At 35.3% G+C, this 72,089-nt stretch overlaps 2 protein-coding genes across 2 annotated transcripts; one reads left to right on the forward strand and one right to left on the reverse strand.

The window, feature by feature from the left end:
• Positions 1-28,049: 28,049 nt before the first annotated feature.
• LOC110447318 (hypertrehalosaemic prohormone-like) lies at positions 28,050-47,516 on the reverse strand. The gene is made up of 4 exons (XM_021492927.1): positions 47,446-47,516; positions 42,734-42,944; positions 30,755-30,810; positions 28,050-28,148 (listed from the first exon to the last, which is right to left on the reverse strand). Exons 2-4 carry the CDS (start codon positions 42,938-42,940, stop codon positions 28,124-28,126), a joined length of 288 nt encoding a protein of 95 aa, XP_021348602.1. The 5' UTR covers positions 42,941-42,944; positions 47,446-47,516; the 3' UTR covers positions 28,050-28,123.
• Positions 47,517-58,553: 11,037 nt separating this feature from the next.
• On the forward strand, positions 58,554-59,507 carry LOC110447319. The gene is made up of 3 exons (XM_021492928.1): positions 58,554-58,714; positions 58,950-59,142; positions 59,424-59,507. The coding sequence occupies exons 1-3, from the start codon at positions 58,565-58,567 to the stop codon at positions 59,453-59,455; spliced, it is 375 nt and encodes a 124-aa protein (XP_021348603.1). The 5' UTR covers positions 58,554-58,564; the 3' UTR covers positions 59,456-59,507.
• The last annotated feature ends 12,582 nt before the right edge of the window (positions 59,508-72,089 follow it).

The following is a 72,089-nucleotide window of genomic DNA, read 5'->3' on the forward strand; positions in this document are numbered from 1 at the left end:
AAGTCAAATATAAACATTGAAAACAGTATTTGGGTTTAATTCTCTTCAAATGGTTTCCAAATCATTGGCAGAGTAAGATTTTTTTATCAATTTATAACCAAAAGAAGAAATTAGGCTTGAGCACAAACTCCATGCTTGAGCATGAGAACGGTTTCGTGAATACGGATCTCTTCCCTGTTACAGCCCGTTGTCGTGGCAGAATTCATTATACCTTCCCGTTAGTTTATTTTATGTTCTGCAAAAATGCTTACTCATTGAAGATTGTGTAGAAATATCACGAAGACCTTTCAATAACATATGCATGCTTGGTTTATATGGTTTTAGCGTCCAGTTTACAGCTAGGGTTATTCAGGACTCGCCTCCACAGGTGAAATGTTTACGTGTGTATTGGTAGCGGTATGTTGGCGTATTTGCCACCTTGCGATAACTCGGATCTAATACCGACTCATCCTCAAATGTTCAATTAGGTTCTCTGCACCTCTGGAATATGTCATGACAAAATCGATGGCACGTGATAAGCTATTTGGCTGGTTTCATGTTCAAAATAACCCTGACCAATCACAAGGTTGATACATATTGCAGGGGTATGGAGAACGGACAGGAGCGTAATTCCCGGAATATCGAAGATGATGCCGACTCAAGGAGGGCTTCCTCACTAAAATACCACGCCGAAGTCTCCCAGCTAAGCACTCCGTCCTGTCACATTTCACTGACCGTTGAACTTACCCTAAATAAGCATTTAGGAGGGAATAACACCTGCCATTTATTAGGACCTTGGTATGTCTCGGACTGGGAATCTAACACATTCCGATACTCACGTACTAACGAACTGCAATACATAGCCAACCAGGTGACAAGGGAGGCGTTACCAAGTTTAAAGATCAAAAAAAGAAATACAAATAAATATAGGAAAGGAAACACTAGATTCCACCCGTCGCAATTGGGTGTGTTGTATACATGTTATTTTAGCGTTTTAACTGCAAACTACAATTTCGGTATTTTTGTCTAATATTATATTTCTATTTAATCGGTGGTCCGCTCGCGAAAATAACTGGGAGTAATCCCGATACTCGTGGTAATGGCTTCCGTCAGAGAGCTTCTATCAGGATAAAGCGGCACGGATTCCGGCGAAGCAATACGTTTATATTAACTGGCCCTGTATATAACTTCCGTCGGAGCAAAACAGTGCGCACTGTAGATTATTTCTGGACATGAGGTGCTATAAGGGGTAGGCCGTTTTCCATTATTACAGGAAAAATCCGGCATGCTCTTCTGTTCAGATTTAATAATCGATTAGTTTGCTATATTTTATTGCATTTTGCAAAACCTCATAAGATGTTTAGAGGTACAGTGTTCAGACGAAGGGACCGTTATATAAATGCTTATAGTTAAGAAATGCTCAGAACAGTTCTTCTTCTTCTGTGCATATTTGTGATAAAATACAAGATAAATACATTGGTTTAATTACTGTACTTACAAATATACAATAAAGTCGTAATGGTATATGATTTGAAACGGATTCCGTGCACACGTATCTACGAAAAACTAACGGTTTAAACTGTGCGTAATCAGTCGGCTCAGCTTCAGCAACTTCATATGGTTTATGCACATTATAGGCAAAATTATCAATACTATTTTTTATGCCGTTAGACATTTAGAATAGTTCCTTGCAGTCTTGGGCATTGGAAAATGACAGATTTTTACACGCACAAGAAGTTTTCATTTCTTTAAACAGTCCTGTCATCACTACATGTAGGTTATCGAGTTTCGTTAATCCGGATCCCAGACATTTATTATACTACTTTCACTGCAACAATTGTCGGGGTTATTTTCGTCAAGATCAATGTAACTAGTGTTACTGTTATGAAAAAATAGTTGTTATTACGTTTCAATCCTGATTGTATAAATCTGATGAAAGGAGGCTCGATTGTTCAAAAGACGTTTTGAGTTCTTCAAAATTCACATTCCATTAATTCGACATTTGGAGTATAGTGTCAGAATATGTCAGTAACATGATACTAAGAATTGGTGTTAACATTTGGAACGTGTTTCAATGTCTCCTTTTCCTTTTATAAATATGTACCTATAAATATGTCCTCTATAAATATGCCCCATAAATCGTAAAACCAGTATTACATGTGCTACTTATAGAGTAACCTCCCTTGATTTTAGGATTGGACACTCCATCGAAATTTAGCCCAGTAGGTAAGAGCGATAGTATAACACTCAATAATTCAACGACATTACTTCAGTTTAAACTTTATTTAATTTTTCATGAGGAATACATTTCAATATTATAAAACAAGTAGGCAATAAGCATCTTTACAATTATAGCACTATATATAGTCATTGTAAAAGTAAGACACGGGGGCAGGATATTTGGGCGTTGACTAGGCCTTTATATACATACATTATATACAATATCGTGTTTCTTTACAACTTAAATACACTATGTACACAATCTATCAACAAATGATACGCTATATGAATACTCATGATAATTTGCGATAGTATAACAATAAGAAGTCCCGTGTACTTCGCTTCCGATCATTTGACCAAGTTATTAGTTTCTATTGGGTTGCTGACCTGTGTCCGTGTAAACTTTTACCGGTAATGTCTGACCTGTGTCCGTGTAAACCTTTACCGGTGATGTCTGACCTGTGTCTCTGTAAACTTTTACCGGTAATGTCTGACCTGTGTCCGTGTAAACATTTACCGTTAATGTCTGATCTGTGTCCATGTAAACTTTTACCGGTAATGTCTGACCTGTGTCCGTGTAAACTTTTACCGGTAATGTCTGACCTGTGTCCGTGTAAACTTTTACCGGTAATGTCTGACCTGTGTCCGTGTAAACTTTTACCGGTAATGTCTGACCTGTGTCCGTGTAAACTTTTACCGGTAATGTCTGACCTGTGTCCGTGTAAACTTTTACCGGTAATGTCTGACCTGTGTCCGTGTAAACTTTTACCGGTAATGTCTGACCTGTGTCCGTGTAAACTTTTACCGGTAATGTCTGACCTGTGTCCGTGTAAACTTTTACCGGTAATGTCTGACCTGTGTCCGTGTAAACTTTTACCGGTAATGTCTGACCTGTGTCCGTGTAAACTTTTACCGGTAATGTCTGACCTGTGTCCGTGTAAACTTTTACCGGTAATGTCTGACCTGTGTCCGTGTAAACTTTTACCGGTAATGTCTGACCTGTGTCCGTGTAAACTTTTACCGGTAATGTCTGACCTGTGTCCGTGTAAACTTTTACCGGTAATGTCTGACCTGTGTCCGTGTAAACTTTTACCGGTAATGTCTGACCTGTGTCCGTGTAAACTTTTACCGGTAATGTCTGACCTGTGTCCGTGTAAACTTTTACCGGTAATGTCTGACCTGTGTCCGTGTAAACTTTTACCGGTAATGTCTGACCTGTGTCCGTGTAAACTTTTACCGGTAATGTCTGACCTGTGTCCGTGTAAACTTTTACCGGTAATGTCTGACCTGTGTCCGTGTAAACTTTTACCGGTAATGTCTGACCTGTGTCCGTGTAAACTTTTACCGGTAATGTCTGACCTGTGTCCGTGTAAACTTTTACCGGTAATGTCTGACCTGTGTCCGTGTAAACTTTTACTGGTAATGTCTGACCTGTGTCCGTGTACATTTTTACCGGTAATGTCTGACCTGTGTCCGTGTAAACTTTTACCGGTAATGTCTGACCTGTGTCCGTGTACATTTTTACCGGTAATGTCTGACCTGTGTCCGTGTAAACTTTTACCGGTAATGTCTGACCTGTGTCCGTGTACATTTTTACCGGTAATGTCTGACCTGTGTCCGTGTAAACTTTTACTGGTAATGTCTGACCTGTGTCCGTGTACACTTTTACTGGTAATGTCTGACCTGTGTCCGTGTACATTTTTACCGGGACTGTCTGACCTGTGTCCGTGTAAACTTTTACCGGTAATGTCTGACTTTTGTCCGTGTAAACTTTTACTGGTAATGTCTGACCTTTGTCCGTGTAAACTTTTACTGGTAATGTCTGACCCTTGTCCGTGTAAACTTTTACTGGTAACTTTTACTGGTAATGTCTGACCTTTGTCCGTGTAAACTTTTACTGGTAATGTCTGACCTGTGTCCGTGTAAACTTTTACTGGTAACTTTTACTGGTAATGTCTGACCTTTGTCCGTGTAAACTTTTACTGGTAATGTCTGACCTGTGTCCGTGTACATTTTTACCGGTAATGTCTGACCTGTGTCCGTGTAAACTTTTACCGGTAATGTCTGACCTGTGTCCGTGTAAACTTATACCGGTAATGTCTGGCCTGTGTCCGTGTACATTTTTACCGGGACTGTCTGGCCTGTGTCCGTGTACACTTTTACCGGAAATGTCTGACCTGTGTCCGTGTGAACTTATACCGGTAATGTCTGGCCTGTGTCCGTGTAAACTTTTACTGGTAATGTCTGACCTATGTCCGTGTAAACTTTTACCGGTAATGTCTGACCTGTGTCCGTGTACATTGTTACCGGTAATGTCTGACCTGTGTTCGTGTAAACTTTTACCGGTAATGTCTGGCCTGTGTCCTTGTAAACTTTTACTGGTAATGTCTGGCCTATGTCCGTGTAAACTTTTACCGGTAATATCTGACCTGTGTCCGTGTAAACTGTTACCGGTAATGTCTGACCTGTGTCCGTGTAAACTGTTACCTGTAATGGCTTATCTGTGTCCGTGTACACTTTTACTGGTAATGTCTGACCTGTGTCCGTGTACATTTTTACCGGGACTGTCTGACCTGTGTCCGTGTGAAGTTATACCGGTAATATCTTACCTGTGTCCGTGTAAACTTTTACCTGTAATGTCTGACCTGTGTCCGTGTAAACTTTAACCGTTAATGTCTGACCTGTGTCCGTGTACACTTTTACCGGTAATGTCTGACCTATGTCCGTGTAAACTTTTACTGGTAATGTCTGACCTACAATATACAATATATAATAACTACAATAATAAGGTCGTACATGAACATGTGTACAAATAAGGATTAACTAAACCGTTTACCGAGTTTGATAAAATTCTGAACTGACAAACAGATTTCTTTTTTCTTCTGTATTGAATATGTTCAGTAAGGTTACTGTTTAAGCTAGTCTTATTCTAGTGTAATTATTACATATGAGTAAAAAGTGGTAACTACTTTCGACTAGTCCGCAGCTACATATATGGACTTACCTCTAAATTTCTGATATAAAATTGTGTTGATTCAAATTACTACATTTTACCCTTAATCTTGTATGTAATATTTGTTGGTAGGGGCCACTATTTTATCTTAAAAGGAGAGAGAGACAGAGGTTAATTACTCGCCCTCTGGTTTCGCCTGCCATATTTACCACTGCATCGTAAGAGGCGAATAATGTAGGGCCCCTCTGCAGAATCGGGTCGGTTTTCTTCCTTGTCCGCTATTGAGGAGGCATCAAAGAAATCAAAACTAGACCTGCGGTATCCCACAGCATGTACATCGTTAGAGGCGACTAATGTGCCCCCCCCCCCCCCCCCCCCCCCCCCCCCCCCCCCCNGTGTCTTCTACGAAGGGATCATACATAGAAGAGACCAAGATTGATTTGCTGCCCCATTCCTTTTTCTTTTCCTATTTTTCCCGTCTTTATTCTTTGATATCTTCTTCCTATTTCACGCGTCTCTACATAGACACACGTCCACATTTGACCCTGGCTGTTGTGTCTACATAGACACACGTCCTAATTTGACCCTGGCTGTTGTTTCTACACAGACACACGTCCTCATTTGACCCTTACTGTTGGGTCTACACAGACACACGTCCACATTTGACCCTGGCTGTTGTGTCTACACAGACACACGTCCTCATTTGACCCTGGCTGCTGTTTCTACACAGCACACGTCCTCATTTGACCCTTACTGTTGTGTCTACATAGACACTTGTGCTCATTTGACCCTTACTGCTGTTTCTACACAAACACACGTCCTCATTTGACCCTTACTGTTGTGTCTACACAGATACACGTCCACATTTGACCCTGGCTGTTGTGTCTACACAGACACACGTCCACATTTGACCCTGGCTGTTGTGTCTACACAGACGTGTACACACGTCCACATTTGACCCTTACTGTTGTGTCTACACAGACACACGTCCTCATTTGACCCTGGCTGTTGTGTCTTCACAGACACACGTCCTCATTTGACCCTGGCTGCTGTTTCTACACAGACACACGTCCACATTTGACCCTTACTGCTGTGTCTACACAGACACACGTCCTCATTTGACCCTTACTGCTGTGTCTATACAGACACACGTCCTCATTTGACCCTGGCTGTTGTGTCTACATAGACACACGTCCTCATTTGATCTTTACTGTTGTGTCTACATAGACACATGTCCTCATTTGACCCTTACTTGTGTCTACATAGACACACGTCCTCATTTGACCCTGGCTGTTGTGTCTACACAGACACACGTCCTCATTTGACCCTGGCTGTTGTGTCTACATAGACACACGTCCTCATTTGACCTTGGCTGTTGTGTCTACACAGACACGTCCTCATTTGACCCTGGCTGTTGTGTCTACACAGACACCCGTCCTCATTTGACCCTGGCTGTTGTGTCTACACAGACACACGTCCTCATTTGACCCTTACTGTTGTGTCTACATAGACACTTGTGCTCATTTGACCCTGGCTGTTGTGTCTACACAGACACACGTCCTCATTTGATCTTTACTGTTGTGTCTACATAGACACACGTCCTCATTTTACCCTTACTTGTGTCTACATAGACACACGTCCTCATTTGACCCTTACTTGTGTCTACATAGACACACGTCCTCATTTGATCTTTACTGTTGTGTCTTCATAGACACACGTCCTCATTTGACCCTTACTTGTGTCTACATAGACACACGTCCTCATTTGACACTGGCTGTTGCGAGGACGTTAACCCCAGTTCGGTATAACATTATATTTATTCACTTTGGTAGAAAAAAAAAACATAATTGTTTGTGTCTTCTGTTTTATTAACGACACCTGCCATGTAAAATCATATTGTATGTCAAACCCAATTAATGGCACGCCTTCAAGGCGAGGACGGGAGAAGAGGCTACGATTGATATTTATGAACATAATAACGACCTTTATATCACACAAGTAATCGGAACAATTCCCAATGATATAATGATGGCGACCAAAACATTTTCCATAATCGGAAACCACGGAAATCGTGATACTCGGAGAAAGCCATGGAATACAGGTTAAATGCGACATGCATTTAACACAGAAGGTTAAAAACTCAGCCATGTTGATGTCAAGAAAGGGAATGTTCACAATCGCTTAGAAAAATGAAAAATGCGATTGTTTTCATACAGCTTTGCAGACTTCTATCATAAGTAAAGATCAAGCTATGTGGTTGATAAAAAAGACTCTGTTGTGACCTTGATTTAAAGGTAAGGAGGGTACATGTTTATGGCATCCTCGATACTTCAGGGGTTGCGCTCACGTTCACTTTCTGCACCCCTGGAATATGTCATTGACATAAACAAAATTGAAGACATGCGGCTAGCTATTTGATTGGTATCAAGTAAACAAACCTGACCAAACGCTAGCTAGCCTGATACCTGTCTTATGAAGATTACAGGGGAGCCGACACCCGACTTCAAAGCTAGTCAATGTTACTGTTACGAGACCGCGAAAATCTTTTCATGTACATCAAAGGAGCAAACTAGCCTTCTCGTCTCACCCACAATGTGAAGCACGCTGAGCCTTCGATTTTGCTATGGCATATTCCAAGGGTGCAGGGAGCGAAGGTGAGCGTTACCGCCTGGAGTATCGAGGATAAAGGTATGGTAGTGTATAGTTTGGAAACATCAAACGTTCTGATGAAAGAAAAGGTTTTTAGGAGGGGATGCTCAAGAATTATTTTTTAAGCGACCATTTTGCTACTCCAAAATCAATGTTTCATTAATTAAGCTTCGTTTAGTGTTATGTTTTCAAATTGCCATTGCGGATTCCATCTTCTATGAATTGGAGTTCACAATTTCCCCCCAATTGATTTGCTCAATATTTCCTTTCTTCATCCCACCAATTACTCCTACATATTTTGCAATATCTCTAGACATCTTTATTTCCATTTTTATCTTTTCGATTTTTGTTTTGTCGTAACCACATACTCTCTGGTTTTACTTGTTTTCATTTCAGTCCTGAGTTTTTACCTAATTGTTCAATTTCTTTTTTAGGTTGTAACCCATTTATTTTATCGTTATTCCATATTTTGTTTTTGCCATTATGCCTACAGATATTACAAATAATAACGAATCTTACGAACAGCCTTGTCTTTTTCCACGTGTGATATTATATGTGTCTGAGGTCCAGTTATAATTGAATTATTGTACAATGTTCTTACCCAAGATATAAAACATTCCCCAAACACAAAATGTTTCGAACTCTCTGTCATAAAAGCCCATTCAATTTTATCGAAAACCTTTTGAAATTCTAAAAAACAAAATTGCACTTTCAGTTTCAAAGCATCCAGAATAATACATTATGTCCTTTATTTGCCATATGTTGCAATTTCGTAATCGACACACAAGAGTGTGATAGGTCTCCAGTTTTGTAAGAATTTTCATCACCCTTTTAATAAAGGCCGTCGCTATTACCACCCGAGTGTCAATAGCCACTGCCGCGCGGCGTGGCTATTGACACTCGGGGCATCTTCTCTGGAAAGCGGATACCGGGTGCATGGTTCCGGATTTCTATACATTTTTCTCGTTGCTTTGCAATAAATGTATCCAAGCATATATGTAACCTTTTTGTCATTACTTGTACATTGCATTTATTTTTATTTAAAATAATATATTTTTTAGATGTATGTCATTGCCCATAACTCTCTAAACATACTTAAAATGTTTTTAAACAATCGTATATAATGGACCTTTAAATACTTAATTAATAGCTTCATTAATTACACATAAGTAGTATGTTTAACTAATTGGTGTATCTATTTAAATCATATTTGTGCTTTACATGTATTTAATAAAAAATATTTACGATAACATAGATACTGTGTACGACGTGACCAGTTCGGATGCGCGGGCCCAGTAATTATATTATACATCTGGCAATATGGCAGCGTGAATTTACTTTCGCTTTGTGTGTTCAAGGCTTGGGTAAGGCTATGCTTTTAATTATTCAATTTTTAAGTGAAATACCGTAGAAATTATTATATCACTTTATTGGTGCTATTGTAGTTATATTGAGACAAATTACTGAACGTTTTGTTAATTAAAAAATCGAAACTTTTGTTTGAGATTCTGATATTTCGCTCTCAGCATACCCCTTTTTTGATACTTTAACAGCACGTGTACATTCTGCTTTTGTTAATTACCGGTCACACATCATTTTACAATTTTACAGTTTCATATAGTTGATTATGTATTTTACGTGTACTTATTGTGACACACACAGTTAATGTACCATGCAGATTAAGTTATATTTTATTTTTTACATTGTAATGAATATTTTTGTATTTTGTATATATTGAAATGTTGCATTCTTATTCAAAATCGATGTGTACATTGTGAGAGAGTAAGTGAGCTCTCAGCACCCTTAATATTTCCCCAATTAATATGCTTTATCAGACACATCAGCTAAAATGTGTATATACATTATACATAATTTATAATGTGCGATTCCACAACTGTAATTTCTAAAACATTGCAATATTTTATCGTTTATGCCATATGATTCCTATTGCAAAAGGAAGACCATTGTGCCAAACGTCTAACCAACATCGCAAAATACAAATCTCATTTCATTATTTTGATCTAGGATATTAACAATATTTGCCATATATTGAATACTGGATTACTGCTGAGTCTATTGGTAACAAGCATGACTGGTGGTTCGTTAGAATATTAAATTGTTTCATACAATTGAACAACTGTCAAAATAAAAAAAAACTTTTCAATGATTTTGCTAAATCTTATGATTGAGAGGTGTTAAACACTATGCTTTAGATATTGGCCTTTAATTAGAAACATCATTTTGAGCACCCTTGCCTTGTATATTGCATTACTATTAGCTGTTTTCAAAGAAAAAGGTATAATACAAATTTTAATTGTCTTATAATGTAATATATATGTGCATAGTTATTTCTTTATTGTCGTGGATATCATGCAATCCTGGCTAGAAGGGTTTTAATGTCGTGTTCAGATATAATAGTATAGTATTGTTAAGGCTAAGGGGAAAAGTAGGTTTTTTTAGGAGCGAGGGGTCTAAGATTTTCAGAGGAAGTTTATATTGAGCTGAAGATGTTATTTATGCATCCTGCCTTTCAAAGAGATGATGTATTAGATTTTTGTTTTCAGATAGAGAAAGAAGACAATTTTATACATTATTTGAGTTCCTAACAGACCAAGCAATTTTCCACCATTTTGTTAGAAAGTATAGAATTGTCACCAGGGATTTTGCAATATTTTATAATAATTTTGTTTAGCTTCTATAATAAGGTTCACTGCTCCATTTTGAGCGTTTCTGTACTTTTCCCAATTAATTGAAGTGTTAGTTTCTATAGCTTTTTTTATGCAATCTACATCTCTGTTTTAATATTTGTCTTTCGTTATTTCCTATCCAAGTTTTATCATTAGGGCGAACAGTTATAGTTTGGGATGAAAGATATTCTATTTGATTATTGATCGAATCTGTTTATTTAATTAATTCGAGTCACTATTATTCGTTAAAAGTTTACAAATTATTTTATCTAGAGCTCCGGTCATAATATCACAATCTGTATTGTCATACTTTAATACAGTATGCTGATAAGTTATACGCTTGAGTATAAGATTTGAACAGGTAAAATGAATAACAGATTGATCACTGCATATTGGTGTATTCACTGTATTATGTTAAATGAGATTATTATGATAAGTGAATAAAATATCAATTGTAGTGGCAGTAGTTTGTGTACGTTTGTTGATTACATTTGTTACGTAATAGGTTTCCATTAGTTTATTTAGATGTTGGTAAGAAGGTATATTTAACATATTTATACATATGTCTCAAGTTATTATGATGTTAAGTGCTGTGTTATATGTATCATCTAAACATGGTCTAATTTATCTTAATATTCTACTTTTGATTCAGGTTTATAGCTACATCATAACAATATCATTTTCTTATTAAATACTACTTCAATCTATATCATTTCTATAATCAGCATGCTCAAGATCAAATCGTAGAACAGAATGTACTCTGTCTTATGGTAAACACTTTCTCCTCCTCCAGGTTTAGCTTTTCTATCAAGTCTGTGAATGTTATAAGAATTTTATTTAAGCGTCAGTTATAGTAAAAGAGAGGTGTGTTTCAGTAAGACATAGTTTGTCACTTCCATGTTATTCGGCTACAGTTATATCATATTTGGTTCTGAGAGATCAAACATAAAGATGTGAGATTTCTATGTTACATTCGAGTCCTTGGTTTCATTCAATACCATTGCAAAAGATAACTACGTTTTGAATGGTACATACGTATACATACACAAGGTATTCGATGCTTTTAAGTTTGAACAAGAACTACCCTTAACAAAGATAAACGGCAGAGTTTTGATGTGTCGGTTATAAGTTGAATTAGCTGTGTACATATGACATTGCTTTAAGCATATGCTGAGACGAATGAATATCATGGGAAGTAATAACTGCACCAGAAAGAACACCATGAGACGAATGAATATCATGGGAAGTAATAACTGCACCAGAAAGAACACCTTGTCGATAGTTTAATGGGAGATAACTCGCAAATGTTTGCATGACAAGTTTCTATAGCATAACGTGTATGGTGCCGCCTACGCAAATATCGAGCGGAACATCATATAAATATGTGGATTCGGTGTCACCTTGAAATCATGTAATCGTTAAAGAGATGAAAAACATTATATATCACTACATATGATATTTTCAAGTATGTATTCAATTGTATAAAGATAGGAGTAAACATACGTATGTATTCAAGTGTAAAAAGATAGGAGTAAACATACGTATGTATTCAATTGATGACACATCAATAATAAGACAAGAATGTTTTTGTTTTTGTTTTGTGGAGGTATATTAGCTTTACCTGTACAAGGATATTGACACTTGATTTGGTTTAAACAATAGTTTATTGCATTCGTCATATATAACAACTACACAGGTAAATAGGAAGAGGGTCTGGCAACAAGATTATTTTATATACAGCCATTTCCCTTAGAATGTAATTACATTAGAGAAGTACTTCAACAAACAGTTAATTAATAGATATAAATTGTTTAAATTAACAATATGGGATAACACTGACCATAATTATACGTGATGAACAACAAAAAGCCTAGGTACATGTAGGTATGATACAAGAAAGTATACTATCATCTTTAGACAGATTTGGGTCACAATAAATAAAATGTGTTGTTGCATGAGTCAATGAAAAACTGGTCAGTGTTCTCTATTTTCTTGTGACTTCTGGAGTAAGGCAGTGATGTACAAACTTACTAACAATATATCTTGAACAGCATATTGTTCATCAGTTGAGATACCATTTCTCGCACTGATTCTAGATCCCTTAGTTTACCAATAGCCTGGACACCCTCCTCTTTAACCTAAGCTGATAGTTCTGTTGACCTAAGTGCTGTGGATGTTATTTGCACAAGAAAATAAGTGCCCGTTCAATAAAGGAAAATGGCGGGAGTCACGACGGTCAGCAAACGAGCAAGTAAACTCTCTAAATTCTCACATCTGCATACTATTAGGAAATATTGGTCAAAGTGGCGTTTTCACATGCTACTTATTGTGTTCTCAAGAGTCTATAGAGAAGTAACGTTATGCTATTAAAGTATTCCATGTTGCTGGCTTTCAGACAGCATTGTTTGCTCGGATTACCTGGTATCTGGACTGTTTGGGGTGGAGGATTCGGCATTGACGGCGTCGTCCAGCTACACGTACCCAGGAGACATGAATCACGAACCTCAAAACGCCAGACTTTATTTTGATGGTGGAATATTTGCAACTTCTACATCGTCGGCATGGTCAGCAGCATCTAATAATGTTCACGAATATATACAGGTATAAGTTTCATTAAAGAATATGTAATGCCTGTATGTCGTAACAACCTAACAAACAAAGCAGTACGTTTGGAATACTCTATCCTCACCTATATATACAGGTATAAGTTGCATTAAGGAATGTAAGTTGGTACGTTTGGGATACTCAATGTTCACGAATATATGCAGGTGTAAGTTTCATTAAGGAATGTATGATGCTACGTTTGGGATAATCAATGTTCACTAATATATACAGGTATAAGTTTCATTAGGGAATGCATGATGCTACGTTTGGGATACTCAATGTTCACTTATATATACAGGAATAAGTTTCATTAAGGAATGAATGATGCTACGTTTGGGATACTCAATGTTCACTTATATATACAGGTATAAGTTTCATTAAGGAATGTATGATGCTACGTTTGGGATACTCAATGTTCACCTGTATATACAGGTATAAGTTTCATTAGGGAATGTATGATGCTACGTTTGGGATACTCAATGTTCACGAATATATACAGGTATAAGTTTCATTAAGGAATGGGTAATGCTACGTTTGGGATACTCAATGTTCACGTATATATACAGGTATAAGTTTCATTAAGGAATGTATGATGCTACGTTTGGGATACTCAATGTTCACGAATATATACAGGTATAAGTTTCATTAGGGAATGGATGATGCTACGTTTGGGATACTCAATGTTCACCTATATATACAGGTATAAGTTTCATTTAGGAATCCCAAGGGATTGGGTTGATACTGACACACCAGGCAGAATGGGTAGCTGTAGGGAGAATTTAGAGGGCAGTACATGACTTGTCACTACCGCTTGCAACCGTGAGCTGACAATATTTTGCTTTTTGGTTGTTTGAACAATTTCTTGTGTAGCGTCAATAAAATTGTAAAATCTCATTAAGTGGTATCTTCTTTGTTTAGTCATGCCAATAGTTATCTCCCTTCGCAAAATCATACGCAAGGGCAATGCTAATCTGGTCAAATTAATCCGCAAATGAAACAGGTTACATTTGGTAGTTGCATTGAGCCCAACTTGAGTAGGAATTGAAATATTAAGAAATGGATAATGCCTGTATTTCATAACAATCATACAAATGTAATTAATGATCTAGGCATATACAACACAAGCTAACCTAACCAAGTTTGTGTCTCTTCAGTAAAACTTTTAATGGAGTTTTAACTTCAGAAATCAGTGCACTAAAATGGTATTTGTTTAACTTTAGCATACATGTATTAAGATGCATTGCAGATGTACATGTGCAAAACACAACAAACCTACGGTAAAGATTACTGGTAAATAAAATGTTTGAAGTCAATTTTGGGAAATTCACCTTCTTGTAATTCTTGTCATCGAGCGTATCTTGTAAAAAGTGGAAGGAATTGATCATGAAAAGAAAAACCCAACAACATGTAGATACATTAATACAAAAGACTAAAAAGTATTTTAACGTATGTGTACATTTTTGTATCTTACTTACAGAGCAATAAGATATTTTGTTTGTACAAACGGATATTTTTCAGGTGCAATTCCAAAGAGAAACACAGATAGATACCATCATGGTTCAGGGAAGGAAAGACACTGGACCTTTCCAGTTTGTAAAAACATATTACGTTTTGTACAGCATAGATGGTGTCACGTGGACAACTGTGACGTCACATAACCATGCGCCAACTGTAAGTCGAGTGAGCTTGAACTTTTTTCTTCATTGTACCATCGTTTACATTACAGATTAGAGAAATCTCGTTTTAAGTAAAATATTTAAACTCTAATTTCTGTCTTATCTACTATTTACTTTTAATGTTACATTTTAAAACGAATAATAGGTCGATTATAATGTAAATAATCTACCGGATGTTTTTTTTCAATAAATAATGAAATTTACTTTTTTAACGATAAAACATATGTGTATCCAAAGGCTAAGCTTCTCCATGGTCTTAAGAAGATAGTTTTCATTCAATAAGAAGGTCGAAGGTTGGCTCCTGATGAATTTCGGCAATGCTACATTATTACAAAAAATAACGCGTTACCATATTCAAAATTAGAAATCCAAAAGTACAAATCGCAAAACTACTATAACCAACACCGTCATCTGTAGGTGATGCCATCATTCTCAAAGTATGGAGTCTTCAGGCACTGTGACAGAAATCAAGTACTCTGTTATGTGTTTTGTTCTCCAGTCAAGTGTCGTGGCATATGCATTGGCATTACAACAGGTACCACCGATGTAAACAAAACGGTAACAGCATATATATCTTAGAACTTCAAAAGATGTTTGATGGTATCAACAGTTTTAGTTTATAATACGTTATTTAAATTAACCTGTAAATGGCGACAGACGTCTGGTAAGTGTTTTTGTAGAATTGAAAGTTCGGGCTCTTCTTGCAAGTGTACATTACTCCCCAAGTGCCTGAGAAATAATCAAGCTTTTGGATTTTGAGATGGCCATAGAATTTAGGGGGTGTTTCAGGGCGGGGCTTCTATAATATAGTGATAACAATGTTATTTAGTGCACATTTTAGAAAAACTCTAGATATAGGGAGGCACAGTTTGTACACCTGTGATTGTAATAAGATGTGTCCAGAAATTTAGCACACATGATTGTATCTGCTGGCAGAATACAGATAGATCCGTCTTTCGTACGTTTTGAAGAGCTTGATGATTCTTTGCTGTAACAGAATAGTTTAGTTCGGTTTCATTTATTCGGAAGATCTACAATTTTGGCCAAATACTAGTACACCTCGTTCTACGGCAGCTTACAACAAGCCAACTCAAAATAAAATATTTCCGATGAGGTCTAAAATATGTACATTGCATTGTATGTGCCTCCACAGGGGTACCTGCAAAATTTAAACCACCATGACTGACACTAAAAGAAAGTTTAAAATAGTGTTGTTTCTAACCTTTCTACGCAACCGATGGCAGGGATTTGGTTCATTATGCCCGGTTAAAAAACCCAACAGTTCATCATGTTTTGCTCTTACTTCTGTTTGGTTGCTGTTACTGCGCTCGCGCTCGTTCACTTTCTCCTGCATGTCACATGTCAATCGGTCAAAGTTGTAAACGTTTTCGAGAATTGAACACTCTTCATCCTTTAGATTGTCAAATTCATTCAACTCTTATATTTAGAATAGAATGTTCAGATATATATTCTCAGAAAGGTCACGGATCCTCATGTTACACATAGCGAGTGCCAGTCCTACTGCGGAAGACCACAGGAGTGCTTAATGGTCAGGAGATAACAGGAAAATATGATGACCTTCACCAAGACACTCCTTTCAAAATAAGCATAATACATGTACATACACATACAAAACATTTAGTTGTAATGCATGTGTACTTCAGTTATTCACCGGAAATACCGACAGAAACACGATAGTCAGATCGAGCCTCGTCCCCAGTATCACTGCTGTGTACCTCCGCATCAATCCTAGAAGCTGGAGTGAGTTCATCAGTCTCCGCTTTGACGCAGGTGGCTGTTACATAGATGGTACAGGTAAGTCACTTAAACAGCTTTGATTTGTGTAGTTAATTATGTTATTGTATATCTGATTTTAAATTACATAGGATACTTCTTGATAATATTTCTTGATCACCTCCCCATTTTTTCATGGTCTTATTCGTTTATACATTTATGGAAATTATATTATAGATCAGAAAACCATGACATCTCGAGCACGTTATTAAACTTATATTAAACAAATAGCTAGATATCAAACTACTACAGTGTATCATCGCTTATCTCAATTACTGCCTTGGCCACACTGAAAAAGCTTAGGAATGAAAGCCAGTCCGAGATGTTGGTGATCATGTGTATCTACCCCCAGGTAGCACACATATCTCTAATAGTACATTACGTGGGTGACAACCCACCTATAGCCTGTTAAATTCTGGAAGTATATATTTTTAATTTTTTATTTAGAATACTTTAAATTCTTTATTCTGCATACAGGCATATCCGTGTCTAAAATATGATCATCGCCGATATACAATTATGTACATTATATAAAATGCACGCGTTTGACAGGTGATTACTTGGCCGCCTGTGTGTTGTGTAGAAACCGCACTACTGAAAATTTGGTCTGCTGATTTTGTTCTTTTTATTGTTTTCCTCTCTCCTTTATTCTTACCATTGGGCGTCCTAAATCGTGTTAGTAACGGCGCGTGAGGGTGGTAATTTCTTTCGTTTAGCTAACGTATGCAAGCGTCGGCTCCTTGAATGACTTCATCAGGAGATCATTAACGTATTTTTATTAGTTTGATGCAGTTTGTTGAGCTTACAGGTAACATATCATGTTTAATTGAATTCTCTCCTGCAGATTCGGGGAAGGAATAGGCCTGCTGTATTCCCACTACATGTCGGTAAAAGGCGACTTACGTGGGCCCACCCTGTAGAATATCGGTTGCTTTCTTCTTTATAGTCTGATAAGCGGACAGTGAAGTAACCACAGTTGATCTGATGCCCTCAATGCAACATTTGGCACCCTTTTATTTTTTATTTTCTTCCTGAAGACGTTTTGTTTCCTCGTGCCTTGCTTGGTATTACCTCACTTTTGACCTTAGTGTTGAGCGTTCGTCCAAGCGGGGTAGGCAATGGTTTCTGTCCCAAGGCCGGGACATTCCAAAGTGCTTAAAATGGTATTTGGTATATCCTGCTTTACGTGCAACATTAAGAATTACGCAACAGCTGGTTTACCATTTGTCAGTATAATGAGACTGGGTGGAAAACTGTGCTGGGTGTTTTCGGCATGGCGTTTAAGTGAGGTAGCTCTCTGAATTCGGCATTAGATCCGCACTATCGCAAGGAGGCAATACATTAATATTTCTGACTCCAGCACACATACAGTACACACAGGCACGCATATACAAATGAACATGTATAATACTGATAGAAGCACGTCCTATAATGAAATCTAATTTCAGGGTCGAAGCGGTCTTTACCTCCTAGAGATTCATAAGGTTTAAATGTATTAACATTTCCACACACTGACAAGTTGTGTACCTGTTTCAAAAAACTTAACCTCAAACGATTTTACTCCAAAACACAATACATCGCAATCAGGAGCAGTGTTTATTTCAAAACTTATTTGATATATAAGAGTTCCGGGAAATATTGGAAAGGGTGCAAGAATAATGTAACTCCAGATATTATGTTCCGTAAACGAAAACTGGAAGTATTGAACCCGCTACAGAATTTAAACGGTGATGTGACCTGACGCATATAATGTTTAAAATTAATACTTTGAACGCTATTTCATGTGTAAAAATATTAAAACAACTTCTAAATAACCAAGAGAACTAACTTAATAACAATAATTCCGTACCACGCATTGGTAACGTGGCCTCAATTTTGTTAAAATTAACAACTTTCACCTATTTTCAATGTCGTAGAAATAAAATGTATAAAAAAAATCTTCAAAATATTTCTTTTAAACAGGAGACATAGTATCATGCTAATATCCATGTAGAATACCTGTATAAATAACTATCATATTTTTTTCGAATGAATAACATTGATCCACTTTCAAAGTTTATTTAAACAGTTTGACCTTGATCCACTTTTACGGTCACAGATGTGAGAGAATTCGCTAGCATAATCGAACAATGAAAAGGGATACAGGCCCATTTGTTTAAAGTTACCATGATTCTATTTGCAAATAAGTTTCAGAGAGTCATTCGGAACACTATCAAAGGCTACCGATGTTGCCCTCTACACACATTGAGCAAAACAAGGTGTTGGAGTTAAAGTCCCAGTCAGTACCTAAATGTGGCACACTGTGTCATCAGACAGACAACTGCCGAGTGTTTACCTTGGACGAGAACAAGATTTGTCGAGGCTTTACATCAGAGGTCACCAACCAATATGCGGCCAATTCTAAAATTCTTTTTTTTGCTAACAAAGGTACTTGATATTTGTTTTGATATTCTCATTTAAAGTCTTTGCGGTTGCAAAAGTTAATACATGTGTTGCGTTAAGCATAAATGCATGCTTGATATCATTGCCTACTTACGACTCATTGAAGACGGATGGTTTTAAATATTTTGTTGCGAGAACTGTTGATTATGGATTATAACTTCTTTTCAAATAAAGGCATATTTACACCCTTTTTATCAAAGGCAAATTAACACCCTTTTTTAATTAAAGGCATATTAACACCGAATGGCTTTCAGACAATTCAGAACTCACTGGCTCTCTACAGAGTGAACGAACGTAGCCTGGACCAGAAAGGCGCTGCTGATCTCTGCGCCAAACATTACACACAACTGAAGAAGATTATGTCATTATCCGAAATGTCGAGTCTACAGAACGTCATCGCTGGAAATACCGTTCTCTGTAAGACAATGTACACAGAATATGATGTGTTCAAAGGAAAATGATGAATCATTTCTTCTGAAAGTTTGTTTTCTCAAAAATTAACAGTTGTGAAATCGCAAACGATGAAAACTGTGCAATGACCTTTCACAACTTTGAGCGATAGATATTTGGAATGTCATGTAAATCAATACGATTCTATTTTTCAACTTATTTAGAGTAAAATGCCTTATTTCAGTAAGGATCCAGTAATTCAAAACTAATAGATGTCACGTACACATATATATGATAAACGTTTCGTAAAAGTGTAATCGATACGTGCGTAAATAACACACATCGGTGATATACGCTCCCGTACACGCTGTTGCCATAAACGTTGTCACAAAAGTGTGACCTATCCTAAATGTTTGAAGCATTTAAATATCGCGACTGATCGCCGGCTGCAGCAATCACTACCTGTGGCCTCCTTACCATAGTCCCCAACAACATATTATCAAAATCAGCTAATCAGCCAAGACGTAAACGTTCGGAGCATGTACATGTACCATTGCAAACGGCTTGACATCGCAGTTGGTTAAGTTTTAATGACGCTTTAAGCCAACCTCTAGCTGACGATTTCTCATGGTTCTCCGACAGAGTGAGTGGCCCTTGTTGCCTTTCATGTTTGGTTTGTTGATTGTTGTTCTAGTCGCCGTTAACTAATCACAACAGTTAATTGACGAACATCAGCTTGTTTGTTATTGCGATGCAACGGTTATCCTTGCATATGTAGGGCAAAAGTCCTTCCTCCATCAACTTCCGACATTCACGGAATTCCGTTTTCAGTCGGTTTGCGTGAATTGTTCTGCATTGAGAGTGAAAGTTCGACTTATTAGGATGTTGAAATTTATTACACATAAGTGTGCCTCTCACGCTAGAGCTTACATACACAATGAAAAGCCTAAGCCAGTATAATATGGAAAGTACTGCGAAAAAGCTTCTGACCAAATTTCATCGATTTTGATTAACAAAGAGTAAAGTAATATGACCAAAACGACGCATGTTTTTCCCCCGCTAGTATATAAAAAGGTCGAGGACAAAAGCTACATGTATGATACACATTCAAATTGTCGCCCATACATATCAAATGGTTTCTTTTCTTTTAAGTGCAAGACCACCAACAACTGTTTGTGTCTGGAATGTATTCGTCACCTCAGTGGAAATACAGTGACGGAAAAGAAGTGATTGGCAGCGCCCTCTGGTCTCCAGGAAACCCTAACCCAAATCGAGGTCACTGTGTTATGATGACGCAAACAGGCCTATCCAGTGTGGGTTGTACAGAAAGTCTTTTCTCCATTTGTGAGCCATTTTAATGTCAGCATACGTGCGTTGCTTCCCTTGGCTTATCTTACAGGAGAAATCATGGTACAACACCAATCAAAGTATTCCAAATATCAATTGCCTCCATCACAATTCTTGATATGTAACAAATTTGCTTAACTAAGTCACCAAGCGTTAGAGATGATGTAAAGCTGCTGCAGAGACTGAAGGTCCAAAGTCGCCATGACCAAGTACCTTTGACGCTTGGGATTCAGATAATATCAAGTTATGTTACATAAACATCCTGGAGTTCCTTTTTCGAATAATTGCAGTTAGGTTGAACATGTTAGACAAATAATTCAGAAAGCAACGTCTAGATTAAATATTATGCGATCTCTTAAATTTAAACTCGACAGGCAAACATTACAAAATAAATAGTTTTCGTTTATTAGACCACTTGCAGAATATGCTGATGCTGTCTGGGATAGCATTACCAAAGAATATATTTCTAAACTAGAGAATGTTAATGTGGAAGCTGCTAGAATTGTTTCAGGTGCTACTAAACTTGTAAGCTTAGACAAACTTTATACAGAAATTTGATGGAATAAATTAATAGACCGTAGACTTAATCATAAATTGTTACAATTCCATAAAATGTTTTATCAAAATACTCCAGAGTATCTGTATAATCTCTTACCTAATTCAGTTAGTGATGTTCATAGTTATAATACCAGACTTTCTGACTATTTCTCTAAATGCATTTCTTCTTTCTGCTGTAAACAATTGGAATTCTCTTCCATTACATATTAGAAGTAACCCTTCCATTTCCCATTTAAAAGCCTTTCTGAAATCTAATAGTAAATCATGTCCACCTTCATAATACTTTCAGGGTTCACGTCTGGGTCAAATCTACCACGCAAGACTGCGTATGTCATGTAGCTCCCTAAAAGAACACTTGTTTACGAAAAACATCATACCATCCCCGAATTTTTCCTGTGGTGCCATTGAGAACTCAACACATTATTTGCTAAAATTTAATAAATACACAGCACTTAGACAACTTCATATTCTGAGTTTGCCGTATCAATTATCTTCTAATCTTTTACTCTTTGGTGATGACTGTCTAACCCATCAAGAAAACAGTACAATTTTTCTAGCCGTCCAAAATTATTATTCAAAACTAAAAGATTTCAAATAACTGAATAGTCCTTTAACAATTTCATTTTGACATATATATATATATATATATGTTGTGTTGCATTTGTTTTACTACTATGTTTTGAAATGTATTTGGATTTATATGCTTATTCAGTGATTTTGCCAATGCATTTCTTTATACCATATTATGTCACTAACTGGCCATGAATATGATAGTTTGATAAAGTGATGTGTTACCCTGAAAGAGCAGGACGTGTCAGGGACGAGGCGGGAAAGTGTTTTATGGACTTATATTTGATAAGTGTGATGGCTAGTATGTGAACTGCAACGTTTTTAATAATCATGGCGGTGCTTTTTGACATTCTAATTTTGTCAATAGTTGATTTAGTGGTGATTTATTCTATGTTAATTGTAAATACATTTTAACATTCATCGATGGTGTCCATTTACAGCATTGCTGAAAATATCATCTACTAATACATAGTTATATTTTACAGAATCGTGTTCCACATACTCATTGCAATAGAGCAATATTATATTACCATCTGATGATCATATGTATATTGATATGTTATTCATTCCTGGTTTCCACTGCATACCAATCCATTACCCTCTCCCCTATTCCCAAAATTTTTCTGTTGTACATATTACTTCGTTCTTGTAGCTAGTGTTGAAAAGTTGATTATTAAGCAGGTAACAAATTTACATAAGTGTCACGACACTTGTTTTTGTTTCCTTTTCTGTTCTATTAAACATGTACTTCAATGTATTGTCAAACAAAATTTGAAGTTTAAACCAATGTTATGTTGCAGTCGTTGTGTATTATTGACGCAAAGTTTAACATCTTATGGGTATGCAACATAATGCAAATGATATCGTAATTGCATTGACGATTAAAAGCAAACTTTATAGAAAATATCTAAAATTAAAGACAGGAAATAAATACAAAAATTGTACTGTTTCCTTGAAAAGGTTCTGATCGCATCCAAGATGTAGAAGGCTGAGCGGCATCTGCATGTCTCTAGACCTACATACAGCTCCCTGGTAGGGTACCATTCTCCTGGCCCCATGTTTCATGTACATTCCTTAATTGAGAAAATTTCCTAACGCCAAGGAAACGTTTATGAAACTGGTGCCCGAATTCCGTCTTTGCGTATTGCACAGTTATCTTCTCTTGTGAGCAGGTATTGATCGTTACGTCATTTGTTTGTGAGAAAAACGTCATCAATTTTTGAGAAAACGACACAATTTTCGCACACAAACCAATGACGTAACAATCAAAACCAGCTCACAAGAGAAGATAATTCTGCAATACGCAAAGACGGAATACTTGTCGAAAAGGGCATTGTCGATTACCTACACGTATTAGGCTTTGTTTATTAAAATTTTGTTTACCCATTGTACACATATTTCCGTTTATTCCCAAAGTTTTCAAACTCCTAGAAGTAAATTTCTTCATTCAAATTTTCCTTCTTGGTTTCCTTTCTAATTTATTTAATTAATCAACAATACCGCTACTTTGTTTTCTAAGATCACATTGATTTTTCAGACATGTTATTTTATCACTTATTTAAAGTACTATTACTTACTTACTGATTTGTTTTTAAGCAGATAGCTAAGAAACTGTAATGTGTCACCCCCGCCTATACGACCAGTTTTCACTTGATAACAAACGTAAAATGTCAATTTTAGAGTCCAAAATGTGTTTGTGCGTGAGTTTTGAATAATGATTGTTCCAATTAAAACTAAAGCCCATTGCAGAAATGACATGTAGTTTCACGGTTATGTTTTGGTATCGGCTTCTCAAGGTCCTCCAAAAGACCTCTCAGAATCGCCATTTTGGAAGTTGGAAATGAATGGGCGGGAGGCTTGAAACTAGATGCGTGGGTATTTATACACTCTGTATGCTTGTAAGATACAGTAATTTGGTGGACGTGGATTAATGAATGTTTGTAGAATGTATTGCTCACATTTATGGGCAAAATTGATGTCTTTTCGCCGGTTGGTGAGGCTGCTTTTAATCCGTAGTTTTAACAGCATAATAAACGACTTCTAGATGTATTCTCATAAATGTTATGTGTTTGTGCACTCTTCTTTAGAGCGGCCATTATGAAAGGTTATACAAGGTTTAGAAGGGAGCCTCTATGGACCTCTTCCGAGTTGTAATATTTCGAAGGTTATAAGTTCAGTCGGATCGCACCTGTTTCTTCAGTTCATCACTGTCTTCGCTGGCAGACGGTTGCCCGTAGACAGGTTAGACTTAGGATTCTCTTACCCTTGACAAGTGCATCCGCACTTTTACCGGTGTGAGATTTCCTTTTCTAGCAGCTCAGACAGAGATATCCCACGTCATACCCCATGCTTTATTTTTCTATCTCGTCCGATCTGTAATTCACCTTTACGTGACATTGCGCGGAATTTTATACTGCGATGTATTCATCCGCGCGTTAGCTGCTTAAAATTGACAATCTGCATTTAAATGTTCTGTTTTGTTGTTATATGTATAGTTTTGATGTTTTTAGATATTTGATGTTGTTGATAAAATATAATCTACACTGTGAAATACGTTGTCATCTATGTAAGAACGGACTACATATTTACACGGAAAATCACATGTAGCTTAAGTAGTGAAGAGGTCAATATCATTTGAGGACCCCGACGGGAAGTTTTTAGCAAAATGGATTTTTTTTCGAACTAAAAGGTGCGAGAAAAATACCTCTAACTGAGCAAGATCGGGTTATCTCAGTCTCGGGCTAAGATTCTGTAACATCCCAACCTCGGCTTACACCTCGGTTGGGATTTTGTTACAGAATCTTAACCCTCGACTGAGATAACCAGGGCCCGTATTCATGAAACTGTTCTCATGCTAAAGCATTGAATTTGTGCTCAAGCCTAATTTCTTGTTCCGTTAAGAAATTAATAATAAAATCTCATTTTGTCAATGATTGGAAAAATTTGAAGAAACTCAAAGCCAAATACCGTTTTCAATGTTTTAGATTCCTCTATCTTACCCACAAAGGGGTGAGTGATTCTTATTCTCTTTCCCTGTTCTTCCAATGTGTATCATATACACAATGTAATGACAACGTTACATGCTAAATTCAGGGTTGACGTGTCGTTGATGGATTGTTGACGTGACGTCATTGTATTGTTGAAGTGACGTCATACCATTGTTATGAATAGGGGAATCCCCCGTCTCAACCGTAGGGTGAGACAAGGAATTATCTTACCCTGGACAGGTGTATCCGCACTTTTACCGGTGTGAGATTAATAGAATCGTTCACCCCCTTGAAGTGACGTCATACCATTGTTATGAATAGGGGAATCCCCCGTCTCAACCCTAGGGTGAGACAAGGAAATCCCAGTTTTCTTGTTTCACTCTGATCCTCTGGTGAGTAGTTGGACATTTTACACTGACAATTAGTTAGGTTTTGTTCTACATGTACTAGTTAAGTGATTGTGTACTTTATTACTGTCTTGTCCTGAAGCTTGTCTGTAATCTGTATATTATACTTGTTCTGTCCTTTGTAATTTTATCATGTTAATATGCTTCATTAAATAAATTGCATTTGTACCTGGCTATTAGGCTACTGGTTGATATTTATAGTTATAGTAGACCATTCCTGACCATATAATGACAATGGTATAGAGGAAAGACAAACTATCCGAACTCTGTCAATCAAAAATCCAGGAAGCACACTATATTGGTAAAACAAGAACCCACATACGTCTTCGATGGTGGCCGATGAGACTTTGGCACTAGTCGCTCTTTACAATACTTATTAGGATGTTGTTGAACTTTTATTCATTAAGGTATCGTTCAGTATACCATTACTATCAATAAGAGATCAATTACTACAGGTTCATAAAAGTATGAACAGGAGGAATTTTACTCACATACCACATGAGCGGCCGTAGCGACCGCTTCAACCGGCTTGGACGAACTTGTAAAGAAAAAGAAAAAAACATTGAGGATATAAAGGTTTAGTTTTTGAATTAGTTGTAATGAAGGTACAGTTGCTGATTGAGGACTTCTAAAAGTTTTGTTTCTCCTTAATCTGCTCTTGTGAGCAGGTATTGATTGTTACGTCATCAGTTTGTGTGAGAAAATAACGTCGATTTTTCAAATATTTATGACGTTACTCTCACAAACAATCAATAAATGCTCACGAGAGCAGATGACTCTGCAATACAAAAAGACGAAATAACGAGATAGCATATCATTATAACGAGTTAGAAACTCGTCATAACGACTAAGTATGTCGTTTTAACGAGATATCTATCTAAGTTCATCTTATCGAGAGTAATTACATATACATAGTTAATATTCTTATCATAAATATGCAGGCGTCCATATTCTTACATGTAAATTTTACCCATCTGTACTCCAGTACTGGGGATATTTTGGCTGACTCGCCTAGAGGGTTGCGTATTGTACAGGGTTTAGTGGTCAAATACAAAATGTTACCTGCTTTTTTCCAAATTCAATGTAAATACGTGAAATATCATAGCCTTGACACAATTCAATTAGTACAGAATCCGGACTACAAATCAGAAATGGTAGAAATGCTGAATATAAATGTATATCTAATATAGTGGTATTTCTCAACAACCACTTTTTAAAATGTGCATTTCTTGACACTTGATTTAACAATCTCATCGATGTCCTCGCATCTAAATATTATTAATCGTAATATCGTTTCTCTCCCAGGGAAGCTTGGCTAGATTGGAAAATGATATTAAATGACAACGTTTAATAATTCAATTAATTCCAGAAACTTAGTTATTATAACGATAAACCAACTCGTTATAACAATATGTTTTCTCTTAATAACGATATACCAACTCGTTTTAATGAGATGAAAATAATCATTTGGCTGTCCTGAATCAGCTTGTATTGAGACCAGGCTATTATAGAATACTTTACAAATGAAATCTTAATGATACTTTCAAATGCCATAAAATTCACTGACAGATACGCACTCGGGTCTAATAATGTTTCTTACGAATGTCGTGCAACATAAAACTACATAGCGTCTTCGTTCCATTGATTAATTATTTCTCAGTTTTCAAACTTAGCCAGCGTTGTTATTGGTTTGTACTTATCCCAATAGATATGCTGCCAATAAATGTATATTTGGATCAGAATCGGGTAATGTAAGTCAGTCATGACGAACCAAGGAGGTGCAGTGTACTATATAACATGTGCCGTCAGTACCGGCCAATCGACTTTGGTTAACCGGAAATCGCCAACCTATCTATAATACATATAGAGTTTCGATAGTCCGCTGCCAAATGGAATACTGACCTTATCAGGATCTATAATTATTTTTCCTGTTGGCATATTTATATATTCTGTTCAATCTAATACCTTAAGTAAAACAATTCACAAATGTTCAAAATAACAAATATTGCAACAGTTTTTCTTTTGACCCGGTATTACCATTGCCTTGTTTTGACCCGATTTAAAACACGATCGGAGAGATATCATTCTCATACAACGTCATTATTTATTACCAAATTGTTTCAAAATCAGAGATTGGGTATTTTGGCGTGATGGCGTGGATCTTTTTTTGTGTCAACTTGGGTAAAGCGTATTGATATAATCCTTATAAATACAATTATATTATATTTATATACATTTTTTTTTTAAATCATTAGAATAAATCATAAATTACATTAATATGTTGTATAGTATGTTATTTTATATTATACATGTATATTGTCCATGCTTATTTGACCATTGTTGCAGAACTCGAACTAAAGCTTCGTATTTAAATGTATTTAATCCCCGAAACTTTGAAAAATATCAAAAAATCAAATGATATGAAACTACACTATTTAAAAAGAAAATATCTAAATTTAAAGACAGGAAATAAATACAAAATTGTTTTGTTTCCCTGAAGAGGTTCAGATCGCATCCAAGATGTAGAAGGCTGAGCGGCATCTGCATGTCTCTAGACCTACATACAGCTCCCTGGTAGGGTACCATTCTCCCGGCCCCACGTTTCACGTACATTCCTTAATAAAGGAAATTACTTAACCTTAACTACTAGCTTGGTAGTTTTCTTCCTACAATGTTTGGTACGATGCTATAGTCAAACACTGGTCAGCGTCCAGAAACATCAACGCCGTGAAATTGTATACACAATAACAAGACAAAGGATGAGACAGATAAAACAAAAACGTCACTTTCTGTATATTATTTTATGAAAAATGCATTAACATTAAATTGGACTTTCTTATCCCGCGGAAGGTTATCGCTGTCACGAGTAGTGGATTGATCTTTGTCTGTAAGGGAAAAAAGACACGTGAAACAAACGTCAATGTGTATGGTACAGACTATGTAAGGTAACATAATGATATACAAACAGAACTCGCTAAATAAGAGTAGTTAGACGCAGGTTTGTTGTGATACTCTTTTTAACATTATGTACTTCATGACAGAGACAAGGTTGTTATATATAAATGTTGATAATTATTTTTCAATGTCCGAATCACTGACGTATTACGTTTCAGTTTTTTGACAATTTCTTTCAACATATTTTTAATTATATAGCATTTATAAAATGTTGTCTCGTATTCAAAGAGTCGTATCGCTGTCTCAATATACACAAGGCCCCGGATGTTTCAAGGTTGGTTAACTTAAACCTGTATTTAGTGAAACAATGGCTTTCAAAGCAATATCAATCCTCATAACAGTTCAGTCGCTGTTTAATAATATCAAGTGTTCTAGATGTTCTTGAATTCATATTTTAAAATATTCCCTAACCACTGGTTGAACCTAACAAATCTTTTAGCAACCGAGGCCAGGAACCGAGAAAACACCATTAAGAAAGACACCAACACGAAAATGAATGTATACCATATACTCATGCAGAGTGCTTCCTACGCCGCGCGTGGCACCCGTCATACTGTTAAGTTTAGGATAATGGGTCGGTCACCAATGGTTTATGATGTAATGAGAGCAATCTTATTTAAATAGTACAACTTTATATTACTTTTATTAGACAGCTTGAATTACATTAATTACAAACGTAAATAGTCCACCCTTAAGTTTATTCTATAATCATTATATTAAAACATTAAATTTGCTATATAACCTGATCCTTTACAGATTTATTAGCACATCCTTACATACATGTATATTGTTATACAGATTTAATAGTACATCCTTATATATAGTCTATAGCCAAGATATTAAAACATTATATTTACTGTAAAACTTCAATAAACAGCTTTATTTCAACTGTGTTACCCTTAAGAGAACAACATTACGTTTATTCTGTGGTTTAACTTTATTTATGGTATAATTTTTATAGTGCAATCGTATTAATACTCAAAAAATCTAAATAGTACTATATTACATTACATTAAAACTTTGTAGCTTTAAATAATTTCACGTTGTATTTATATTTTGAAATTAATTAGTTTTAGTAAGTAATGAACAAAGCTGAATATCAATATTATCCGCATAATCTTTACAATAAAGAATTAAATGAAATAAAGAACATAACCATCAAATGTAGTCAGATCGCAAAAATGTCAATTTTGATCATTTTTATAATCAACATTACAAGATAAACGATCCACTGAGCTGATGTATTACTTGGACAATCGTAAAATGCGGCGTTAAATAAATAGTATTATATCATATATGTTGAAATGAATGAAACCTTTTATTCGAGACATTTTTTTCCACAATACCATTTTAGCAAATTGGTAAATGTTATGAAAGAGCAATAAGCCTTTGCTAAACAAACTGTAAAATATATCTATTGAGGTGAAGCGATATTGCAGTATTTTTACTAGCCGTGATATGTATGTACGTTGTGCCGATATTGGGCGGAAAGATAAGGATCTATCAAACCAACGAGACAAATCGAAACAAAACATTTTATTAAAATTGTTGGACATATCCATCTTGCATGAAAACAATCGAATAAAAAGTATTGCAAACTACTTGATCAAACCTACATAAGAAATCCATACACGAAAAAAATTGAAACCAAGCAGACATGGAATATTGTCAATACAGCACCATTCATTGTATCACATGTATAACATGAACGCTTACTGTTATCAGCAGAACAGAAGGAAACATCTAGTTCCAATAACGGTAAATAAGATGGCAACTAAGATAAAACACTGAAGACAATTCTTTCGTTAAATATCACAAGTTCAGAACGAGACAGAACCACACATAAACCTGTTTATTATTAGGGGATTACTTTCTTCTGTGATAGATAAAGACCACTGTTGGGCATCTAAACCGACAAATCCCTTCTTAGAAAACAGAAACCAAACCCTCCGATACTACTTAATCTGTAAGCGTTATATATGGCCTATAAAGACAGCGTATAAGCAACGAAGTAACGTAGACATCTGTCCTGTCTAAAAATCCGGTATTCTCTTTGTTTAAAACCATAAGTCTTGTTTACAGACAGCAGTCCTTATGGACATAGATTTGATCAAATTTACGATGAAATAAAATGAGATGATGTGACAGACTACATTCACTGTCTTAGCATTACAAGGCTGTGTTGAAAAGGAGATCGATCAATTGATAGACTCAACCTGTTTATTTTGATATTGGTTGATATCGACATCTGATATAATGATCATTGCTTTCATTGACTGCAGACATCCTGTAATTTATTAGTTTTGTGTTTGAGTGAATCTATTTTATCTTCTTTACATTGTGGAATGAAGTTAGGTAAATTAAAAAAAAATAAGCTGATTTTAACGCACGGTAACTTAGTAGGGATCGAGGATAAACAATCGGACGCAAAATAAGTCCTTTAAAAGGTTAACATAGAAACTGCATGTTTTTAATTATCAGAATATGTTAAGAAATATAAAACATGCTTTTCATAGTATGCACATACATATTTTACCTTTGTTTTACGGGTTTGGATTCCATGAGGCACTCTATCACGCGCTCGGTTTGTTTCTGAAATAAAAGGGGAAAATGTCATATGTTAAAATTCAGATATCGGGTTATGAAAAATAAATCGGTCATATTTAATTTGGCAATACACGTTAATATACAAGTTAAATGCTATATGGCCATATCCCATCCAATACCATTCAGTTTCCATATCAACACTGGGGTCTCCAGCCGTTGATACGAGGAAGGCTACAGAATGCGACAGCTTATAACTTCTTACTTAGTCTCTAAACACAGTCATTTGTTTCACTGGAAGTAGACCAGGTGCCGGTGTAACGTTGAAAATGGACCCCCGTTGAAAATGGAACCGGGGTCAGTTTTCAAAGTTGAAAAAGGAACCGCGGAGCCGTTGAAAAGTGACTCTCCCGTTGACAATGAACCCCATAGGAGGTCAATTTTCCACGTGTAGGCCGTTGAAAACTGACCCGTTGAAAATGGACCCTTACTTTGTCCGAAGTACCAAAATGATCACATGAAACCTTTGCATCCATCGTCCGACCAAATCAGGTAAGTGTGACCTATTTCTCAATATTTGAAATACCATAACAGAAATTATCATGGGGTTCAGAAATCTGCACATTCTGTTTACTTAAATAAGATAAATTTGACCTGCTTTTGAAAAAATGACCTGAAAAAATGACCATTAATAAAAACTATTATTGAGATCAGAAATGAACTCAGAATTGTTGTTTCATCTAATTCGGTCAATGTGCCCTACTTTTGTTTTTTTTGTTTACCTAGATTGATAGAAATTGCCATTGGGTTCAAAAATGAACTTCAAACTGTTGTGTCACCTATAAGGTAAATTTGATCTACTTTTGAAAAATTAACCTATATTATCAAAACATGCAATTAGGTTTAGAAATGTACCTAGAACTGTTGTTTAACCTAATAATGTCACTGTGATCTACTTTTTAAAATTGACCGAGATTACTAAAAATTGCCATTAGAATCAGAAATAAACTTAAAACTGTTGTTTCACCTAATTAGGTCAATTTGACCTACTTTTGAAAATTGACCTTCATTATTAAAAATTGTCATTGGGTTCAGAAATGAACATAGAACCGTTCTTTCGACTAATTAGGTCACTGACTTAAATTTAGTATGTTTCCGATGATAGTAATATATGCTAACATGATGGTACTCATTACCTCATTGTTCATCCCCATATGCCACGTTTAGTATGCCTCCATACGTATCGTTTGGTAATACATGTATATGTATGTATTGGGTTGATTAACACTTTTTTAAACTTTGTGAGACTATAATAATGATCTAGATATGATATGCGGGATATGAAAAAGACGAGTTGTTGAATATTTATATGATTATTTCATCATCTAAATCATATATGCAATTTCTCTCTCCAATAACCGCTTATGATGCATTATCATATTTTAATGTATGAAAATATGGAAATGCTAGGAGAAGAAACAGCATTTTTATTACTCAGTAAAGTTTAGGACTATTCCTGGAATTTTGTGAAAGGAGAGTACACACTATACTTTACCAACTTAGGCTGAAGTAATACATATATATTTCACATATCCATTATGACCTTTGAAAAACCTGAGTTACAGTTGTCTCCGCATTGTACATAATTCAAACCATTGAAATAGAAATTGAAACTGTCCCTTATTGCCAAAAATCTATTCATATTACACCGGCAAAGCCAAGATATTTCTATTGCTTATCAAATATTGGCAGGTTTCTTGACCAAGTCTAATACAAATCCTGTCACATTTGACAATATTGCAGAGACCGTCGACCAATCAGAAAGCAGTATGCTACATGTAATAAATTATGTTCAGGTTTTGCTCACCTTAAGCTTATTATTTATCATTTTATAATAATACAAATGTTGAATCCGGTCATATTTGACAAAGTTATTGTGCAGAAACTGTCAACCAATCAGAGAACAGTATGATACATGCAATAAAGAATACGCGGATTTTGATCAAGTTCGAACTTTGCCTTAGCCTGTATATAATGTACATGCACAACAGGTTTCATCAAAATCGAACGATACTTAAGCAAATTATTTTGCGGAAATTGACCAATCAGATCACAATAGTCTAATAAATTAGGTGAGTATTTTGCGTAAGTTCGTAAGCCTAAGTCATTGTATAGTGTACATACGTTCAAAGTGTTAAATGATATTTAAGCAAGATAACTAGCGGAAACTAAAGTATGAACGGACGGACGCTCCCCATAACAAAATACGGGCTATGAGTAAAGAATGGACTATTTTGTTTTCAAAGATTGAAAAAAATAAAGAATTATGGAATGATGTAGACAGTATTGGTGATATACCGGTATTTAATTAATTGCAAATAAACATTGTGTAACATTTTTCTCAGTCTGCATGCATTACGTTTTATCTGCATTATTGAATGTATATGAAATTATAAAAAAATATGTCCAATCGGTAGATTAATCAGTATAACACAACATATTTTACATTAATGCTAGTATTCATGCTAAAACTGTTGCAACATACATGTAATATTCTTCTTTTAATATCGCCAAGCAGTAGCGTTTGTAATAAAATATCAAAATGAAATCATATGTTGTCCAGTTACACTTTTAGCTTGACACAGAAGTGCACTCTCTGAAAAGTTACGTACATGTAGTTCTTATATTACATGCACCTCTTTTGAATTATCTGTTAGGGAAGTTAATTTCACTTCGTCTTTTTTGTGTATTCATACATTGTTGAAAGAATTCCCGGCTCAATATTCAAATTTCAACGTTGAATATTGACCCAGGGCCATTTTTCACAATTAATTATTGGAAAGTATTACACATGTAATGCTCTGGGATCAATTTGCAACGTTGAACATGGACCCGGGACCATTTTCTATTGTTGAATATATAAAGAGGACAAAATATTCTGTGGTCCATTTTCAACATTGAATTTTGATCCCGGACCAGTTTTGCCGATTGCTGGGATCTAATTTCTGCCTTTACGCTGGTACACAGGCGAACACACAAAATGTCAAACAGAAAATTCCAAACCATGCTTTTGCACCACTTTGTCCCCCTATAACCCTGGGACCATATTTTATCCATTAAATGCATGTTTCATTTTTGGACCTATCAAGATGTTGACAACCTTTTCAATCTACCAGATAAGAGATAAAAAAAAGATCAAGCATTAATAGAATTAAGGAAGATCTAACGATGGTGGGAGCAAAAATCCCACTTTGGTCTCTTGTTTGACATATCATCATGGAAAAATGACATAAAGTTCTAGGGTCCATTTTTAACGTTAAATATTGACCCACGAACATTTTCGACAATTGAATGTATAAAAACGACATAAATGTAATGTTTCTGGGATCCAATTTCAACGTTGAATAAGGACCTTTGTTCTTTTTTGTCAATTGAATATGGAAAACTGTAATAATTTTCAGGGGTCCATTTTCAACGTTGAATATGGACCCGGGTCATTTGCGTTGACACTTAAATATAAAAAGATGTCATAATGTTCTGGGGTCCATATTCAACGTTGAATATGGTCCCATGACCATTTTCGACACTTGTATATATAAAGACGACATCATGTTTCTGGAATCAATTTTCAACTTTAATATGGACCCGGGGCTACATTTACACATTGGAATTGTGTCGTATTTTTCTGGTGTCGTTTTACAACATTGAATAAATACCTATGTCACTTTTTGACTATTGAATATGGAAAACTCTAATAATTTGCAGGGGTCCATTTTAAACGGTGAATATGGACCCGGGTCACATTTTGGCAATTGAATGTTAAAAGGTTTTAGGATTTTCTGGGGTCAGTTTTCACCGTGGAATAAGGACCCGGGGCCATAACAGTACATTTAATATAGAAAATTGTCGAAATATTTTGGAATTATTTTTCATGTTTAAAGGTCATTTAACCAGTATTAAATTGAAAAGAAAATATGAAAAGTAAGTCACAATCACATTCTTATGTCAAAACAGTAACATAAACGTTGTATTATGTAGTTTGAATTTTGAAAAGTATGTCACAGGAACGTAATTTGGTTAAGCTTCTTTTTTTTTTATTTATGCTCATTTCTGAACCTAAAGAGATTTTTAATAATGTACGTCTTTTTTGAAAAGTAATTTTTAGTATAATTTCTGAATCCTGTAACAATTTATAAAGTTGAGGTGAAACTAGAAAAAAAGAAATTCTCATGGACCTGGCTTAGAAAAAATTATATAAAGTTCTGAACCCTATGACAATTCCTTTAAATATAACTCAAATAATTTGGTCAAATAACGTTTTTTTTTACAATCTCTTTTTCCTATCACGATTTTGAATGATGAAGGCCAAACTTTCAAAATTAGGTCATGGTGACCTAATTTTGTCAAACAACTGTTTAATATTAATTTCTGAACCCTATGAACATTTTTGATAATGTAGCTTAAGTTTTGAAAATTAGGTCACATTGACCTAATTTTGTCTAACATCTGTTAAATGTTAATTTCTGACCCTACGACCACTTTTGATAATGTAGGTCAAATCTTCAAAACTACGTCACAGTGACCAAATTTGGTCAAACAACAGTTACATGTTTATTTCTTAACCCGATGACAACTTTTTATAATAAAGGTCAAATTTCAAAAGTATGTCACATTGACCTAATTAAGTCAGACATCCAGAAATCGGTTAACTTCTAGAAATAGGTCGCAGGACTTCATTTAGGATAATCTGAGTGGATATTTTAAATCAAAGTATTTATTTTTCATATGGTTAATTTTCAACGGGGATCCATTTTCAACGTGTTTGTGAAAATAAATTTGCGTTAGGTTCCTTTTTCAAATGCTTCTAGGTTCCATTTTCAATGTTGAAAACTGACCCCGGTTCCATTTTCAACCGGGGTCAATTTTCAACGTTACACCGATCAGACATGAATCAGTAAGCCCATAGACAAGTATATGTAAACGATGCAATCTTATGAAAAAATTAGCAGAATATGAATACTGAAATAGTATACACTTTTACAAAATATAGAAAGAACAATGCTCGGTTTGTTAAATATTACAAAAATATTATACAAAATATTATAAGCTGATTTTTCGGCTATAAAGAAATATAACACACAATATACTAAACTGATTATAGCCTTACCAAATGTCACCCACAGCATACATTACAATATATTACACACAGTTAACAATGTCACACAAAACACACAATACAATATATTACACATAGTTAACAATGTCACACACAACACACAACACAATGTATTACACACAGTTAAGAATATCACACCCAGCATACATTACAATAAATTACACACAGTTAACAATGTCACACACAACATAAAATACAATTTATTACACACGGTTGACAATGTAACACAACACACAACACAATGTATTACACACAGTTAACAATATCACACCCAGCATACAATACAATATATTACACACAGTTAACAATGTCACACACAGCATACATTACAATGTATTACACACAGTTAACAATGTCACACACAACACACAATACAATGTATTATACACAGTTAACAATGTCACACACAACACACAATGCAATGTATTACACACAGTTAACAATGTCACACACAATACACAGTTAACAATGTATTACACACAGTTAACAATATCACACCCAGCATACAATACAATGTATTACACACAGTTAACAATGTCACACACAACGCACAATACAATGTATTACACACAGTTAACAATGTCACACACAACACACAATACAATATATAACACACAGTCAACAATGTCACACACAACACACAATACAATGTATTACACACAGTTAACTATGTCACACACAACACACAATACAATGTATTGCACACAGTTAACAATGTCACATTCAACATACAATATTGTTCGTTTTACTATGGAGTTTTCAAATAGTACGGGTTTAATTTACATTATATACAGTATATTCACAGATACTTTGTCAAACGTCGTTTTATATGAAGTGGTATCAGGATTATGCAGATGAAAAAAAATAAAATATACACTGGTACCTCACCTTACGCTTTTTCAAATAGTGTGCGGTTTGAACAGTTTTCCTCACTATACAGTTTTCGGTTCTGACAGGTTTTGATGTGCTTTATATAAAAGTATATATGTATAAGTATATAAACATATATATCTAATTAGGGCAAATTCCAGACCCTGTCTCTACCTGTCCCTACTGATTAGATAAATATACGGTGCAGAGTCACAGTACGCCTGTTTCATGACAGCCATGTATTTAGCACGTTAATGCCAATACGAATAGCGCATGCGCCAGCTACAACAGTACATGTGGTATTTGTCAAAGACACTCTCGTACAGTATCGAAATTTGTCCAGTATTGCAGCAGCCATCCTGCGTTCCACAAACCCTTTTCATTTCAAGATTCAATTATCAACGGTTTGTTAATTTACCTTAGTCGGTAATGATTGCTTGGGGGTGTTTGTCCTCTTCAACGTTTAAGAGGAAGGTCAGTTTATATGTAGTCTGTTTGATATAAAGGCGATTTAAAATCTGGTTAAAGAAACTGACACGCGAAGGAGGCATTGGTACCACAGATATAAATCAATAAAATAAGATATGATCACCATCGTGTTTACTAATAGGAACTGAGAATAAAAGATGGTTTATTTTAACTATCTAACTGATCATCACAACTTGTAAGGAGACACAGTTCTGGAAAGAGTGTCAATAATTGTTTGGTCGACATCATGTTCATAGCAATACCTAATGCCCTGCAATGTTATAAAGGTGACGTGTTCCTGTCAATGTTATAAAGGTGACGTGTTCCTGTGAATGTTATAAAGGTGACGTGTTCCTGTCAATGTTATATAGGTGACGTGTTTACATTAATGTTATAAAGATGACGTCTTTATGTCAATGTTATAAAGGTGACGTGTTTATATCAATGTTATAAAAGTGACGTGTTTATATCAATGTTATAAAAGTGACGTGTTTATATCATTGTTATAAAGGTGACGTGTTCATTTTAATGTTATAAAGGTGACGTGTTCCTGTCAATGTTATAAAGGGGACGCGTTCCTGTCATTGTTATAAAGGTGACGTGTTCATATCATTGTTATAAAGGTGACGTATTTATATCATTGTTTGGAGGTGACGTGTTTATATCATTGATATAAAGGTGACGTTTTCATATTAATGTGATAAAGGTGACGTGTTACTATCAATGTTATAAAGGTGACGTGTTCCTGTGAATGTTATAAAGGTGACGTGTTCCTGTCAACGTTATAAAGGTGACGTGTTCCTGTCAATGTTATATAGGTGACGGGTTTATATTAATCTTATAAAGATAACGTGTTCCTGTCAATGTTATAAAAGTGACGTTTTCATATTAATGTTATAAAGGTGACGTGTTCCTATCAATGTTATAAAGGTGACGTGTTCCTGTCAACGTTATAAAGGTGACGTGTTCCTGTCAATGTTATGAAGGTGACGTGTTCCTGTCAATGTTATAAAAGTGACGTTTTCATATTAATGTGATAAAGGCGACGTGTTCCTGTCAATGTTATAAAGATGACATGTTCCTGTCAATGTTATATGGGTGACGTGTTTATATTAATCTTATAAAGATGACGTGTTCCTGTCAATGTTATAAAGGTGACTTGTTCCTGTCAATGTTATAAAGGTGACGTTTTCCTGTCAATGTTATAAAGATGACGTGTTCCTGTCAATGTTATATGGGTGACGTGTTTATATTAATCTTATAAAGATGACGTGTTCCTGTCAATGTTATAAAAGTGGCGTTTTCATATTAATGTTATAAAGGTGACGTGTTCCTGTCATTGTTATAAAGGTGACGTGTTCATATCATTGTTATAAAGGTGACGTATTTATATCATTGTTTGGAGGTGACGTGTTTATATCATTGTTATAAAGGCGACGTGTTCATTTTAATGTTATAAAGGGGACGTGTTCCTGTCAATGTTATAAAGATGGCGTGTTCCTGTCAATGTTATATGGGTGACGGGTTTATATTAATCTTATAAAGATAACGTGTTCCTGTCAATGTTATAAAAGTGACGTTTTCATATTAATGTTATAAAGGTGACGTGTTCCTATCAATGTTATAAAGGTGACGTGTTCCTGTGAATGTTATAAAGGTGACGTGTTCCTGTCAATTTTAAAAAGGTGACGTATTCCTGTCTATGTTATAAAGCTGACGTGTTCCTGTCAATGTTATGAAGGTGACGTGTTCCTGTCAATGTTATAAAAGTGACGATTTCATATTAATGTGATAAAGGTGACGTGTTACTATCAATGTTATAAAGGTGACGTGTTCCTGTGAATGTTATAAAGGTGACGTGTTCCTGTCAATGTTATGAAGGTGACGTGTTCCTGTCAATGTTATAAAAGTGGCGTTTTCATATTAATGTTATAAAGGTGACGTGTTCCTATCAATGTTATAAAGGTGACGTGTTCCTGTCAATGTTATAAAGGAGACGTGTTCCTGTCAACGTTATAAAGGTGACGTTTTCCTGTCAATGTTATAAAGGTGACGTATTGCTGTCTATGCTATAGATGTGACGTGTTCCTGTCAATGTTATAAAGATGACGTGTTCCTGTCAATGTTATATGGGTGACGGGTTTATATTAATCTTATAAAGATAACGTGTTCCTGTCAATGTTATAAAAGTGACGATTTCATATTAATGTGATAAAGGTGACGTGTTACTATCAATGTTATAAAGGTGACGTGTTCCTGTGAATGTTATAAAGGTGACGTGTTCCTGTCAACGTTATAAAGGTGACGTGTTCCTGTCAATGTTATAAAGATGACGTGTTCCTGTCAATGTTATATGGGTGACGTGTTTATATTAATCTTATAAAGATAACGTGTTCCTGTCAATGTTATAAAAGTGACGTTTTCATATTAATGTGATAAAGGTGACGTGTTCCTGTCAATGTTATAAAGGTGACGTGTTCATATCATTGTTATAAAGGTGACGTGTTTATATCATTGTTATAAAGGTGACGTGTTCCTGTCAATGTTATAAAGGTGACGTATTCCTGTCTATGTTATAAAGCTGACGTGTTCCTGTCAATGTTATGAAGGTGACGTGTTCCTGTCAATGTTATAAAGGGGACGTGTTAATATCATTGTTATAAAGGTGACGTGTTTATATCATTGTTATAAAGGTGACGTGTTCCTGTCAATGTTATGAAGGTGACGTGTTCCTGTCAATGTTATAAAGGCGACGTGTTCATATCAATGTTATAAAGGTGTCGTGTTTATATAAATGTTATAAAAGTGACGTGTTCATATTAATGTGATAAAAGTGACGTGTTCCTGTCAATGTTATAAAAGTGACGTGTTTATATCAATGTTATAAAGGTGACGTGTTTATATCAATGTTATAAAGGTGTCGTGGTTATATAAATGTTATAAAAGTGACGTGTTCATATTGTCAATGTTATAAAGGTGACGTGTTCATATCAATGTTATAAAGGTGACGTGTTTATATCAATGTTATAAAGGTGACGTGTTTATATTAATGTTATAAAATCGACGTGTTTATATCAATGTTATAAAGGTGACGTGTTTATATCAATGTTATAAAAGTGACGTGTTTTTACCAATGTTATAAAGATAACGTGTTCATATCAATGTTATAAAAGTGACGTGTTTTTATCAATGTTATAAAGATAACGTGTTCATATCAATGTTATAAAAGTGACGTGTTTTTATCAATGTTATAAAGATAACGTTTTCATATCAATGTTATAAAGGTGACGTGTTCATATCAATGTTATATAGGTGACGTGTTCATATCAATGTTATAAAGGTGACGCGTTTATATCAATGTTATAAAGGTGACGTGTTCCTGTCAATGTTATAAAAGTGACGTGTTCATATCAATGTTATAAAGGTGACGCGTTTATATCAATGTTATAAAGGTGACGTGTTCCTGTCAATGTTATAAAAGTGACGTGTTCATATCAATGTTATAAAGGTGACGTGTTCATATCAATGTTGTAAAGGTGACGTGTTCATATCAATGTTATAAAGGTGACGCGTTTATATCAATGTTATAAAGGTGACGTGTTCCTTTCAATGTTATAAAGGTGACGTGTTCATATCAATGTTGTAAAGGTGACGTGTTCATATCAATGTTATAAAGGTGTCGTGTTTATATAAATGTTATAAAGGTGACGTGTTCATATTAATGTTATAAAGGTGACGTGTTCCTGTCAATGTTATAAAGGTGACGTGTTCATATCAATGTTGTAAAGGTGACGTGTTCATATCAATGTTATAAAGGTGTCGTGCTTATATAAATGTTATAAAGGTGACGTGTTCATATTAATGTTATAAAGGTGACGTGTTCATATCAATGTTATAAAGGTGACGTGTTCATATCAATGTTGTAAAGGTGACGTGTTCATATCAATGTTATAAAGGTGACGTGTTTATATCAATGTTATAAAGATAACGTGTTCATATCAATGTTATAAAGGTGACGTGTTTATATAAATGTTATAAAGGTGACGTGTTCATATTAATGTTATCAAGGTGACGTGTTCATATCAATGTTATAAAAGTGACGTGTTTATATCCATGTTATAAAAATGACGTGTTCATATTAATGTTATATAGGTGACTTGTTCCTGTCAATGTTATGAAGGTGACGTGTTCCTGTCTATGTTATAAAGGTGACGTGTTCCTGTCAATGTTATGAAGGTGATGTGTTCCTGTCAATGTAATGAAGGTGACGTATTCCTGTCTATGTCATAAAGGTGACGTGTTCTTGTCAATGTTATAAAGGTGACGTGTTCTTGTCAATGTTATAAAGGTGACGTGTTCCTGTCAATGTAATGAAGGTGACGTATTCCTGTCTATGTTATAAAGGTGACGTGTTCTTGTCAATGTTATGAAGGTGACGTGTTCCTATTAACGTTATAAAGATGACGCGTTCATGCAAATGTTATAAACAGTTGACGTGTTCATATTAATTTCTCCCGTTTCAGCCGGGAAAGATCAGCTTGTCACCCCCTAGGGGGAGATAACCTCGTGCCTATTAGCACCTGTTCAATAGCGACGTCATTAAAATGTGTCACTGGCAATTGTGACGTCATCAAAAGTTAATGACGATATTCATACCCCAAATGTTTTTTTGTTTACAAACAGACAACTGTCGTTGAAGTTTTGACTGAAATAATAGGATGGGAGAAAAATAATCATCCCTTACCTTGAGGGTGAAACAGAGAAATCCAAACCCTCGGGGTGATTTTTGTTGTTGTTTATCCCTCAGCAGAGCCTCGGGTTAGACAACCAAAAAACATCACCCCTCGGGTTGCGGATTTCTCGGTGACACCCTCAAGGTTGGGGAAGATTCTATTAGTCATAACGGTGAATAGTTCATATAAATGTTATATAAATGTAATGTGTTCATATCAATGTAATTAACGGTGAATAGGGCATATCAATTTGATATAAATGTAATGTGTTCATATCAATGTAATATAACGGTGAATAGGTCATATCAATGTTATATAAATGTAATGTGTTCATATCAGTGTAATATAACGGTGAATAGGTCATATCAATGTTATATAGATGTAATGTGTTCATATCAATGTAATATAAAGGTAAATAGGTCATATCAATGTTATATAAATGTAATGTATTCAAATCAATGTTATATAAATGTAATGTGTTCATATCAATGTTATATAAATGTAATGTGTTCATATCGTCATAACAATGTTTTTTGTTTCCGAAAACAACAAAAGCAGGGTTTACTTTTAAACACATCCTTTCTCAACAACGATAAAATATTGCATATTCATGCGGAAATAACCATTTAATTTATATTCTTTATTTCTTTCTCGAAAATGGAGACGAAAGTGTTTTTGAATAAAAGCATGTGACATCAATAATTTGGCAGTGATAAGCATTTACCTGTATTGCTTTTACCAGTTCCATTAGGACTTCCGGTTCCGTCCTACTCATGCACGTGCTGTCAAGGTTGATGCTTTTAGGGTTCACGGGCTCGTTGTAGGCTGTACGTTTACCACTGCCCCAGCTCGTGGAGAAACTGATTTGGGCACTGGTTAGTAGGACCACACTGGACACTATCAATATTAGCAGGATCCATTTGGAAATCATTGTCCTGTGCAAAATAATAAAACAATGACCTTACATTGACAATTAACTTTAATGTGAGTAACATACACTTGTACATGGTATCAAATGTATTCCTATAATACATGTACCATGTGCTAACACCAAACTTGCTGCTCTGGGACGTGTTATTCCCTAGATATTTAAAAAGCTTGATATATCTAAAAATGACAAATGTAATTATTATATTTTAGTCTACGGAGAATAAAGGACTGAGCGTTTGTTATACCATTACAGTGTCGAAAACAATAGCACACATAGCGTGTCAGCTTTGAGCTAAATGAGCTAAAGGGACGTTCTTTATAATTTTGTTCATAGACATACATTTTTGCTTCTTTTTTATTTAAGACATTTAATTCCTCAGTAGCAGATTTCCATGTGCATATATACATAAATCTTACTGAGGTATGCATATGAATATAGAATAAAAAATAATGGAGGTTGCCAGGGTTGAGGGGCCCTGGGTTATAACCCCCGAACAATGAAGTTGTCCTCACGCAGGAGTCTTTCTCACGCCATACACCTTTTATCCATTTAATATGTCAATTTCTTTTATTATTTATTCTTAGTATGTAGTATATAATATAGACAGACAGATATATTTTATATATAAACAGACTCATCCGCTTCCGTTCGACACTCACAGTCCTCTACGATGTGTTAGAAAAAAGTGCATGCACTATTGCGAAGGACAAAGAGACACATTCAATATCAAAAGAAGTTGCAATCTCACTGATAATAATTATAAGTGATAATATATTAGTTGCAATGTACGTATTTAAGTTCATGTATAAGTTTCGTCTGACATGTAATATATCTCACTCACAAAAAGGTGCTTAATTGTAATATTAAACCTTTGTAGATATCTGCATTTGATGAAAAATGGTTCATAGTCTTCTGGTATGTTACAATCATTACAATTAGGTGTATCACTCAATTTCCATTTATGTAGTATTTGCTTTAATACTAGGATTTTATTTAATAATTTCCATCTGATCTCTTTTAGTTTATTGTTCTGTACGTTTTTGAATATGAATTAATTCGTGTACTCTAATACAGCATTGATATAAAGGTTAGTTTCACATTATATTATTGAGATAGGTTTTTCGGAACGCAATTTTATCAAATGTTTGTATATATTTTGATTGCTGCAATTCATAATTTTCATTCTTTCTAGTTTGGGAAGCTTAATGACTAAATCTCTTTCAATATTGACTTTAAAGTTTTGCATGTTGAAATAACTTTCTTCATTTTTGTTTCGTCAACGATTTAGTATTATTTTTCTAATTATTGATAGTTCTGACAGCCAATTAATCTTATTTTGGAGATTTTCATAAATCAGTCTGTCATTCATTTTTACACTGTTATGCAGTAATTCCTTGATTGTTATAATACCGGACTCTATCCATGTTTTGAATTATAATGTTTTTCTTTTCATCTTTATGTATTTATTTCCCCATATGATCTGTGCTAGCATGTTATTGTAATGTTTTGGTTCTTTGTTTGGTTCTCTGAGTTTTATCCATGTTGATATGATTTCATAGTAGAAAGGAGACAATTCTTCACTCTTTGGAAGATTTTTTAAGTTATCTAAGTTCATTTTACAGATGAGCATATTATGGCCAAACATGCCTAGCTGTAATTGTGAGATAACTTTCCATAGGGCTTCCTCTTCTGATACACGTTTTTGTACCCAATTAATTCTCAATGTGTCAATGTGAGATCTTATATCGATTGAATTTAGACCTCCGTCTTTGTATGCTTTGATCATTCTTCTCCTTTTTACTTTTTCTCTCTTTCCATCACATATGTAGTTATAAATCATCTTTCCAAAATCTTGAATTGTGTTTGTTGGAATATATAACACTGAAATAAGGTATGTTAATTGTGGTACAAGTAATGATTTCACTATGTGTATCCTCCCAATTATAGTAAGTTTTCTTATTTTCCAGTTGTTCACAAGTTTTTGTACTTAATCCAACTTTTCTCTCCAGTTGATGTCTAACATGTTTTGCTTATTTAAACCAAAATGCACACCAAGGGCTTTGTCAATTTCTCAGTTCATGAGATTCCTTCAAAATTGTCCTCAATCAGTGTTTGTTTGCCTTATCTGAGCCCTTTTGATTTTTCTATATTTAATATTAATCCAAAAAAGTGCCAAATGTTTCTATCATATTTAAAGACATAGTGATATCATTTTTTGACTTAAAGAAGAGTGTCGTGTGATCTGTGTAAAAAGCATCACGACAATAATATGTAAACAATTTTAGTATTCACAATCGATAAAGCAACGACAGAATAGGACCAAGAGAAAGAGTATCCTGGAGAACATTGGAATAGAACATAGAATATAAGACCAGGTTTCCGGAAAGGCAAGCGTCCTTTGTAGCGTTAAGTTTCAAAGTTTCTTAAACAACAAAATGCATTATTCAATACCAAAATCTAACAAGAGAGTCAGATCAATCATATAATGTATAATATTTTAATGTCCAAATAGATGCTAAATATATACTTTTTTGTTTTTAAAATACATCTGTTTTTTGTTTTCTTTACTGATATTTCAGCAATGAAGTTTGAAACCACAAACAATAAAATCAAAATAACTGTCAATTTGGCATCATGTTGTACATGTAAATATCTCGTCAACATTACTTCCTTTGTGAGCAAACTTTGTCATGTTTTGAATCATTAGATTCCCTGATGATATCGTTAAGTTCTTTGGTGAGAAAAAAAAATGACCAAGAATACAAAATATCATAAATCTTCCTAACAAAACGCTTCTATTCTCAATGTGAATTTATTTGCTTATTCATTGACTTATCGAATAAAATTATAAATACTTAATGTAGTATATGATGTTGAATCAAAGCATTGAAAAAAGTGTTAACACGTACTATGGCTTTGTTTCTTTCATTTAACATATTATAATTGTGCTAATAAAATATAGCATTAAACAAATCAACGACACCGTTAGCATTAGGTGTGGGTTTATCAAGAAGTATGTAATATTCAGCAATAATTAAAAAAAAAAAAATAGGTTTCGCAAAAAGGACGATGTCAATTTTACCACACGTAATATACAAGTATCTGCAGCAGAATACTATCCAAAATGTTAATTTTAAGTGAGTTAAATGAGTTTGGTCTGAGCACAGATTCTATGTTTGAGCATGAGCATGAGCACGGTTCATGAACACGGGACCAGGGCTCGTATTCATGAAACCGTTCTCATGCTCAAACAATGATTCTGTGCTCAAACCAACGTTATTATAACTCACCTGAATCATGTCAAAAAGTCAAATGAGAACACTGAAAACAGTTTTCTGCTACAAGTCTCTTCAAGACTTCCCCAAATCGTTGACAAAATAAGATTTTCTTATTAATTTATAGCAGGAACAAAAAACTAGGCTTGAGCACAAAAACCTTGCTTGAGCACGAGAACGGTTTCATGAATACGTGCCCTGGTGTCTGATGAAAAGGGTCTCTTAAAAGAACGAAGTAATGTGATTTAAAGATGGTTGGATGCGCAAATGTTTTTGTTTTATATCCTAACATTATTTAACACGGCCTTAGAACGAGTTACTTACAAGTGATGAAGGAGTTTAACAGGATGAGATTGGACAAGGTTTCGATCGACCATGACAACTAAAGCGATTGTCAGCTTTTGATCCTCAATATTCTGTTAATGCATGATTCGACTTCCGGATACTACTGATCAGTACACGTACAGTAGGTAAAATAAGAGAAGCGCAGTTGGAGATATTTCCCGGCGCACTCGCCAAGTTAAAAAAAATCCTATTTGTGTCACCTAGCCAACAAAGCATTTCCGAATGAAATAATATCTGCGAAACGTATTGCTCAAAATGCAATGTGTTGACGGAAACACAGTATAAAGAAATCTAAAATATATGACTCTAACAATAAATACTCGTATTACTAATTCATTGTCATTTTATTCTTTTATTGAACGGTATATTGATATTCCTATGATAGCTATTCAACACCAGCTTTATGATTTTAAATATCTCAGTAAAATAATAATTATATTTATGTAATGCAATGTATGGAGTTATAATAGAATCAGTAAATGATATACAGCTTCTTTTATAACCAATAAAGCACATTTGAACGATGTCTTACTTAAACAAATACTTTATCATTATCATAAACCCATAACGGCGAAGCAAAACGTACAACCCCGAGATAAAGTGTACACGTTTAAACTTCAACGAGGAGTTTAAAACAGGAAACTTAGTTGTGAAAGCCAGCTTAGATAAAATGATCATGAATAGAATACATGTAGCAATATATCATATTTATAAAAGAATAAAAAAAAATATAACTAAACATGGATTTTATTTTATATAAATATTTTCTTTGAAACATTCAGCTTTTTGAAAAGACGATTAAATTGAGAAAGAGACAGGATAAATGCATTACATTGTAATAAAACGAAAAACATAAACAGTGTCGACTTTTACGAGTTGACTTACCTTTGTGTGTAGATGTACGCTCAGCACCTCCTCTAGTCTCTCGTGGATCCCTTTGTATTACTAGGGATCCCCCTGACACTCTTTATAAGAGCAGCGCGGTATTTCGAATGTATCGATTACTAAGCATCGTCTTGTATCCGATTGCTTGAAACCAGAACCTTATCGACCAAAGCCTGGTTATCTTAATGAAATGTTATTTCATTTTCTTTTAGCAACAAGGTTTTTAAATGTGCTGAAAGTCTTTATTAGAATAATATGCTCCTGAGGTCTAAACGATCATCTGAAAAACAAACCAAATGCATACTTGAAGACATTTAAATGAAAAATATCATTTATAAAATTTGGTGTTGATTCGTTAACCTAACTTTACTCTGAAGAATTATGCCCTGTCCTGCAAAGGACGGGGGAGGTAAACCGGTAGCTGACGTTTGTACAACCACAATCCTAACACCTTACGGTCGCCTTAGTAGACATCCCGGCCAATCCGAACTATGATCGGCCACGTAAATATAAGAAGTCGAACGAAGTCAGCACGCGTCAAGATAACAAACAAGACACGTCTGCAAACCTACTATATGGTTTCTCCTTGTTTTATAGGGCTAATGATAAATGGGCACCCATATTCTACCGTTGCAATGCCAAAGTTGAAATATCAACGGTTACTGTTCTTTATAAAAACTTTATTTTTTTAATAAAATTATGAATAAAGGTTTTACAACTTATATTAATCACTGGTGTAGCCCGAATGTTAACGCGGGGGTCTTAATGTTGGAGGAACAGGATTCCCCGGAGAAAACTCACGTGGTCGAATAGGTGACCCCGTACCATTTCATATCCGATCCGGGAATCGAACCCCTGCCGCCTTGGTGAAAGGCAAATGCGCTATCCACCACGTCACCCGACCACCCGACCATCCAACTGTCCATGTGTTACTGTTCTTATAGATACTTATGATACGGCCTTAACGGACTTATAATTTGTATGTGAAAATATATGTACACTTTTGTTTTCAAATAAGAGTCGAGTTCAACCTTACGCATGCAAAACGAGATAGGTATCCTATCATTAATTCGTTTATAAAGTCGCTCACTTGGTTACTTTTGGAACTGTCAAATGTGACTATATCAGGATATAAATAATAGAGGCAAATGGTGCATCTGTTGGTTTAAAAGCATTTGTTTGAAAAAACGTAACCAATGAAATTTTCAATACATATTCGTTACTTAAAAGTCAGAACATGTATCATCTGTGCAGGTTAAAAGAGACTTAAAATATAAAATGGATGTGAACGTACCAGGCGACTAATGTGAACGCACGTACCAGGCGACAAATATGAACGCACGTACCAGGCGACTAATGTGAACGCACGTACCAGGCGACTAATGTGGACGCACGTACCAGGCGACTAATGTGGACGCACGTATCAGGCGACTAATGTGGACCCACGTATCAGGCGACTAATGTGGACGCACGTATCGGGCGACTAATGTGGACCCACGTCTCAGGCGACTAATGTGGACGCACGTATCGGGCGACTAATGTGGACGCACGTATCAAGGTGTTTGTTTTTTGTGGTTCTACTAGCACAAACAAACACACAAATGCTACATATTAGATTTTAATTCACTTATTTAATTCATATACCGAAGTTTCAATGTAACAATAAAAATAATAAACGAAACCCAAGCGTATCCGAAAAGGCAAGCAACGGAACTGAGAAAAACGTGAAACGAATGGGCCGTGACCATCCAAAAAAATCTCAACAGAATTCAGGGTCAACAAAGATTATGCAATGTATCTTTTGTTTGTTTTACATGGTTTCTGGTATTGTTTCGTTTGTATAGATTTGATAACTAATTTTGTCTATGTTTTGTTGGTGCTTTGATATCTTACTTTTCCATATTCTATCCGTATGAGGTATCTACAGACTGAATGGTTTTCGTTCTGATGACCTACTCTATTTTTGCAGTATAAGCACACTAATTTGACCAGGTTTGCTATCTCATTCTTAACATATTTCATTATAATAACCGTTATCAAGATTAAAGAGAAAGATACATAATTGTAAGTTTGGGAAATGTGATTTCAATACAGTAAGCTTAAAAAAATGATAATACATTTTACATGAAGAAATATCTACAAAATACCATTTCAAGTAACTAAAAACACAACACTACAATGGTTTCAGTATAGAGTTAATCAACTCATCTTAACCACAAACACATATCTGTACAGGGCTGGAATAGTAAATAATCCTCATTGTTATTTTTGTAAATCAGACATTGAAACAATAGAGCGTGCATTATGAGGGTGTAATCAAGTTCAGAATTTATTAACAAACCTTGAGTTTTTCTTAGATGCTTTGTTTATTCATTTTGCTTTAAATAAGGAAACATTTATCTTTGGTATATATGATAAGTCCAGAACTCGATACAAAGTAGATAACCAAATCATTCTTATTATAAAATATTATATTTAAAAAGCAAGATGCCTAGAAAAAGCTCTATCAGTAAATGGCCTTAAAAACTGAATAAAAGAGACTGATGAGATACAGAAATATATAGTGAAAGGTAAAGATGAAAAACATAGAGACTGGGAAAAGTGGCAAAACCTTCTTAATATCCCATAATACCCTCAATTTTATGATTTATATGTAGAAAAACCAATTAGGGGGTAACAGTAATAGAAAGTAATACTCTAAGAATTTTGAGCTGATATAATAAAACTGTTACTCTACGATCGACAGGTTAATGTGATAACCAATCTCCATCCTCTCTCCCATCATCTCCCCATCTCTCTCTCTCCAACCTTAGACCCCTGGATATTTTACTATTCCTGAAGACGCTATCTTATTTCCTCCTATACCTGCACATAGTTGTATGAATCAACAAGATTTGAAATAGCAATGGTTGAGGATATTTCTGTAATTGACTGTATCAAAGTTCCCTTTCTTTTCCTTTCCCTCTTCTTTCTATAATACATCTGTACATCAGAAGACATTTAAATTGTTAAGAATGTATATCAAAAGAAAGTATGAAAGGTGTGAGAAAGTATGAAAGGTGTGAGAGAGATGGTATGATATGCTTTAGCAAATTAACACTCACATGTGAATAAAATTGGTATTTTTGCTTATTATGATGATGAGCACATCAATGTGATAACTACTTTGTATCATGATGAATATATCGGTGTGTAAGTTATGATGGTTTTATTGTTATACGATGAAGATGGTATCAGTTAGAGGTTGATGATAGCATGAGTGTGATAATGATGAAAGCAGTGTGATTATGACGATGATGATGATGATGATGATGATAATTTTAGTGTCTTGCGGATGAAATTGGTGAGAGTATAAACTATGATGAAGATTTTGTCAATGTCATGATGAAAATGTCTGGGTAATGATGAGAAGACAACAGTGTGATAACAATACTATTGTGAGAATGATGTTGATTTCAGTAATGATGATGATATCAATTTGCTGATGATGACAAGTGTGATTACGACCGATATTATTGTGAGAATGAGGTTGATTTCAATCGTGATGATGATTATAATAATAATGAAAAAGTGTATGTCAATTGGATGATGATTGTGTGTCATGATGGATATATCAGTGTGATGATTATGATGATAATGGTAATGACGATGATGATGATGATGATGATGATGATGATGATGATGTTTAGAGTCTCATGACGATGCAATCAGTATGATGATGATTATACTGATGAGGATGATAACGATGAGGATTATGTCAATCTCATGATAAAGATATCGGGGTGATGATGATGATGATGATAACAAAACATTATGAAATGATGAGTGAGTATATGTGAATGCAGTGAGCGTGTGTATGGCTGTAAGGGAGTATGAAAAAGAAATCGTATCTATTTTTCCATATTGTACCAGAAATCCCTTTTATAAATAAAAAATAACAAGTTTCAAAAACCTTATTCCCAATTGAATTGTTAAAAATATTCAAATATTTCTAAAAACGTAGTTAAGAATGTGTTAAAATTTTTTCAAAAACTATTTGTTAAATCAAAAATTCAAAGATGCTTACGCGAAACAGAGAGAAAAAAGAGAAAGACTCTTTATATTAGACGACCAGTACCTAACCGAGATCGGGTTATCTCATATATACTCGGGCTAAGGTTATGTAACCCTCGGCTAACGACTCGGTTACGAATATGTTACAGCCCTCGAACGAGATAACCTGATCTCGCTCAGTTACAGGTAATATATTTTAAATATATATATATGGAAGTTGTATATCATGTATTGCATGTATATTCATTTTAGCGTCAAGGCTTTTACTGTATTACTAATAATATATAATTAAGAGTAGCTTCGTATTATAAGAATGAAATTGAAATTCCTATTTGCGGACTAAGCAAATATGAACTTTTAAACAAATATTCGCCTAAAAAGGTCGTACTAATATAGTCCTTAAAATGTAATGTATGGCATTATCATCGATAAACTAAATATTATCTTTTTGTTTAATTAAAGTCTGCATATTAAAATCATATTAACCAACATGATAACATTTCATTTTTCTGTAGGAAACAGCGCGATATGTCAGCTTTTATATTGGGAGTTGATCTTGATTTTATCCGGGCCTGACGATAAGAATCGGAAGTTCTAAAATTTAATAGACACCATTTGTTTTAACTGTAAAATGAAAATATAAGCAGTAAGCTGCAATGGCAGATCAAGGGGTAGAAGTTAACAAAACAAAAACACGTAACCAGGACACGAGAAAAAGTACACTAACTGGAATTGACAGGCCCCCCAATCCAAAACACGATAAAAGGAACTGAGACGTCAAAAAAAAAAAAAAAAAAAAAAAAAGATAGCAGAAAGTGAGACGTCAAAACGAAACAAAAAAAGGCAGTAAAATTAACTGAGATGTCAAAACAAAAACACAATAACAGTAACTGAAACGTTATAACAAAACAAAATCACAAGATAAGGCACTGAGACGTCAAAACAACAAAAACACACAATAATAGGACCTACACTATAAGACGTCAAAACAAAACAAAAACATACAATAACAGGAACTGAGACGTCAAAATAACAAAAACACACAATAACAGGAACTGTGACGTCAAAACAAAACAAAAACATACAATAACAGGAACTGTGACGTCAAAACAAAACAAAAACACACAATAACAGGAACTGTGACGTCAAAACAAAACAAAAACATACAATAACAGGAACTGTGACGTCAAAATAAAACAAAAACACACAATAACAGGAACTGTGACGTCAAAACAAAACAAAAACATACAATAACAGGAACTGTGACGTCAAAACAAAACAAAAACACACAATAACAGGAACTGTGACGTCAAAACAAAACAAAAACATACAATAACAGGAACTGTGACGTCAAAATAAAACAAAAACACACAATAACAGGAACTGTGACGTCAAAACAAAACAAAAACATACAATAACAGGAACTGTGACGTCAAAACTAAACAAAAACACAGTTACAGGAACTGTGACGTCAAAATTAAACAAAAACACAGTTACAGGAACTGTGACGTCAAAATTAAACAAAAACACACAATAACAGGAACTAAGACATCAAAACAAAACAAAAACACACAATAACAGGAACTAAGACATCAAAACAAAACAAAAACACACAATAACAGGAACTCCGACGTCAAAATAACAAAAACACACAATAACAGAAACTAAGACATCAAAACAAAACAAAAACACACAATAACAGGAACTGTGACGTCAAAATTAAACAAAAACACAGTTACAGGAACTGTGACGTCAAAATTAAACAAAAACACACAATAACAGGAACTGTGACGTCAAAATAAAACAAAAACACACAAAAACAGAAACTGAGACGTCAACAAACAAAAACACACAATAACAGGAACTGAGAGATCACTAATCCAAACACATACAATGTATATAATAATAAATATTATATTTTGAGATTTCCATTGTCAAGGCTTTAAAGAAACCGAAAGCACAAATAAAGAATTATCGCTGTTCCAATGTTTCATGAACCAAAAGCTGTACCGATTAGCAATATGCTAATCAGCACATGAATTGCTAGCAAATTCGTAAAATAAACGTCATTCACTCTGAAAAGCTCATATTTAAGCATTGAAATGACCACAGCTGGCATTCATAGGCAATTTGAATGCCAACTGGACACATGCAATTTCCATGAAGCGTGTTACTAACATTTCGTGAGGAGGATATTCTTTGAAATTATCTCCATGGTATAATGTATACAGACGGAGTAACAAACGGATGAACTAAAAGCAGCAGCGATACTTTTATGGGGACAATTATAGACTATTAATGCTTGAGTGGCAACTCAGTTTTATGGTTCAATTGCTTGTAATGTAAGTACAAACCATGCAATTATAAAGATAAATTTAAATTTTAAATTAATTTTACGTTAACAAATTGATTAAATGCCTTCATGAAAGGACTTTCACAAAATACCATTTCTATATTTAGTGATGATATCAGATGACGGTTAGCTAGAGTGAATATCATACCGCCCACATGTCGAAAACCCCTTTTCCTCTGGACCTAATTCATTACAATACCCATACGAAGTTCTTGGTTTAGATTACAGTAATTGTCCTCGTGTGAAATTTGCTTACCATGGACAGTACTGACAACTTAATCGTTTGACGTCAGTCGGGACGTTGGTGTTTCGGACCAAGTTCACGTCTGTTTTGTGTCATCAGACTGGTCGAATGTAATCAAATCACCATCGATCTTCGTTTATAAATATTAAGCCGGTATAATTACATGTTGAATGTAGGATAAACATCAATTTGTCTTACTGTTTTGATATTTCCATGTCTACGAGTCCCAAAAGTACAAACTTCAAGAACATAGCTAATGCGCATGGAAAGCTAGCGACGACTGGAAAATAAACGATAGGTTATCAGCTCCCACCCGGTATATCTACACCCACGCTGTGTGGAGGTGTATACTTAATGATACACGCCTACGCCGTGTGAATAGTGTGTAAACATCTGAAGACATATTGACAGGACCAACTGCAAAAATTTTCGTTTCTGATGATTTGCTTTGATTTAGAGCATAGATTGAATATTGCTTTGATTGATTTCATATGGTGGTGGATTAATTAGGCCTTGACATCATTTGTTTATTTACATGTGGTGTCACGTCATTGCACCAGCTAAGTTCAAATAAAGACGGGTGCCTAGAAAAACCAGCGTCGATAGAAGAGAGGTGAATCTGCTGGGCACCACACAGTTTTAACCGCAAAGCACTTAATGTTGACTTCGTCCTAATATCAACTCACTTCAATCATCCAATCGACCAAATACTATTCAATCTAGCTTTAGTTAAAATTAATGTTAATTGTTTTATCTATTCCCTTGTGTTCACAATGTCACGACTACAAAATGAATTCTTCACCATACATATTACCTTTCGGCTACCAGCCGGCCGAAGGGATATGCGTAAAAATCAGTGTATTTTATCAGCTACATGTAGCATTGGTTTTCTGTTAGGTATTCCGAGACGTAGTACATATATTGTTTCAGGGTCACTGTTCCTCTGTCTTATATGTTGTGATATGTTATTGTTCATGTTTTGTCGTTATAAAGAGGTGGATTGCCCTGAAAGCTGACAAATTTCTTTGCCTTCACTATCGTTAGTACGTCCTTGCCTATATACATTGTTAAGTAATACGTATCCAACGGTTGTCTGATTGGTCAGATCCAGTGTCCATTTATATTGACAAAGCTAACCGACTAGCATTTTCTACAGTCACAGTGGCCGTCATTAGATGTCGTCATAAGCTTAAGATGTCGTCAATAAGATGTCGTCATAAGATGTCGTCGATAAGATGTCGTCAATAAGATGTCGTCATAATATGTCGTCATAAGACAGAGACACATGCGATATGCAATCAGTTAATCCATAAAGCGTGACGTCATCGTCAGACCTGTCACATGGGACTTTTAGCGCATAGTCAATATCCATATCTCAACAAATTCACAGTTCCATTCAGAAGGATTCGTGAAAGTGATAACTGGTTCATTTGAACTACATATATTTTACGGGTAAATCGTTTATTTGTGAAGTACTAGGTATTTTCATATGATTATAGTTCGTAATAGTGTGAATTATATAAAATTTAAGATTTAAACACCATAAATAAATAAATAAATAATACTGTTGTATATGAAAGAGTAGCGAAAACTATTTCCATAATATTTTTATTATTTGTTTTTATAAATTCTGCCTTAATGTATTGTTTGACACGCAGTGAATATAGTAATAAGATATATTAAATGTGGTCTTTGTTATTATTAGTTAATGCCACGACAGCTACATGTATATCTGCTAAAATAGTGTGTTTTTTTAAAATTAATATTACCTAATTTTGTAACTGATTAATTGTGCCATGGGTTCTAGTACTTTCATCATATTTTCAGAAATAAGCAATGAACGAATCAATCAAGTTTAAATTACAATCATGATTAATAAAAGATGTAAGAAACTTTCAATTTGAAGTTCAAACATATTAGCTCTGAAAACTATGATGCCGACAGGACGATATAATATACCAACAGAACGATAAAATGTGCAGACAGAACGATATAATATGCTGACAGAACGATATAATATGCTGACAGGACGATATCATATGCCAACAGAACGATATAATATGCCGACAGATCGATATAATATGCCGACAGAACGATATAATATGCCGACAGAACGATATAATATGCCGACAGATCGATAAAATATACCCACAGGACGATATAATATGCCGACAGAACGATATCATATGCCGACAGGACGATACAATATGCCAACAGACCAATATAATATGCCGACCGAACGATAAAATATACCCACAGGACGATAAAATATGCCGACAGGACGATATAATATGCTGACAGAACGATATAATATGCCGACAGGACGGTACAATATGCTGACAGAACGATATAATATACCGACAGGAAGATATAATTTGCCGACAGAACGATATAATATACCGACAGGAAGATATAATTTTCCGACAGAACGATATAATTTGCCGACAGAACGATATTTTAGACACAGCAGGGAACTATTGTGGACGTGAGTTGTGTTTCATTGTAAAATGGTATATGTTCAATAGATTGCCCGTTAAGAAAAAATGGCTGATGTGTTAAGAATACCGCTATGATAACGAGCTTGTATCGAGCGATAGAAAACTGATTACAGTTAGGCATACACGCAATGCACCATCAGATATTCTCTTTCAACACGGCATTTCTAACGGAAATAAACAAACCCGTGCTTAAGATAACATACAAATCCCTTGTTTTTTCCGTCCTGTACATCATACCTTTGTTACACCGGCCCAAAAAACCGCTTCCTGATACAATATATAAAGCATTTCTGTTGTCTAATTGAATAGACCATCACCACGTTACGGACCCAAAATAGCTCAACTCGTCCATTTACTTTGCCCGTTAAGGAGAACGGACATGATTAAGGTGAACGCAAACAGATGTTAAAACTTATCTTATGAAACGATCTTTGTAATTAATTGAAACATGTCTTGATATTTAGGATGCTTTACAGGCAATGTGGATTCTTTTAAATTTATTTTGTGACGTCATCGTCCTCAATAGGGTGTGTTGCATTTACGCTGAACATAGGGATGAACCATTGGCGTCATCATATCCAATAATTTGTACCGACCTGTTTCTTAATCCCATTTACAATATGATGCAGTTTATATTATTTTCTATAATAGGGTTTAGTTGAAATATTACAAATAATTGTAAAGGTAGTTTTAACATATACATGCATTTAATTTATTGAAGGTACCTCCATATTGATTACTAGGCCATAATCTGAAATTGGTCACCGCGCTATATGTTATCTATAGTTGATCACTAGGCCAAAACAATTATAGTTGATAACTAATCCATAATCCACAGTTGTTAACAAGTTTATAATCTATAATTAGTCGGCAACCTATAATCTATATAGTTGATTACCAGCCTATAATCTATATTACTGATTACCAGTCTATAATCTATATTACTGATTACCAGTCTATAATCTATATAACTGATTACCAGTCTATAATCTATATAACTAATTACCAGTCTATAATCTATATTATTATTTTAATTGATTTTGAGCTGACTCTGATTGGCTGAAACAACATCATGTGACCACCTGTAAAAGTAGTTATAAACCTGAGTGGTTTGCAGGTGTTCAAAAAAGTTGGTAGAAAAAGTGTTATTGACCTGCTATAAATAGATTCTGGAATTTTTGTGAAGTCATTTAGATGCTTGATTAACACCTCATGGGAGACAAACACAGTACTGATCAAGATTAACACTGAAGTCACTTATTGCAGATATTTAAATGATTATTGCAGATATTTAATTAAAAAATGTTATTTTTCTGATATTTTTGATTAGTTAATTTTAAAATTTGTGACTAAAAAAAATGGAAATTACATTTTTTTCTTCAACTTTGAAAAAAATCAATTAAAATAATAAAACTATTGTAGCATGGTGATTTCGGTCGATACATGGTTTTATCGACCTAGGTTAGCAATATTGACCTCGGACTGCGTCCTTGGTCAATATTGCTAACTTAGGTCGATAAAACCATGTATCGACCTCATCACCATGCTATAATTGTATATTATAGAAAGACAAAGGCTGAGTTTAAAGTTCGGCAAATTCTATGCATAATTAATTATCATACTCTTGATACATTGGATTGAATCTGCACAATACCTTAATGAAATGTGACTGGATATTGATGATAAGTGGACTCTGTTTAGACCAAACACCAGAGGGACCATATTATTTGGGTGGTTTGTAGAGAGTTCTGGATTGTAGAGGGTTCCGGTTTGTAGAGAGTCTGCTTCAACATTATTTCTGAATTCTTGTTAAGAATACAATCAATTTTACCCATGCGATATAACCTTCCCAAATGTGTCAGTCAGGTGTGTAATAATTTACCTGTATCAGCCTAATGTGTTATAACATAACTTGTATCNGGGACACGGAGTGATGCTAACCTGATCAAAGGAGATGGATTTAAAAAAAGCATGAATGCGTTCAATTCCATGACAAAGGAGCTAAAAAGGCAGGGTAAAGCAGTTGTTGAGCATCACCCCCCAATCAATGACGACGACCTGGAGACATTGTATGCTTACCTGTCAAGTGATAGGGAATCTAGGCAGCTACTACAGTACAATGTAATTATTTGTAGATACTAAACATACAGACATATGTCTTTAAATACTTCCATTTAAAAAAACACACAAAAAAGCAAGAATATAATTAAATGCTACAGATTAAAACTGTTGACTGTAATTCATATTCCTGTAATTTTGCAAAAGACTACCATGCAGTGTAGCATATTTAACGAATTTTAGCAAAAAAATGTCAGGCTGCTTTTTTCTAAATATTTTTATTCTGTATTTTGAATAGGTCTTTGTCGACTTGATGCTGCATTTTGGCAGAAGAGGCAGGGAAAATCTTGCTACCTTGAAAAGATCTGACTTTGCTGTGACAACGGATGCTAAGCATTGTATGTACGTGTACAAAGACACAGAAGAGAGGACAAAGAACCACCAGGATGACTCGGACAGGTCAGGAGACGGCAGAATGTATGAAATAAAAGGTATGTTTATACACTGTAGAACGACAACAATTACTAGATTTAATGTCATTGTTGTCACAAATATCCATAACAGTTATACAAATAAATAAATGTCATAATGGGAATTGTTATTATCAAATTACCCACTGTGTGCACATTTTTATTATAAATATAGAAATCTAGGGGAAGAAATAGTAACAGCAACAGTTTGTAGCTGGTCCATTTTATTTTATCCCTTTTTCTTATAAACCTAGAATAAAAACACGTATTTGCAAGTAGTAATTCACATTCTTCTCTTTCAGAAAATGAGAGATGTCCCGTTAGGTCATTATGAAGTATCTCCGGATGCTTAACCCACAGAACAACAGGCTGTTCCAAATGGTGAGGGCTACTCCCAAGGATGGGATTTATTTCAACAACTCTTCATTGGGTCACAACAAGCTGGGGTGCTTCATGAACGATATCTCCAAGTTAGCCGGACTGTCAAGAGTCTATACCAACCATTCACTGAGGGCGACTACTGTGCACTTGCTTGATGCCGCACAAATACCGAGTCGGCACATTATGACGGTAACAGGACATAGAGCAGAAACATCACTAAAAACATATTCTGGAAAAACGGACGAGAACACTAAGAAAATCATGTCGACAACGATCAGCGAGAAAATGAAAGGCGTTAACACTGGACATAGAGGGCCATCTGTGTTAGAGGATATTACATCTACGGTGACCAACAACAGTGCCGATGATCTGATGGGTGTCAGTTTTGACCTAGAGCCACTGTCACATTCACAAGAGAACACCCTAATGTTGGAATTAGGAGAGAACAATTTAGGATTCGATGACATTGCACGCACAATTAGCCTCCCCAGTGATGAGGAGTACAGATCCCTAGTGCGCAATATACCAGTGTTCCCTAGGATGCCTCAAATGCCCAGTTTCCCCACCCAACCTGTGCTTAATAACTGTTNAAAGGATTGATTCAGTAATTTGATCAATGATTATTGCAGATATTTAAATGATTATTGCAGATATTTAATTAAAAATGGAAAAAAAATGGAAAACTATATTTTTTTACATTTTTTTCTTCAATTTTGAAAAAATCAATTAAAATAATAAAACTATTATAGCATGGTGATTTCGATCGATACATGGTTTTATCGACCTAGGTAAGCAATATTGACCTCGGACTGCGTCCTCGGTCAATATTGCTAACCTAGGTTGATAAAACCATGTATGATTCGCTCGGGTGTAATAAATCCCTTGTTACTCAAAAAACATGCAATAACCTTTACATGTTTACCTGTATACGGGATTGTGTTGTAATTTTACATGTGTCGACTAAGTTTGTTTGAAAACACAGAAAACACAATTTCTAAATATAAGAATGAATAGACAGAAAGATAAGTTTATTTGTTTAACCACGAAACCGTATAAATTGTTAAGGCATTCCTCAATTTACACCAACCACAAATTTTATCGCACAACGTCCGTCCATCGTGCGCACAGATGTGCGCAAGCAATGATCGTCCAGCTTTTTATCGTTCACCCATCGTGCACACACCGTTGTGCGATCCCACAACTATATACAAACCATAACTTACAGTATAGAGAAAATGCTTGTGTTTAAATTGTACAATTGATGTCACCTCATGAAGGTTACGGTTAAAGTATGGGGCTGAGGGATATAGCAGGTTTCTGGTGTCCATTAACCATGTCTATTTCCCTCGGCTTCCCTCAACCCCCATACTTTAACTGTATATTATAGAATCATTATTGTGGTTCTGACATTGTTGATACTCTAGTAAAATTGTTTTACGAGACGTTGCTCACGTTTGTACAAGGACGGTTCCCTCATAAGAGGGCCTGCCATGTTTTTTTCAACTGTTACACAATTATCAAAAACGAATACGTAACGTGATTTTTACGAAATTGGTTCTTATCACGTGATCTTTTAGAAACGTCTGTAATATATGTAACTTTATGTCAAAGTGAAATATTTATGTTAATATTGAGTAATTTTTGTAACCCTCTAAAGGTTATTGTTCCAAAGACGGGATATTTACACGATGAAATGTAGTGGTGACCCAGTTCTACCTTTTTGCCGAATTTAAGGTGAATAAGAGTTGAATAATAGACTGGTCACTAACTTGTTTTTGTTTTTGATATATTGTATTTCCTTGTACGATTTGAATATCAACGTTTTAAACTCTCTGGTTAAGTGTACTGGAGGTGTTCTCACTATTAGTGTGTTTTAATGATGTCTCGGCAAGAAAACAAGAATAAAAGAAAGATTTTAGGGTACTGTGGTGACTTCGTGCTGAACATGTTAAATCCAACAATTATGCAAGTTGAAATCGATTAAGGTATTTAAATGTTCTCTATCCGGAGATTTTTCCCACCTCCTGTTACGAGACTTATACATGCTGCTAGGAGTCCTCGGGGAGGGATTTCTCTGACCTTTACCCCAGCCGATATTGTTGCTGCTGTTAATATTAATCCTGTATATATGAAGCCGCATTTCTGTGGCATATAGTCATTCATCAGAAATAATTTCAATATTTAAAGTTACATATAATTATGTTTTGTGTGCTATTCAGCAAGTCCCGGTATTTGTTTTGCTTCGTTTTGTTTTTGCGTTAAAACGAAATCGACAAAAAAAGGAATCATTTGACAAATATTACATGATATGATGTTTTTTTCATTAACTCAAAGGCGACAATACCAATTTATTGTTGATCTCAAAATGACATGTCTGAGATTAGCAGGTTCGGTAGAGAAATCTGTATTGGAAAGCATTCTTTTATTTGTGAATCAGTCGAATTCGTAAAATTCGACCATACTGTATTTTCGAACGTATGAAAACTTTTTTTGTAGTATAGGCAATCCCCCAGCCGTTTAAACTGTCTCCATTCTCTTGTTATGATAGCTTTCTTTTCAAAGAAACGGCGAACGGCCATATAAATAAATACTTGTAAAAAGTACATCAAACCCAAAATGAAATATACTGAAGACGATATTGCGAGAATGATTGAGTTCCTGATTGACAATATCTTTGTTGATTCGATGGAAATATTTTCCAGCAGACTGCATGCATTTTCATGAGAACAAACTGTTCCTCTCTTCTGGGCGATTGTTTCTATTTTCATATGAAGCTGAACTTATTGATGACCTATCAAGAGAGGTCGCATCAACCTAGCCGGAGTCTTTCGATTTCACATTCAGAAAATATTGGATAACAAGATAGTCATCGACCACATCGATCGTACATGTACATGTATATACCCTCCAGAGCTTAAAATCAAGGACAACACCGACTGCTCTACGTCAGCCGCTTTTCTCGATCATTCCTTACAACATGATCAGCAAAGACGTCTTACTACTAAGCTGTACGATAATCTACGATAATGTACTATCACCATCGTTGGAGGTATTCAAAACATCCATCCAGACCCTCCAACCCTGGTCCACACACCCTGCCTACTATATACCAGCAGTGACATGTACAGTATAAATATGTTATGGTTTAACCATTTTAAATGTTGGACACTGCCATTCAACAACGCGCATGTAAATAGTTTCCTCATCAGTAAATGTCCCCGATGGTTGATCTTTCCCTTTCTTTATAATAACATCCGCGCTCCCCCTGTTCCCGGTACACGACTTTGCTTTACATGGTGGGTGTAATCCATAAAGCAGAAGACGCGTGCTCTTCAAATAAAACCTTGTTTTAACACCCCTCCCCCCCCTCCCCCCNTCTTGTGTTTTCTTGGTGGTTTTGTGTCTAATTGGTTCTCAGTGCGCGACCAAACATCACTCAATTTGGTGTCTGTTCAAGCATTCTATACTGTATGACTTACAATATTACCTCAGGAATCTAAACAGTCATAGATGGTGGGCTATAGGTTTGCACTCCGTCCATCGCCTTCCGAGAAGTTTGTCCGGAACATATCTTCTCTACTCTTTCATATGTCGTAACCAGATTTGTTGGACAAGGGCATCTTGGTATGACAGAGTGCAATAATTAGGTCACTGTGACGTATAACTTTTTAATTTGAAAAAAATTGTCCGGTGTATATCTTCTCTATTATTTTACCTGGAGTAACCCGATTTGTTGTTAAAGGACATTTCTGGATGGTAGAGTACAAGGAGTATGTATCTATGACCTCACTATAACCAATGATTCCTACATGTATCATAAGTGTACTGTTTGTTAAAACATACCTTATAAGTATAGAGTAAGCATATGTATGTGAGAAAACAAATCGTTGTGACTTTGTCATGTAACGTTTTGACTTAAAGTGACATTCTTAAATATATATAAAAAATATTACACCAGACCCTGCTGCACAAATGTCGGTTAACTGTAAACAGTGGTTAGTAAAATTTTCGAATTGTTGCTTGTAAAAAACAAAGGGCTTAAAAATCTATAGCAATCCTCAAAACACACCAATCTGATCTGTCGTAACACATCTATAGAAGTGAGATGATATAAGATATTCTGCATGCAATTGTATTGACGTTTGAATATTTCCTAATCCACTGGTAACTCTGACCAAGCTACGTGCAACGTTAACAGGGGCAAGAACGACATGCACTGACCAGTTGTGTTCCTCTTATGATACTGAAGATTTCATAGCTATATTTTCTCCAGTACTATCGCACTGAGCAATCTCAGCAGTACAAATTGTAGCTGGGTCATCTTCACCGACAGCCGCCATTGACCTTAGCCATTATATGCCGGAATAAGTTTTTCTGTCCGCAAACTTGTCTCATTCAGTAATGGAGCTCCCACTTGTGATCCCACGGGACACATATTCCTAAAGTGTCTATTCAAGGCAGATCGTTGCCACGTCTTGGTGTAATATAGTTAGTGTTAAGTGCTGTTGTAAACCAGGTTCCTACAGTGATGTTCAACTACTGTCAATATAATATTGGACAGACTAGACGGAGAATATAGGAGGATATAGCGGAAACGAAACAGTGCAGAATAGAAATAACTGACCAAATTCTGAACACGTATTTGAATCAATCATTGGCATTCGAGGACACAGGGTATTGTATTTTGATAGTGAAACCCCGGCCCTTGTATAACATTTCCGTTAACGTTAAAACTTCACAGCGTATGTATCTTTACAAAAATAATTGCCATGGAAAATGAATAACGTTATTTTTGAAATTGATTTCCTGATTAACAGGGCTATCAACTTTTATAATATGATAATTGATTGCTATATTTGAAAGTATGCCTCTTACTTTTGATATTGATATGATTAGGGAGATTTCTGCACCTCCCCCTCTGTGTCAACAGTAGTTTAGACCAATATGGATGTCCGTGCATTTTTGGCCGCTAGCAACACTGATGAATCCTAGAAGGACGAAACTTAATTAACAATTTTATAGGTGAAATCCCATGGGTGTCTGACGTTCCTTATGTGGAAGGTGAGAGAGACAATGATGTAATGTATGGTCGAAGGGAGATAAGTCTGTAACTGTATTTATGAACTCTCCTAAAGGAGGTGTATTCGCGCGATTCTGGAATATTTATAACTTTAAACCATTACACATTGCATGGCAAGTTAACCTACATGTATTCAAGAAGCAATGCTAAACCCGTATTTTAAAACACTACAGTTATAAGATACATTATATTTTATATAAAATATCCATATGATAAATTATAAGTTATCTCATATGACATACTGTAACATATATGTATCTTTTATAACGTATTTACGTTATAAGATATCTTCTGCAATTTTTTAATAATATTTTATCCTATCAACTCAATTTTTTATGGAAAATTATATACATTGAAACATTTTCTTCTAAAATAAATAAGATACTTGTATAAATACATCATAACAATTTTTTTTATTCAAAGCCTTCACGATCATAAAGTGTCTTTTGTTATTGAAATTGAATGCAAAGTTTAGCTCAATGTTATCAATAACTTCGAAATCAATTATTTAAGGATTCAAGTTGTTGTGTATGGGGTATAAACCTCAATGGATCTTGAGAAAAAAAATGCCTTAAGACCCATTCTTCAACAAAAAAGGATTCTATCCTTATATTTACATACAGTGTGATATTGATGTTTTTTGGATAATTTCTGAAATATCGGTCTTGTGCAAGTCTAACACCAATGAAGGTACCGAAGCTTATGATGACATCCGTCACTGTAAGACGTCGTCCTGGTTAGGTAAATAACATGATTGCATTGATTACAACGAAAACACAAATTAGGATGTAAATTACTTTTCTTTAATTTAATTGAAAACTTCTGACAAAAAAATAAATAAATTATAACAATATATTAATATAATTACCTTCCGCGCTCCGCGGAATAACAGAGTAATCAGGTAGATAATTTGCTGATGTATTCATAAGCCAACTGAAATGTTAATTGAAAAATAACATTTAAAAATGTTTAGTAGGTATATTGAGTCCAAGTTCAGTAGAAATGCAAATACTTTGAAATGAACAAGGTTGTCGTTATCAATGTTAACAGAAATGTCAGGCAATATTTCTCCTGTATATATTAATTGTATTTACTCGTACTTAAAAAGGTTATCTGTCGTACAAATATCAAATTTGTTAAGACTTTCAATGTCTGGTTACGTTGTGTTTTAAAATCGAGTGTTTTCCCTATGAGCCTGTTGCAACGTTCGACGAAGACATTACGAGTTGTCTTTCTTGCCACACGAGTATTGATTCTCTATGGCATCAATTTATATGTAAAATTGCCAATCTCTATATTGAAACATTTATATGTGTTGCACTAGTTTATGACGGGATGAAAGGAGTTAGCAGTACTGGGACCAAACTAGAAGTCCAAAAGACAGGCGCAAACATATTGAAAAATAACAATAAAAAACCGGTCTCATTGGAACTAGAATTGAGTTTGAACACTAACTCTCTGACTTCAAGTATTGATATATGAATAAGGGGCCATGTATATGTACCAGGAGTGGTAAATCTGAATGGGGATTTTAATGGCTCAGGGTATTTGAGCTGTGTATTTAGAGTGAAACGCGAGTCCAGGGTCCGTATTCATGAACCCGTTCTCACGCTCAAGCATGGATTCTGTGCTCAAACCAGCTTTCTTGTAATCACTCACTTAAATCATGTAAAACAATCAAATAGTCAAATGTAAACATTAAAAACAATATCCGGCTTTACGATTATATATATATATATATATATATATAACCAGTAGATACACTCCTATTCCTTGAATATACATATACACCAAGTATACATACACATACACCAAGTATACATACACATACACCAAGTAGATATACACATACACCAAGTAGATATACACATACACCAAGTAGATATACACATACACCAAGTAGATATACACATACACCAAGTAGATATACACATACACCAAGTATATATACACATACACCAAGTAGATATACACATACACCAAGTATATATACACATACACCAAGTAGATATACACATACACCAAGTAGATATACACATACACCAAGTATATATACACATACACCAAGTAGATATACACATACACCAAGTATACATACACATACACCAAGTATACATACACATACACCAAGTAGATATACACATACACCAAGTAGATATACACATACACCAAGTAGATATACACATACACCAAGTAGATATACACATACACCAAGTATATATACACATACACCAAGTATATATACACATACACCAAGTATACATACACATACACCAAGTAGATATACACATACACCAAGTAGATATACACATACACCAAGTATATATACACATACACCAAGTAGATATACACATACACCAAGTATATATACACATACACCAAGTATATATACACATACACCAAGTATACATACACATACACCAAGTATACATACACATACACCAAGTAGATATACACATACACCAAGTAGATATACACATACACCAAGTAGATATACACATACACCAAGTATATACATGTATATACATACACTTACGTTATTTGTGATTGGATTAGTCAAAACTTATGATAACTTTAGATAGTTTCATGATCTCAGGCCAGATGTTAGGAGTGGGGTAGTCTGAATGACAAAAGGAATATGATACTTTAAGTGGGGATTCGGGTACACATGTATAATCCTGAGTTTGATACCGAACCATGTACTAGGGGTCAACTATAAGACTGAGGTATTATGAGTGTTTTGGGGAAACTCTTGGTACAGGGTCCGATGTTTGGGGTTGTGTAGACTTAGATACTATAGATTGATATTTAGGGCGACAAACAATAGCAAATGTAATAAGGTTACCCAGATAGGCATACTAGCTCTGTAAAAGCTGCACATTGTCAACCACTGACAAAATTAACCCGCCGATATCTCGGACAAATCCCGCGACAGTTAACTACTCCCATCACCCTTTGGAATTGGGGTGCATTTCTAAAGGGCCGGTTTCCAAAACGGCCCCTTCTCTGATTCAAATTTCCTGTTGGTGGTGCATTGCCCATGCTGTTGTGGTCACAAATCTATAAAGTATAAAGATTTAGGTCACTTGGTTTGTTTTTTATGGCTCCTCAAAGTTGTACCTTTCAGAAGCTGTCGAAGTGTTGATAAAATGTGCATGTTATGTAAAATATTAATGAAAATCTTATCAAATGATGGTCACCGTAAAGAATACATTCATGGCATGATTGTGACAAAAAATCATGTTTCCATCGCGCCATTTGGCTGTTTTATGGAAGAAACAATCTCAAAAATGCCATTTTCGATGATAACATTTTAGACACAAAAACTGTGTTTTTTAGAGAATACACCCTTTTATGGGCGTTGGATGCAAACCAATTTTTATCCTATTAAACAGTACGTAATATGCTATTGATGAGAGGAAAAATCATCAAAATGTAAGTGGTGGAACATTTTCAAATGTTGGGTTGAATTAGCCTATGGTTGAATTGCCGATTTTCGACTTTCTTTAGATAATTAACAAAAAAACGAGAGTATTTGCTCGGTATGTTGAGAATATGTACACAGATATGAAAAAAAGTGAGAGAAACACTTTTTCATAAAAAAAATCCAAGATGGCTACTTCACAAGTCCCCGTGGTTGAAGACATTGGCTGACAAATAGACAGAACAACAAACAAAACGTGTTCCTTATGATTTTGGTTGGTTTTCGCATTTACGGGAGTGTTCATAGCTACGGGCGATTGTATAATACCTATATTTATAAGTTTGGTTAGTCACATGGTAACGGGGATCTTTCATATCGAGCCCCAAACATACTTTCGACATATGCACTCCGTTGCCGCATGGAAAACTATTTCAAGTTTTGTCGGAATTTCTTTACCTGTGGTTGTAATGGTCGAGGGTTTTCCAGCGTCCTGTAATACCCAAGGTAGTACAAGATACTGGAGATGTGCGCACACATTCCCATCGTTCTCTCTCCAACTGGGCACTGGCAGTAGTAGTCCTTTATTGGGGCCTCAACATCGGGTGAAACGGTGAACCGTATCCAAACGTTATATTTCGTTTGGCTTTTGTGTCGAGAATGTATTTGACATCGGAGAAGGTCTGGGGAGTGCTGGTAAAGCCACACCTCATAGTCTCCGTCATCACTTAAATGTTCGGCGATGTAACCAGGAGCCAGAGATATCTGATACGTTCCACACGTAATGGTTCTCAAGTAATCAAGATCGAGACGGGGAAACAGTACGGAAGATGCATCCATCTTGACAAACTCGGACCTTGCCCGTCTAGATAGATCCGGATCTGTCTTGACTCTCTGAGCTAAACCATTCGGTGTTGTCAAACGGTCCTTCATACGTTCAGCCATTAGCCTATCTTTGGCATCTCTCTCTGGAGATCTCTGGTAGATCGGTCCTCTAATACCATTCAGACAGGCTGTGACGGTTCGAAGCAAAGCCTCGATGACATTGATAAAGCTGTTAGACACCAATTGCGTTCGGAAGAACGTCCAGTGTTTCAGACGACCATGATAGGATTCCACAATCCACCTCGATTTGGTGATAGTTCTGTCAAGATTTGCTTGGACGTCAGAATGTTGACTTTGACCGGGTTTCAGGTATGACGGCATGCTAGCATTGAGGCCAGAGGCTTCGAGAACTGGTAGGACATCTCTAAAACCTCGGTCAACGACAACGTTGTCGTCTGGTTGTAGCCAAGTAACTAGCTTGTCCATGACTTTTTTTGTAATTGTAGCATCATTTTCGCTGCCAGTGAATGGTCCTACTGTGTCCAGAATGTAGCCATCTGGTAAGGCGATGCTCATGAATTTGAGATAGTTTCTCTTCTTCTGGCCACAGTAGGACATTCTCTGGAGCTTGTGGTCGGAGCTTTTCTGGATATAAATATAGGTGCCATCTAATATGGCAGTGGCTTTATCTCCAAAAAATGCTTCTGAAAAGACAGTATTGTGCCCGAGCAACTGTTCTCTTGTCAAGTGATCCGGACCTAGAAATTGTGGGACTATCGATGTGTCTAATGCCTGTACTATGGAGTGGAAAGTTTTGGACACACTTGACTTGGAAATTCCAAAAAGAGAAGAACACTGACTCCAGGAAATGTCGGTTTTCAGTTTTACCCAGAACAGTAATAGAGCATCGTGTGTAGTCTTGGTATATATACCAGATGAAAGATATGGGGAACAGTGCGAGTGGATTTCGAGGAACTGATCTTTGGACCAACCTGTCCAGGCCATGCATGCCGAGTCATCAAGAGAAGAAAAGCTTATTGTAAACGCAGACTGGTTCTGTGAAAGGACGTGCGACACCTCTAGGAGGTCATTAATGATTTCGGACGATTTTGATGGTAACTGAGATTCCAAGGAACCTCTACCATCAAGGACAACCTCTGTAGACGGATCTAAGTCGTTACCAATAAGGTGAATGGAGCAGACGCGGGATGAGGTGGGACACCACAGTTTGTGTGAATAGATCAGGTGATGTCTTGCACGTTTTGGTAAGACTGATGATTTTGTTCCATTTCTTGCAAAGGTAACAAGACAGAGACAGCATTTTTTGTGTGAAGATGATCCATTCAAAAGATCATGAAGGGTCAGCAACGGCAGGATATGGGACGGGGAGTCGTCTTCTTCCTCTATTTCCTGGTTCTGCTCGGGTTCAGGTTCAGGCTGATTTTTGTTCCGAAGATACTTCATGTAGCACTTCTGGCAAATAAGTGCTTGTTCCTTTGCTGACATCAATCCTTGTTGCACCAGCGTATCTAGGAGCCATTTATATTGTGGACTATTTACATTGCGTGCACTTCTGTTCTTATTGCCACTACGTTTCTTGAAGTATACTTGACACCCTTCTCCAACACATTTACCCTCCATCTTGAAACAATAACGATTGGTTTATGAAGCGTCGATAAAGTAACAAAATAGCAAGCCACCGATGATTGCTGTAAACAGCTAATACTTAGTAGTTTGGTACAATTATGCGAAAATGTGTGATAAATAACGAACAACTAATTACACAAAATAACAAGACAATATAATAAATCACATTCAATACCTCCAAGAAGCGCAGAATTGATTGATTACTTAGAACAAAATAAAGTATTTCATATGGATAATCTATCTATTCGATGTGGCGTGGTCGGCAGGCACAAAGAAAGTGAGACAAGTCAGGGTCCCAACCCTGACAGAGCCACAACGCTTTGGAGATGGGACAATAAAACAAGGAAAGTGAGACAAGAATAGCTAGCGTCGAGTCAATGATTCCGTAAACGTATAGACAAAGACAAGAAGATACGGATAAATGTACAAGGCCACACGATCAGAAAATTCAGAAGAGGACAACTTGAGATAGAACAGTATTCATGTATCAGGGTGTCCTCAGTGTAAATCTTTATATCGATACTGTTTATTTAGTCGTTACACATCATAAAACTGTCATGAAAATATCCGCTCTGATATTCAATATAAAAGTTTGTATATAATAAGCTATATAATAGGGTTTCAGACAAGGTTGTTACTCATTTCCCCTTTTCTTTCAATTTACAACCACATTCAGGCGGCGATATGAGAACGTTCCACCACATGGAATTAGCTGATTTTTGGTACACATATGAAACAAGTAAAGCTCTATCCGATTTTCTGATGGAAATTTGCATCCAAAACTATATAACGGGAGAAAATTGCAATTTTATGGCATTTTTCTTCATAATTGTGTCTCTGCAAGTGCATTTTCATCCGAGAATATTTTTTTTTATGTTTTATGAATAAACACGATGTTTTGGAAATATTTATCAAAAGAAATTTATACTATGTTGCGAATTACAATTTCGAGATAACCTTCTTTTATTTACGAACTTATGTCTTTGATGCTGAAATTGACAACTTAATAAAAATATATTTTCACTGAAATTATGAAATCTGGGTGTCGGAAAGGTGTAAAATTATTCTTCGGAAAAGAAAAAAACAGTAGTTGAGCTAGATAAGAAATTATACGGGGGCAGGCTCCTATGGAGAATTAACATTACTGGAAACAGGCCCTTTCTGTGTGATACGGGACTAGTTATGAAGAGTTGTCTACATATATTGTGAGTGGAGTATTCTAATTGACACCAGGGGACCGCTATCAGAAGTGGTGAATTATGAGTGAAATAAAGGACCAGATAGTAGCATTAGGGCACATTACATTTGTTTCCAAGTGAATGGAACCATACACGTATATTACGAGGTGAGGGAGTATGGAGCTTATCTAAGTGGCATGCTTGTACAAATACAGTATTGGCGGGGAGAAAATCAGTATTTTAACCCTTTCAACCCTAGGTAACTTTAGTAGACTCTACCATATATTTACCTGGGTGAGATTTTGATGGTCTACAGTGGTGAAAGGGTTAAAGCGGCATTATTAGAAACATAAGGAGCAGCTTATGCTTTCCAAAATTGGGTAATGCGAATGACCTGATATTATTAGTGAAATAAACGTTTTAAAGCAAATGTTGA

This window comes from Mizuhopecten yessoensis, unplaced genomic scaffold, assembly GCF_002113885.1.
Source record: "Mizuhopecten yessoensis strain PY_sf001 unplaced genomic scaffold, ASM211388v2 scaffold3311, whole genome shotgun sequence".
Lineage (NCBI taxonomy): Eukaryota > Metazoa > Mollusca > Bivalvia > Pectinida > Pectinidae > Mizuhopecten > Mizuhopecten yessoensis.

Excerpts from the sequence above, each read along its gene's own strand:
- LOC110447318 (XM_021492927.1), bottom strand. The coding sequence starts at position 42,940 with ATGATTTCCAAATGGATCCTGCTAATATTGATAGTGTCCAGTGTGGTC. Across the intron at positions 30,811-42,733 it reads AACTGGTAAAAGCAATACAG|AAACAAACCGAGCGCGTGAT; the intron begins GTAAATGCTTAT and ends CTTTTATTTCAG. Across the intron at positions 28,149-30,754 it reads TCCAAACCCGTAAAACAAAG|ACAAAGATCAATCCACTACT; the intron begins GTAAAATATGTA and ends TTTCCCTTACAG.
- LOC110447319 (XM_021492928.1), top strand. The coding sequence starts at position 58,565 with ATGAATGCGTTCAATTCCATGACAAAGGAGCTAAAAAGGCAGGGTAAA. Across the intron at positions 58,715-58,949 it reads GGCAGCTACTACAGTACAAT|GTCTTTGTCGACTTGATGCT; the intron begins GTAATTATTTGT and ends TATTTTGAATAG. Across the intron at positions 59,143-59,423 it reads CAGAATGTATGAAATAAAAG|AAAATGAGAGATGTCCCGTT; the intron begins GTATGTTTATAC and ends CTTCTCTTTCAG.